This window comes from Cricetulus griseus (assembly GCF_003668045.3).
Source record: "Cricetulus griseus strain 17A/GY chromosome 1 unlocalized genomic scaffold, alternate assembly CriGri-PICRH-1.0 chr1_1, whole genome shotgun sequence".
Classification (NCBI taxonomy): Eukaryota; Metazoa; Chordata; class Mammalia; order Rodentia; family Cricetidae; genus Cricetulus; species Cricetulus griseus.
In genome coordinates this window covers 45,525,621-45,597,709 of record NW_023276807.1, presented here as the reverse complement: position 1 = coordinate 45,597,709, position 72,089 = coordinate 45,525,621, and positions in this window count along the sequence as shown.

The window sequence follows — 72,089 nt, the reverse complement described above, 5'->3', positions numbered from 1 at the left end:
AACAAGCGGGGGTAGCAATCCTAATATCCAATAAATTGGACTTTAAACTAAAATCAGTCAAAAGAGATGAAGAAGGTCACTTCCTACTCATCACAGGAGAAATCCATCAGGATGAAGTCTCAATTCTGAACATTTATGCCCCAAATACAAAGGCATCCATGTTTGTAAAAGAAATATTACTAAAACTCAAATCACACATAAAACCACACACACATAGAGTGGGAGACTTCAACACCCCACTCCTACCACTGGACAAGAACACCAGACAGAAACTTAACAAAGAAACAAAGGAACTATTAGAAGTTATGGTGCGATTGGACTTAATAGATGTCTATAGAACATTCCATCCAAATACAAAACAATTTACCTTCTTCTCAGTTTTGTGCAAGCCTATCACCTTGCACAAAACTTAAGTCAAAATGCATCAAAGACCTCAACATAAATCCAGTTGCATTGAACCTATTAGAAGACAAAGTGGGAAATACCTTTGAATTAATTGGTACAGGAGACTGCTTCCTGAACATTACGGCAGTAGCACAGACACTGAGATCAACAACTAATAAATGGGACCTCCTAAAACTGAGAAGCTTCTGTAAGGCAAAGAACACAGTCAGCAAGACAAAATGGCAGCCCACAGACTGGTAAAAGATATTCATCAACCCCACATCTGACAGAGGGCTGATCTCCAAAATATACAAAGAACTCAAGAAGCTAGTCTCCAAAGCAACAAACAATCCAATTAAAAAGTGGGGTACAGAACTAAATAGACAATTCGAAATAGAGGAATCTAAAATGGCTGAAAGACACATAAGAAAGTGTTCAACATCCTTAGCCATCAGGGAAATGCAAATCAAAACATCTCTGAGATAACCATCTTACTCCTGTCAGAATGGCCAAAATCAAAAACACCGATGACAGTACATGCTAGAGAGGATATGGAGAAAGGGGAACACTTCTCCACTGCTGGTGTGAATGCCAACTTGTACAGCCACTTTGGAAATCAGTAATGTGACTCCTCAAGAAAATGGGAATGAGTCTACCACAAGATCCAGCAATTCTACTCTTAGGCATATACCCAAAGAAGCACATTCATACAACAAGGACATCTGTTCAACAATGTTCATAGCAGCACTATTTGTAATAGCAAGAAACTGGAAGCAGCCTAGATGCCCCCCAACCGAAGAATGGATAGAGAAAATGTGGCGCATTTGCACAACGGAGTACTACTCAGTGGGGAAAAAATACAATGGAATCTTGAAATTTTCAGGAAAATGGATGGAACTAGAAAAACCAATCTGAGTGAGGGAACCCAATCACAAAATGACAAACATGACACGTACTCACGCATATGTGGATTTTAGACATAGAGTAAAGGATTACCAGCCTACAATCCACACTGCCAGAGAAGCTAGTAAACAAGGAGAACCCTAAGGGAGACATACATGGTCCCCTGGAGAAGGGGAAAGGGAAGCGAGAGGGAACTACAAGAATGAGAAGGGAAGAAGAGAAAGGATGCAGAGGTCATGAGGGAGCAGAAAGGTTGAGTCAGGGGAAGAATAGAAGAAAGGATATGTGATAGGTAGGGTTTTAGTTGGGGGGGGTGGTAGGGAAGGACGGGAGGGAGAAGGGAACTGGGATTTTCATGTAAAACAATCTTGTTTCTAATTCAAGTAAAAAAAATGATTAAAAAAAAAACAGTAACTCTCCATCCATAAGCTCTTCCCAACGTCCCACAAGACTGTACAAATAATGTTTCCACAACTTCTCTGAACTCATCTCCACTTTCCACTCCCAGAGCCTCTCAGCCACACAAACTTCAAAGCTGTAAGAACACACCAAGCCTCAATTCTATTGTATATGTGTTTTAAGTTGTTCTATTGTAAAGATATTCCCCACATATCCTTTGGTATTCTTGCCTCTAGTTAAGATTTGTTACTTTGATTTGTTCAGATCTCTTTTCATTTCTATCCCATTCCTTTGTTCACATTTTATAATATGTCACTTTTACAAAACAAAGTTGACACTGGTTACATCGGAGAATTTCTAATTATTCTTTTTGTAGAACATGATTGTATTTAAATGAATAAATACATGAAATTTTACATAAATTTCTACATGAAATAAAAGACAGCATTTTGGTTATTACATTTTAAAAAATACAAGAGGTAGAATTAAATTTTCAACATAAGTATGAGCTATGTAATCAGTCAACACCAGGGTGAAGAGCAAAGAATGGTGCTGATGCAGAAATCTACTGGGGTGGTAATAGGGACCATCAATACAAACTACTCAGTATTTTTTCCAATTAATTCCTTTTGTCTTATACATGGTTGCTCTGGTAGCTTGAATGTTATTGGCCCCCATAAGCTCATAGGGATTGGTACTATTAGAAGGCATGGCTTTGTTGGAGTAGGTATGGCCCTGTTGGAGGAAGTGTATCATTGTGGTGGTGGACTTTGAGATTTTGTATGCTCAAGATACCACCCAGTGTCTTGGTCCACTTCCTGTTGCCTTCTGATCAAGATGTAGCAACATGATGTCTGCCTGCCAGTCACCATGCTCCCCACATGATGATAATAGACTAAACCTCTGAAGCTGTAAGCAAGCCACCACAATTAATTAAATGTTTTCCTTTATAAGAGTTGCCATGGCCATGGTGTCTCTTCACAGCATTAGAAATCATAACCAAGACAGTTACTGTTCCCGCAGCTCAGGTTATTTTTCAGTTTACACAAAACAACTTCTATCAAGAACTTCACTGTTTCTCCTACTTCGATTCATTTTCTGATGGCGTTCTTTGGCATTGTTTCTTCTGTAAGAAAATGAGAAACTTTCAACATGGCTTTGAAGACTCTATAGGACCCAGCCCCAGAATATTTACTCAGAGTTATTTCCTTTAGCCACAATCATTACTGTAACAAATTGACTTTAATCAGGGAACTACCTTTAATAGCAATGTCCATGTCAACATCACGGAACAATGACAAGCCCCATGCCATGATATTGAATAGCATGCCTTCAGTAATTTAGGCAGTGATCTTACCCATGTACCTTATCCATGACTGCATTTCACTCATTCAATCTGAGCTTCTGAGACTAACTCATCCCCATTAAGAAATTTCTCATCATACATGTCATTTTGGGAGTTCATATTTGCTTTTCTAAGATATATATCCCTAGATGGAAAGGGTCTTTTTAATCCTTAATCCTTAAAAGCTTGTCTCCTATGGTAAAGTGCTAGTGGACATTTGAGATACTCAGGTAATTCCCCAATAGAAATCTATGAATGTTAAAGGGTATTTGTGCAGCCACTAATTTTGTTAGATGGTGTTTTCATTTGTTTATGTTTGTTGATATTGACCAAGGACTTGTCAAGTTGCTTCTTCATGAGCATAATGGGATACATTACATTCCTCTTATCATCATAGGGTGGGACAGTGTGATTTCTGCCTGACTCTTAAGAAAATGATTGTACTTCCCATAAATTCAATCCTAAAATAATGCACTGTAGCTGCTTATTATAATTTATTAAATAATTTCATCCATATGTGATATATATATATACATATATATATGTATATATATATATATATATATTAAAAGAACAGATACATGCCATAAGAACATTTTCTTTAAATGTTGACTTTTTCTGAAAATAAAAAAGCATGACTCAACTAATATATTTAATTTAAAATATATATCCATGATTCCAGACAAACTGTGTACAAAGGTGACATCTGAAAAGAACATAAAAATAGCACACTTAAATTTTAAAATAATCCTATGAAGTAAGTAAATGCTCCCACTGCTTGGATGAAGCAGCTGAGGTGGAGCTTCTTAAACCTCATCATAAGTAAATTGTTATAATTGAGCTAAGATTCAAATTCAGTCAACCTTAAATACTTTGCCCATAGCTGTTATGAAATATTGCTGCTGTGTATATTTTAAAATTACAAGCAAGATCTAGACAATTCTAGCAACAGATGACATCCCAATGTAGATGAGGGCAATCTCACAGTAATCCATTCCTGGATGGTACAATTAAAGTACTGAGAGGTAGAATTAGTCTTACTCAGGGGTAAGCCCCCTGTTTGGTTATACAATACCAAGTGGTAAACCCAAAAAACCATACTCATGCAGGCAATATTAAAAATACTCAGCAGGTTGTATTTATATGTGTAGTTGTTTATATGTAACAACAATGATTTAAAAAGAGAAAGCCATGAATTTGGGGCCGGGGGACATAAAATTGGTAAAAGAGAAGAAAGAGAGTGAAAAATTATGTAGTTATATTTTAATTAACTACAGAAAGAAAAGAGTAAATAGGTTTATATTAGGTGGGTAGGATCCATGGTGGCACTCGTGGCTTTATAAGAGCTGGGGACCTGAGCTAGCTGAGATATGATGCTTCAGGAAGCCCTTACTAGACACTAAGTGGAACCCGGGGCTGTTCTCTTGGATTTCCCAGATTCCAGAGCTTTGAGCCAATATCTATTATATAAATACAACATATTTATATAATATATAAACATATTTTCTTTGTCAAATTAAAAAAAACAAGATGTAATGTCACATAGTAGAACACAGTTTCTCTGTTAAAATATAATGTCTTTGTATATACATGTATATACAAAGTGTGTATATGCATGCCTGTGTGTGCATTTATGCATGCCCCTGTGTATTTCTCTTATGTGCAGTGATGTTCATTAATTCCCTTTGCTTATCTCCCTCCATCTCCCACTGGGACATTTGGTCTCAACAATTGCCCCTCCTATGACCACATCTTCTTTTTCTATTTATGCCACTAAGTTTGATTACTTTCTTGCCTGTGGGAGGAGGTGACTGTAGCAGAAGCAACTAATTTTTGATGGATAGTCTCTCACTCAATCTGGACTTAGTTCTTACACTTGCATGCTAAACATTTTACTAACTGAACTGTCTCTCTAGTCTCCAAAAGCTGTATTGAGAATGGATTCATCAGCTAGACTTCGTAAGCATCCTCTTAAATTCTCAGACAATCAGTGCATGAGAGATAAACTGGTGTTGGATTGTATCATTTCATACCTGCTACCAAAACCCTGCTGATATTTGACCACATTCATACCACACCATTACCAAGCACATTGCACATCTGTGTGTTACATAGCTTTTTCTTTCTGTGACAAAACAACTTTAAAATTATTCAAAGGAGGGATGATTTACTTTGACCTGTAGCTTTAATGGTCCCATGAGTCTATTGCCTTTAGACTTGTGACAAGTCAGAAACATCATGGCAGAAGACATGGCAGAAGAAAACTGCACATTTCAAAGCAGCTGAGACTCAAAAATAGAAAGGAACCGGCAAGAAGATAATTCCTTCACAGTTACATCTGGTGGCTTAGTCTTCCAACTAGACCTCACCTCCTCAGAACCCATGCAGCTATGAACTCATTGACAGACTGGTCTGTTGATGAGATGAATGCCCTTATGATTTAATCACTTCTCACTATGCCACCAACTGGGGACCAAGTCTTTAACACATGGGATTTGGGGCACTTTATAACTAAGCCATAAGAGAATAAATAATTCTTACATACTTTTATCTAAGAAGTCAAATTTCACCTAATTTAAAATGGAGATATTATGTATCTATGCCTATAGAGATATCTATAGATATATAGGTATAAATAGAGATATTCTCATGGGTTATTGTGTTGCTTTGCCATTATCAGAGAAGTTTCTTCCTGCAGGAGATGGGAATTAATACCAAGACCCACAGCTAGACAATGCATAGAGAGTAAAAGACTTCAGTCCTAAATGGGATATCTCCATCAAATCCCACTTCTCATGGCTTGGAACATACTGCAGAAGTGGAGACAGAAACATTGTAAGAGCCAGAGGCAATGGAAGATACCAAGGACACAGGCCCTTCTAAACACAGGAAGACGGATACACAAATGAACTCACAGAGACTATGGCAGCATGCACAGGGTTTGCACAGGTCTGGGACAGATGGGTTCCTGCAATGAAATAGGAAGTGGACACATGCCACTATCCATAAACCAGAAGCTATCTCCAATTAACAACTACTCACAAGTGAAAAATTAGTCTCACTGGGTATACCAACCACTCTTAAGACCAGACCCTATGTGTAACAGTGGATGGATGAGACAAAACAAACTGGGTGGCACTTTTGGAGACTCTTTGTCTAATAATGCTTTGTCAGGGCTTTTCTTTTTTCTTTTTCTTTTTTTTTCTTTGCGCTTACAGATTCTCTACATATATATTATAGTTTTGCAGTTTTGTGTTTTCATGTGTGTGTGTGTGTGTGTGTGTGTGTGTGTGTGTGTGTGTGTGTGTGTGAACATGTGTGTCTCTGCAGCTATGCGTATTTCTTAAGCTTTTCTTTTGCTCTTTTTCTTCCATTTGTGTGTTTGCTTTTATCTTATTTTATTTTATTGTTTTAGATGCCCATTTTTGAGAGAGAGAGAGAGAGAGAGAGAGAGAAATGGATTTTAGATGGGAGAAGTGGAGAAGTTCTGGGGAGAATTGCAGGAGGGAAACCATACAATGTATAAAAAAAAACTATTTTCAATAAAAATAAAGGGGAAGAGTCACTAATCTGACAGAGAACAATTATTTAAAGCCATCCCTATACAAGTAGAAATTTATGTTTACTAAATAATGTGTCTTTAGACTTTATCACAACATATAAACTAATTAGACATGAGGGTCTGCTATTTCCATCCACATTTTTCATTGGTTTGTGTAGCAAACACTGTTATACCCATCAGGCACTTCTAACCATCCCTATTTTCCTTGTTAACAGAATTCCAGCATGGTCAGGGCAGATACCCAGCTCCAGGGAATTAATCAAGTTTTGTCTCAGCTACCACAATTTCATTCTCTCTTCCCCTGGACCATTGTCAGGAGTGGTTTAGTAGCAGTCACTGTATTTAGTTCTTAGCACAGAGGTGTAAGGGTCTTCTGGGGCCTTCTTCAACAGAATCACTTCCCCCAAAACAAATGGAAGAAGTAAAGCTCTAATATTTGTGAGTGTTAAATCAACTCCGAAGATCTGTTGATATGAAATCATAAGCCTGCATTAGCAATGTTGTAACAATATTATGTTGAACTGCATGCAGCCGAAAGGATCCTAATTTCTGTACCTTTCTTGACTTGCTCTCTTGTCCTCAAATTTAGTTGCATAATACATGCAAATCATTGTATTCTAACATGTACTTTAACATAATTGCTCCCCCTGGCTCTCTTAATGTTCTTTTACATATGTGTTGAAATCATTTAAATGGAACATAATTAGAATATAAAGTAAATGATGGAACATTTTTGATGCTCAATTAGTAATAATGACCATCATCATGATTAAGTTGGATTCAGCTCTCCCTTGTGGGAAGAATTCAAGCAAGTATCTTGGTTCTGCACCTCCAGTTTACAAGAAGTTCTCAAAAGTAAGGTCATATTTTTTGCCAAGCACTTACATGAATCCCTGTGAGCACACAATTTTGCTGCTCTGAATTCTGAAGCACATTTACCACCTGCAGACACTGGGGAAAGTGACAAATAGCTTCCGACAAATAGGCAACTATTCTGTAGCAAAATGACACTTCGAAACATATACTGTGTCAAATAAGCATTTTACGTTGAACAAAATACACTAGATTTTCACATTGTAGGTCAAGTTTATATACTTCACAGCATAACATTAGAGGGCAAGCTTTCTTCTTCCCTTTTATGCATCACCCTTAGAGGAACCTCAGTCAGGAATCCAAGGGGGAAACTCAACGATATACAATGACAGTCTTAAATTAGAAAATTGTTCCCTGGCTGGACCTCTTGCTGAGCTGGCTAGGACTTCATACTTCAATTTGAAGAGGAAACCATGGTCAAAGAAGATGTGTGGAATACTATAAAGGTTCTGTGGCTGGTAAACAAATCATTAGAAAGAAGATTGCAAGGTCATTCATGTTGCTGGTTAACTTGCTTGAACACCCCTTGTGGAAGGGGGTGAGAAGACCCAGGACCAGGAGTCAGTGAGTAGCAGAGCTTGCTGCAGACTTGTTTATTAAGAAGTTAGGCCTGCCTTTATACTCCCTCCAAAGGTGTTATTGGCTCAGGTGGCTGATTCTGCTGTGTTGTCCTTTCCTCATTGTGTCTCTAGTCAGGTGTCTCTCTGTCAGGAGTCTCTGGGCATACAGGCAGGCTTGGCTCAGGGAGGAAGTGCCTGCTTGGGATTGGGTAGGCTGACCACTACATATCCACCTTTTTTTTTTTAAATGTGGCTTAGCAGGAGTCTAAGTTCTAGCTTCAGCCTTCTTGTCCCTGCCTCAGAGCATCAAGCAAGATGGACCGTGCCTGTCTTAGGTTGGCCTACCTCACAGGTCCTTAACTGTCATTGACTTCTGGCTCTCAAGGATGACATCTCTGGGAAGCATGCCCTGGTTGGGAGGAACTTAAACTATGCCTAAGGAGTTTCTGTGAGTCAGGCCCAAGAGACCTCCTGAGGAGGGCCACATTCTAAGTGTTGAAGTGCTATGAGAACCTGAAGTGTGGAAATACACTGTAGGAAACTCTTAAAGAGAATGATCCGTAATAAGACAATACCCCAGTCAAAGCATGGGAAAAGGAGGTCAGTCCTGAGCTGACATGCTTTCAGGCAAGAAAGAGCACATATATCTAGAGGTCATGCCCCCATGTTTTTGAGAAAAATTCAGGGGCCAACACCATGGTCTCATTCCAAATATCCTCCAGATCAGCAGTCTTAACCTTAAAGCACCTGGTGACCAATATTGATTTTAATGCCCTCACCTGAGGCTCCTTACAGTGGGAGGGTAAATTACCCATTCTCTTAATGGCAGAAGACATAGACAAGAACAAAGTCTAAAACAGACAAAGACAAACTTGAACAAAAATAGCAAGTGGTCAGACCTAAGTATAGTAGATGTTCCTACCTAAGGAACCAGGGATACCAGACAGACACAAAGGAAAAGACAGAAAAGAAGGAGGGTTTGTGAGGACCAAGGACATGAAACATGCAGGGGCCAACTTACCAAACAAGTCACCGAAGAGGAGCTGTCGAAATGTGCCACAAGCATGAAGAGGAGTCCGAAAGGATGCTGATAGTGAAAGCAAAAGTGCAGTGACACAGGATCCATCCACCAATGCACCACCAGCAACAAAAGGCAAAGATCAGGGCCCCCCCCCAAAAAAAAAACAGCCTCAGCGACACCCTGATCCAAGCAGGCACAAGACCCATGCCAGCAAGGGATCCATGACCCCACCTCTAGGTGCCAGATGTTGCGGGTTACCCTGCTCAGATACCCCTTGGGGGAAGGGGTGAAAAAATGCAGCACCAACAATTCAGGCACTGGGACTCAGTGAGTAGCACAGTGTGAGGCAGACTCGTTTATTAAGGAAGTTAGGCCTGCCTTTATACCCCATCCCAAGGTCCTCTTGGCTCAGGCAGCTGACTCTGCTGCTTGTCCTTTCCTCATTGGTGTCTCTAGTCAGGTGTCTTCCTCAGCAGTCTCAGGACATAGATGCAGGCTTGGCTCAGGGAGGAGGTGCCTGTTGTGTATGCTCATGCAGGCTGGCCTGGGCACCTTCAGCTTGGGTAGGCTGGCCACAGTTTCTCCTACACATTCACACATGAAAGTATTAACGTGTCAATCAGAAAGAAACTACATATCAAATTAGATAACACACCATTTTGTATCTGAATGGATAAAATATTGTCTAAGGTTCAGAAATCATTATGAAGAAGACCCAGTTTCTGATAAAGGGTTGGTTGCTGGGGTTGACACACTTACTGCTGTTCAACAATAACTTTGTAGGAGTAAGCAGAGACTCAGAGCAGAACTTGAAGGCAGTAAACACTGCCCTACACTAAATCTCTCCTTTCTTACAATGGAATACAACTTAAAAATTCAAAATACAGCACCTTCCCCAACAGACATAATAAGAAATGAAGCACTAAGATGGAGCCCTTAGGCTGAGACATTTATGTTACTGTCAGGATAAGCAATTCACACAGACATAAGAATGTCAAACATTCATTAAAATATTTCTGTCAACTGCCCATGTCTTCAAAGTGGATTTCATTTTTATCTTGAACAGATGGCAGGCCCATCACAGTTTGTTCTTTATGGCCAGAACATAAACACTGTCTGATTAAATTGTTCTGAAACCAATTAAAAACTCAGCACTTACTTTAAGAAGACATATCCATCCATTAGGGACTGAATATACCCCAAATCATCAATCTACTGTCCCGTTTCCTTGAGGAGATTTGACAAAGGACATGGGTTAAGGGAAGAACTCATTTACCTAAATTTATTGTTTATTTTTGTTCATTGCCACCTAAGCTCTTAATTAATAGAGAAATTGACCACAGATTAAAAGTCCATTTTCACAGTCTCAGATGTATTGAAATACTCCAATGATAATGTCTCTCTCTCTCTCTCTCTCTCTCTCTCTCTCTCTCTCTCTCTCTCTCTCTCTCACACACACACACACACACACACACACACACACACACAGCAATAGTTTGAGTGAGAAATGTCCCCCTTTGAACACTTGGTTCCCAGTTGGTGGCACTTTTTCTGGAGTTTGTGAGGTACAGCCTTGATGAAGGAAGTATATCACTAGGGAGGACTTAGAGAAGTAAAAAGGCTTCATGTCACATCCACTCTCTGCTCCATTCTTGTGGCAGAAGTTCAGCTCTCTGCTCCTGCCTCTGTGGTGCTTGCTGCCACACCTCACTGCTATGATGGACTCTTATCCTCTAGATCCATGAGCCGAAATAAACTCTTCCTTCTGTTAGCTGCTTTGGTCATGGTGGTTAATCACAGTGACAGAAAAGTAACTAATACCCATACATACTCACACATAAATATACAAAGATCAGCACATATACAAATACAAACACAGAGATATACATTCAAATACACACAAATACATTCAAACACTCACACACACTCTAAATTACCACACCTGGTGAAAAGAAAAATGATGGATCAGGTTAGTTATTACTCCATTAAAAGTCTAGTCTGTGCCTACCTCATAGTGAACATACTGAGAGCTCCTGCAATCTCACACTACCTACCTTCATTTTATCCTTCATAACCTCCTAAGCATATACTAATAGTATGTCATTTTATAGATCAATGTGGTGGGCCTTAGTGTGGTTAAAACCCTTGCTCAACATTATATAGCTAGTAGAAAAGCAAGAAATGAACTTGTACCCCTGAATTTTGACACTGGAATTCACATTTTAAATGGGTTAGCTTCTTTTTTCTTTCTTTCTTTTTTTTGAGACAGGTTTCTCTGTGGCTTTGGAGGGTGTCTTGGAACTAGCTCTTGTAGACCAGGCTGTTCTCGAACTAATAGAGATCCTCCTGCCTCTGCCTCCCAAATGCTGGGATTAAAGGCGTGAGCCACCACTGCCTGGCAGGCTTTTTTTTTTTTTTTTCTAGGAAAAAAAATGATTGTTTTCTAAACTCCATTAGAGAAGATTAAAAGATGAAAGTTTATATCTTATATCAATACAAAAGCTATGTTACAATACAGCAAACAAACAACTAAAGACTAGTCACTTCATTTATCAGTTAAGTAAAACAAGAAAGCCTGTGTGGTCTATGTTACTATATATGTCTAAATAAAATGTCATTGTAAATTTTCTGTATTTCAGATTAACTTAAAACAGTGAATCTTAAATATTTTTGTTTCAGGCTTTTCAAACTGAAGCATAAAATGTGAATTTGAGATGCAGACACAGGAGCACATGCCTACAATCCCAGCACTCAGAATGTGGAGGCAGAAGGATCAAGAATCCAAGGCCATCCTGAAACATATAAATATGGAAATATGATTTTTTGGAAATATGATTTTAATATCATTTCTGTTGCTGTGACAAAATGTCATGACAATAGTAGCTTTAAGGAGAAAGGTCTTATTTGGATACAATTTCAAGTCACAGCCCATCACTGAGGGGATGTTAAAGCCACAGGAACTTGAAACAGCTATTCACAACCCATCCATAATCAAAAACAGAGAGAAATGATACAATATATGCTTAATCTCAGCTGGCTTTTTCTATTCTTACACAGTCCAAGACCCAAATCACAGGACCATGCTCAAGCTGAATTAAATTAAAACAGACCAATTAAAACAAGGAACACAATCCCCCTAAACATACCTAAAAGTCATTCTGATCTAAACAGTCCTTCATCGAGACTCCCTTCATGGATTTCCCAGGTCATATCAATATATGTTAATATATGAATTTTAAATACTACAGACATTGTATCACAAACTAAATTAAAAATCGTGTGTGCGCGTGAGTGTGTGTGTGTGTGTGTGTGTGTGTGTGTGTAATTTGTGTGATACTGGTTAAGCCTTTAATTTTTCTTAGAACTTGAATTCTTTTAAATATCTACCCATCCCAGTACCTTTCTTTTAAGATGACATGAAAGGAAAATGTTTGAATGATCAAATATTACAAAATTCTCTTCCTTAATCTCTGAGAGACGAGGGTATACCCTGAGTTATTCTCTTTAAATACAGCCATGACTGGTACTGGTTGTGGACATTCGCTATGCTAACACATACTTGGTGTTTAACCTTCTTATGGAAATAACTACAAATTCATGAAGTCTATGCCACTTGCAAAAATTATCCCATTGTGATGCAGCTGAACAAAAATCCTACCATACATGATTAAAACCATTATTTTTATGTTTTAATGCTGATATTCTCTAGGTAATAGCAAGGTATTTCAGTAAAGTTATGATTAAATTTAAGAGATTTGGCGATTTGTGGTCATGTCAATAAATGTAACCAAGTTTAGATCCAACCCTGTCACACATTTGTGCCAGTGACCACAAACTGATAGAAGAAAATCAATTAATTAATCACAAGTATAGGAAAATAATTGAAAATTCAAAACGCAATTCAATTTCTCAAAATACGTTATGAATCTCAGCAACACAAAAACTGAATGAGAAAAGACAAGGAAGACAGACGGAAGTGAAGGTGTTAGCTCTAAGATCTGAGCTGGATTCCAAGACCCACACTGTAGAAGGAGAAAATACACCCTTTCATGTCATCCTCTGACCCCCACATGCATGCATCCACGCCCAATAAATAAAACTAAGCAGAAGACATTTTTTAAATGCACTTTCTTGTAGTAGATAAAATGACAAGTCTGATTTATGAAGAAAGTCAGCTGCAATAAAACAGACTAGAACATAATCATTTTACCAATAAGTAACACAATGTTCTAGGTTCTTATCTCAATACAGATATGGCTGGCATCATAATGATACTCTATCTGTCCACATGGAGTGCAAGAGACTTGATAAACTATATGCTCACCCAGGGGGGAGGACAGGAAGAGGTGATGGCACTGTAAGGACATTCTCATGCAGCGTTTGTGCTTCTATAATTGAACCTATCCATCCCACTCTATTTTATACCTGATTTTTTCTTTTGTTTTTAGACTACATAATAAAGGGTTTTATTGTGCCATTTTCATGCATTTATATTATTTTAATATGTCCATATTTTCCCCTCCATTGTCCAACTTGTTCCCACTGGTCCCCTTCCATATATACAGTCAAATATATACCTTTGATATATGTGAGAATACACCTATAACTATGTTTTACTATATCTAAATCCCACATACCAGAGAGCAATGCAATATCATAAACAGTAAAAAAAAAAAAAACAGTGATAATAAATAATCAAATTTGGAAGCAGAAAAAAGTATATAACCAAAATATGTGATATGTTCTCAGGATTTTACAGCCCAGAAGTCTTCATATTTCTATCTTATTTGTCTTGTATGATAATACAAACAGTGTGTCAATAAACTAACTTCCGTATATTCCCAATTAGCAGCTATTACTTTCAGATCTACAAATTCCTTAGAGCACACCAACCTAAGCAGACCCCCAGGCCACACAGCAGTACAGTTTTTTCTCTGATTGTTCCTAAATTAATACTGTAATTCCTGGCTGAGTCTAACATATCTTCCCTGGAGAACACCCGTGAAAAGAAAATCTTCACTCCCCAAAATCTGACAACCTATTTGTAAAACCTAGAAAAGTTGTCTGCTAATAATACTTTAAAAATTGAAATGATGTAGCATCTTAAGGATTTGTCCTCTATCTCAAAGAAATGGGGGCTGATTTCTAAGGAAGAAAATGTCCATTTTCATCATATATCCTGTATGACTTAATAGCATATTCTAGGTGCTTATAAATGCAAGAAATTTGTTAAGGGAACACAAATATCCCAACCATAGCCAGGTGAAGAACATCCTTGATACTGAGGTTTTACATGCACTTCTGAGAATTGAAAACAGCAAATCTTTTGAGCCTATGAATGTTGAGTCTATAGCCCTAGCATAAAAAGCGATTGTAACCATTATACTGCAGCCATACATCCTAAAACCATCACAGGTTTTCATTTATTATAATTGGTCATTATAACTGATAACAACATAACTCTATTGTCTCAAATTGTTCAGAATAAGTTATCTCAGATCATAACAAGACATGGCTTTTCTTCCTATCAACAAGATATTAATAACAAATATAAATGAGGAAACTTATAAGGCAAAATTCAAAAGAAAATTCCACAACCCCCCCCAAAATCATTTAAGTCCCACATCATATGACCCACAATACTTATTTTACTCTTTCTTCATCATTAGATAAACCCAGTTTTTTTTGAGTACCCGAGAATAAATACAACTAAAAATGCCATGTCAACAGTACTTGGGGTGACCAGGCAATGTGTTTTACAAAACTTTCATAATCATTGTTTTTCTAATAAAAATATGTACCTTACTCCCCTCCCCATGTTTCCGCCTTATCTACAGCATAAATATGATGTGATACTTGGTGCCAATGTAGCTGCTTTGCCACCATGTGTATAAAAGTCATATGGGATTAGAGGTTCAAATGATGGAAGAAGACTTAATCCTCACAACTTTATTGGCCTGCTGCATCACCTCTGAAGCACTTTGCTCTATGCATTTTCTGGCAGAAAAAAAAGTTTCTGTAAGATGAGACCACAATGCTACTCCTTACCTGAATTAAGAACAATGTTATGATCCACTGGCTGAACTCATGTTCAGAGAAAGAATTCAAAGATGCAAGGAGGGGTTGGTAATTCAAAACAAATTTAGCATAAAAGATGTAGCTTTGAGAATACATTTTCTTAATACTATAGGAAACGAGAAGCTAGAAGTACTGACTTCTGTGTTCAGTAAGATTCAAAATATAGAACTGTGGATAAAGGATTGGGAGATAAAATAAGATAACATACTGCTAAGAAAGGAAAATTAGCTGGGGGATGAAGAGAAATGAAAAGGAACTACCTTTAAATAAGACAGTGACATTAATATCTTTGTGAATTTAGAATTGCTCATGATCAGTTAGAGAGTAAAACTAACACTGATCAAGGCAGATTAGCAATATTATGACTAATTTGAACAGCTGCATATAACGTATTTTACTATGTGGAGCGGTAAAAAATGATAAGAGAAGAAAAGCATGTTGCCCACAGAAATGATATGCATCATTTCTATTCTCGAACAAGAAACCACTGTAACAGTTAAATAATCTGAGTTAAAGCAATGTATTTCTGTGCCAAAGAAAAGCTTGAGTCCACAATTTGATTAACCAGCAGTGTTAATGAGGACAGGGCTGTGTGATGATCCTGTTAAAATTTATAAATTAACTGCTGAAGAAACAAAACATAGGTTTAGTTGCTAACTTAGCAGGAAAGTTTTCTTGAAAAAAAAATCAGACTGACATGAGATATGTACTTAAAAATAACAAAAAAAGCAATGGGTTAACATCCACCCGTACAGCTTCAGAGGGCAAAAGTTATATACCAAGACATCCATACACAAAGTATGATATTCATGAAGATAGAAAGAAAACAGGTATTGAAATTTTTAAATTAGTGTTGTGATGGCCCATTTTAATTGCTGTTTGCTATAATGTAGAATTACCTGGAAAGGGGGGAGGTGGTCTCAGTGTGGAATTATCTGTATTAGGTTAGCCTGTGGGCAGGCCTGTAAGGGATTGACTTAGTTGGATTATTGAGGTTAGAAAACTCACCGTAAATGTGGATGAGCATATTTCCTGAATGGAATGAAAAGGAGAGCGTGAGCAGAGTGCTAGTATGCAGGCATTAACTCACTATTCTCTGCTCTTTACTGTGAATGTGATGTGTTCACCTCTTTGAAGCTCCCACCAGCTTCCTTTTCCAGTGTTGATGAAAGTAGTCTAGACCTCTGGGCTGAGGAAGCCCTTTCCCCCTTAAGTGGCTTTTGTTGAGCCATTTTATCTTAGCAACAGAAAAGAAACTAAGACGTGTGTCAGTGGTGTCTCAAGAAAGAAAAATATAAGATCAAATGCTAACCATGCAAAGAATTAGTCAAAAATTAAGAGGGAAATAAGAATACAGACTATCACGTCCCTTATTGGTAAGATGGTTATGTTCCCATCCACCTTACTGCACCTGACAATATTTATTTGTCAAATTTGACAAAAAATGCTTGGAGTACTTTGATGGAGGAAGTACTTCTGTGTATGTTTATCTTATTGATTGTTAAATAAAGTTCTGTTTGGCCAATGAGACAGAAGGTTAGACAGGAGTAGGAGTCAAAGAGGATTCTGGGAAATGTAGTAGAGAAGTCCTGATCCAGGCAGGAAATGACATAGCAAGGAGACTCATATTTAAGCAAAGGAAACAGGAAGTGTCCCCTTTTCCCCTTGCTCCTCCAGTGGCGCAATGTGAGCCACCGGCAAGAGAGGGCGCCAGCAAAAGGCATCCTCTATAAGATAAGTCTTATAAAATATATAGATTTATGATAATTGAGACTGAGCTAACAGATGAAAATCCTAGTCATTGGCCAAGCAGCTTTGTACCTAATATGTCTCTGTATTATTTTGTCCATCCATGCGGTGGTAGGGCTCGGGCAGCTTTGGTGGAAAGATTTATCGTAACAATACTTTATTACTTTCTCTAACTGCTATGAAACCTTATCATCTGAAAATTGTTGCAATAGTCAAACCTATTCCCTAATACTTCTGCTTTTAGTGTAAAGTTGTAACTATAACTAGAATTAGAGGTTTCCTCCATCATTTATCCCCTTACCTTGTCATTCTTGTGTTGTTGACTTTGACTTAACACAATGATATTTTGTATAGGTTCTGGGTTTTAACAGGATATAATGAGAATCAAAAATTTTTCAGTACACCTGCACTTTTCTAGAGTAAGCAATGGTTATAGATTTAACTGCAACCAGAAATGTGCTTTTGTTTTCATAGGTGGTTGTCTTCAGTGAAGATTTTCATGGAAGAACTCTATACAGCACTAGCCTTTGGCAGTGAACTGAGGAGATGAGGCTGTCAGCTCAAAGCATATGAAATTGAAAAACATGGAATGTTTTTGTTATTACAGGAGGCTGCTTTATGAGCTCTTGAGTTCTTGACACCCTGCAGATAAACAGGCTCACAGTGCCAGCCTCCAGCACACACTGCCATTACTGACTCTAACCTTCACTTCTGCTTCCCCAGGCCAGGGTCTGCCCAGGAGTTAGTGAGAATCCCTTGTCTTGACCCAAGATAAAGCACCCCGAGTTTGACATTCTAATTCCTATTCTGCCCTTGGCTCACCAGCATTCTCAGATAAGACAGTTATCTGGTCTGTGCCTAAAGCAATCTACAAAGTAAGAATAATATTTTGATCCCAACTCTCTAGGATGCCCCGGCGGTTCACTAATAATTTATTTTGAAGCTAAGGAGAGACACAGATAAGCGCAAAGTTATCAGCACATTCAGATAAATGCTTTCAAATCTTAGGGATCATGACTTTCTCATACCCAACTACCCACTGTAAGCATTTAAGTAGGAAGAGGATGTAAGATAAACAGAACTGCATGTTAATATTTGAGATCAACAAACTCCTACCGAGCTTTCCCAAAGAAAGGTCATTTCACCTTCCCCGAGTAAACTTCCTTTTGCTCTTCCTCCATATGCATCAATGAGATTGTTTTTATAAAAGTTAACACTATATTCACATTGTTTTCCAAAAATAGTTTTTTACTTAGTCACTTAAATTCCAATGAGGCCATGAATGAGCCTTCAGGTCTCTATAGCTTTGTCCCGGTGTGCTTTTAATTGCAATTTAGTCACCTTATCAGTAGTTACACTGTAGTTTCTCAGCCAAAGACCATCTTTTAAAGAAACCTACATTACTGTAAATATGTGTTCATTCTCCCATGGATTTCTCTTTCAGATTCTCACAAGAAGATAGTGGGAATTTTCCAAGCTGGTTTTAGGTCTTTGGTCCAATATATCCTCAATATGTTTGCTTTCCTCCCTGTTGGAGTGGTAATGTATATTCTGTGCCATTGTATGCTACAAGTATGCAGCCTGATTTTTTATTTTGATTGTACAGGGGTAACTGTTAGGAGGCTGTCATGAGTCTCAGGACTTTGAACTTTGGACTTGTAAATAGTGTTGAGAATATAAAATAGACTATGGGGACTTTTGAAGTTGTACTGAATGCATTTTTTTGCATTTTGATATGGCTATAAGCCTATGGGATTCAGGAAGTGGAATGCAGTACTTTGAATAGGAATGGCCCTGATTTTATATATACATGGTTAGTCATCAGAGCATGACACTACTTGAGAAGGATTAGGAGTTGAGGCCTTGTTAAAGGAATTGTGTCACTGGGTTTGAGGTTTCAAAAGCCAGACCCAGTTCTCCTCTCTCTCCCTCCACCTCCATCTCTCTCTCTCTCTCTCTCTCTCTCTCTCTCTCTCTCTCTCTCTCTCTCTCTCTCTCTCTCTCTCTCTCAGCCTACAAACCATGATATAGCTCTCAGCCACTGCTCCAGCATCATAAGTACTGCCATGCACCTTGCTGTGATAATAATGGACTAAACCTCTGAAACTATAAGCAACTACATGGTGACTCACAACCATCTATAGTGGGGTCTAATGCCCTCTTCTGGCATTAAGGCATACATGCAGATAGATAACTCATATACAGAAAATAACTAAATCTTTTTTTTTTCAGGAGCTGTGCTTATGAGGGTAAGTATTTAGAACAAAAGTTATAAGGTATGTTGATTCAGGAAAATGGCTGCAATATGTTTTCCCCTGGGGTTTAATCACATCTTCAGCCATAAATAGTTGGATAAGTTGACAGTATCAAGCATGAACTCCCTGCTTTTGAACAATTGTCTTTGTTTGGTTTTTTGTTGCTCTGAAGAGACACCATGATCATAGCAACTCTTATATTAAAAAACAAAAAAAAAAAAACCTTTCATTGGAGTGGCTTACTTACAGTTTCAGAGATTCATTCCATTATCATCATGGAGGGAGTATGGGGGCATGCAGGAAAGGTGGTGCTGGAGCTGAGACTGCCACATCTTGCAGGCAACAGGAAATCAACTGACTGGGTGGTATCCTGAGTATATGAATCCTCAAAGCCCACCCCCACAGAAACATACTTCCTCCAGAAGGTATGGCCAAGATTAAAGGTGTGCTGTCCAAGTATCAAGGACTGGATTAAAGGCATGTGTCATCCAGTCTCCTCCAATAAGACCACACTTAGCCAACAAGGCCACACCTCCTAATAGTGCCACTACCTATGAGCTTATGGGGGCCAAATACATTCAAACTACCATAACAATTAAGTCCAATTAGATAGCTGTTTTTTAGCCTCAAGATATAAGCACCACATTTGCACCATTGACAATATCTTGCTAGGACTGACATTGTCATGGCTAACACCTTTTTAGCTGGGTGGGATTGTTGATAACTTTTCTTCCTTGACAGCTTGTATAGTAGTTTCTGATACTGTGGGAGCTAGTCTTCAGGGGGGAGTCTTCCAAGTCAATTCTACATTATTTAAGTAGGGTCACTATTGTTGTTTCTGCCACACTGCATACTCCAGAGTAGCTGGACTGATAAATTAAATACATTTTAGCCTAACCATGAAACAGACTACTCTGCTTAAGCAAGTATTTTTAAACATAGTTAGATCAGCAGTTTGAGAGGAAATTTATTATAATTGGTGCAACTTTTTAAAAGCAACTTTGAAAAAAGCAAATTTGAAAAGGAGAGTCACAAGTGTGCATGCATGTATATCTGTGTCCAAATATATTCACATGTATTTAATAGCAAATAAAAAATGTGAAAGTATGTTCAAGAATATCAAAAAGACCTATTTTGTAGGGAATTAAAGAAAAAATTCTACATATACCACCATAGTATTTTCTCATTACAAAAGTTATACAGTCCTTTGTTTATAAATTATAATCAAATGGAATAATGATAAAACAATCTGTGAATTTTTAAATACATTGAATAATAAAAAGAATTAATATGGAATTGAATACTACTCAAAGGGCAAGACAAAATAAAATCTCCATAGTGAGTCATTTGTACATCAAACTCACAGACAATATGAAATCTATCAAACAAGACACCTAAGTTAATAATAGGTAAGATAATAGAATAAAGGGATATACACAAATACAAAACTACTGCTCCTACAGAAGGAGTTAAATAAGTTGAAGCAAAACAACACAGAACACATGAGGTCAAAACTGAATTAGAGGTCAAATGACAGCAGAAAATGAAGACAGAGATAATGAATCTTTTAGAGGAGACAATAGATACATCAGACAGAAAGCAGTGATCCAGCTGAAGAAAATCAATTGTTTTCATTCTAGGGAAATTGTGTTCTCTTTCCTGTGATGGAATAGGGGAACAGAATTCATTTTTCTGTATTATGAGAAATTTTCTAGGAAAAAAATATATATGGATCCTCCATTTCAATGAGCCTACGGTGCTTGAGAAGGTACAACAAACTATTAAACAAATCATCAAAAGGAAAAGATGTTCTGGAAAATTTTCTGAATTTCACAACTGAAGACTTAGCTCAATGGGAATTTAAACAGGGGGGAAACAAAGGAAGAAGGGAAGGAGGGAGGGAGGGAGGGAGGGAGGGAGGGAGGGAGGGAGGGAGGGAGGGAGGGAGGGAGGCAATAGTGTGGCTATTATAGTTAATGAAGGAGCTTGACTGTAGACTGGAAATATTGGTAGTTTCCTTCATTGTTATCCTTACTGCTATTTTTTTAAACCATGCCTGAAGATATGCAATTGCAAAGCTTATGGACATTTGCCTGGAATTATTAATTAGATGGAATACAGGTATTTATATTTTAGCATTGAATAGTGCTTTACATGGAGAAAACCAACAGACAAAACATCAGACAACCAAAAGTTAGTTGAGAAGCTTTTTCAGACATCCAGAGAAATCTCAAATTATACCATGCAGGTCACTAATACTAATGTCCTAAAAAATATCACTTTGTAAATATATTTTTTCTGCCAGATGGGGTAGTGCACACTTGCAATCTCAGTACTTGTGAGGTTGAAACATATAAAAATAGAGATGGAGACAGACAGACAGAATTTTTGGCAAGGCTGTTTTTTTCAAAAGAATATTTGCTCATTTACTTGTGATATAGAGCATGTTTCTGGTGTATTAGAACAGATTCAGACATCAGGTCACATCACAAAGACATTGGCAGCTTTCATCAAGAATGTTCAACAGATCTTCCTATCCTTAGAACTGAGTATCTTTTCAAAAGAAAAGTGAAGAAATATTCTTGTGGTTCATAATTCTTCACTAAATTCTGTGTAACTGGCCTTCCTTGGCTTCCCTGTTTCAAATCTTCTTGCCATTCTAGCTCAACACAACACAATGGCATAAATGAGTATCAGTGCTGTGCCATGTTGACCACCATTGCCAATTGTAATCCTGACAGTAGAAATAGGGACCAGAAAGGGGATTAAATCCGGAGTCCAGAATTTGTCCTAAAAGCAACGAAGCAAGGAATTACATTTGGAAGTACAATTAAGGAGAGACACTGTCTAAATCTACATGGTAAAGTTCTAAGAATTAGGTAAGGGAGTGCCCATAACACTTACAACCCGCTGTATGCTACTTTGATGCTTTTCTTCAATTCAGTAGGATTAAAAACAGATTAAGTCTTTTAAGTGTGATTGGCAAGACCATGAAGACAACTAAATCAAATATTGTCTTAAGCATCATTCTATGATGGAACAACATGAGTATCACAAACATATTTCATTAAAATGAAAAGATTTTGAAGTAATATTAAATGTCATTGGTACACATTAAAACCCAGCACCTTTATAGCAAATGAGGTATCCTCAAGGTTTCAGTCAATCCAGTAACACCAAGCAAGACATAATGGAAAGTCATTGACCTGAACAAGCTAATGATTTTCTAGATCATCACACAACTACTTAAGTGCAATGAAAATAATTCCAGGTCATGTACTGAACCTATAAAAATTTGTTGTCTGTGATATTGGATTTTGCATTTGATTCTGAGGGTCAGAGAAATAACAAGAAAGCTACAATTGCAGTTTACCCATAAATCATTTTATATTCATAAAGGCATTGCTTCATTGCCAAGGGTACTGCCTAAAACCAGACTGAAAAGGTCAATGAATTGAGTTGGTTCCAGATTGGCAACTATCTAATATCTGAACAGTGACCATGCATTTCAAGATTTGAAAAATAAATAAATACATATATATATGTATTTATATACATATATATATTATATCAAGTATAATATATATAATATATATATATATATATATAATATATATAATATATATAATATATATATATTATATCAAGTATACACAAATATGTTCCTATATCTCATATACGTATCATATACACAAATAAAACCATGTATGTATCAGTGACAAATAAGACAATTTTCAAATTTTACAATTTTACGTCTTAGGTACCTTAATTAGCCATAGATTTATTTATGACATTAAACTCAAAAATGATTACAAAGTTATCAAAATCACATTGTAATAAAGATGACTGAAATCATACTGTACTTTGTAAAATCATGGGCTAAGCTTGAATGATTTTGTATAGCTCAAATACTGTATGACACAATGAGCACTCTTTTTTCCTTCCACAAAGTTTGTTAAGCACACAAGTGGGCCTCTTCAGAGTTCATAATCAGTCCTGGAGCTAAATGCAGACTCTGGTACCAGCAATAACAGCACTTTCTTCCTAACCTTGATGTCAAGATTTCCTGACTAATAACACAAATATCTCTCTCCCTCTCTCCCCCCTCTCTCTCTCACTCTCTCTCTCTCTCACTCTCTCCATCAAATAATCTTTAGATTTCCTTAGTTTTCACCTAATTTTCCAATGCATTATGAGCATTATTTTGAATGCCCCTACATCCTACTCTTCATTTTAAAATTGAAATTTCACCATCACTTACTCTAAACATAATATTCACCAATCTTGCCTATTCCTCTTTTATTTGACTTTTTTTTTTTTTTTTTGGTTTTTTGAGACAGGGTTTCTCTGTATTGCTTTGGGAGTTGTCTCGTCCTGTAGACCAGGCTGGCCTTGAACTCACAGAGATCCACCTGTCTCTGCCTCCCAAGTGCTGGGATTAAAGGCATGAGCCACCAACACCGGGCCCATTTGACTTTTTCTGGAAAAACCAACTACCATTTAAATTAATCTCGTTGCTACTCTCTCATCTGCCCTGGAATGGATGAACCCAAATGAAGAAAACTCCACAATCAGGAAGACTGGTCATCATGGATTTATATTTATTCTACATGAAGCAAGACTAACAGGCTTTTGGAAATGTTATTTTTTTCCTTGTGCTGCTCATATTATACTTTTCTTATTTCCTGATTTCTCCTATAAGCAAATTTCATTCTATCTTCCTCATTTTCACTTTCAATAGATAACTTGGTTTGTTGCTCTTTTTAAGCAATGCAAAGAATATTCCCCAAATCCTATGGAATTGTATTACAGCGTGTGTGTGTGTGTGTGTGTGTGTGTGTGTGTGTGTGTGTGTGTGTGCGTGCGTGTGCGCGCGTGCGTGCGTGAGCGTGAGCGTGAGCGTTTGTGTGTGTGTTAAAATACTCTGTGGAATCACAACTATGTGTTTTGATTGGTTTTTGTTTTCTATACTGGCCTCCACCTCTTACAAAGAGAAGTTTCCTTGTTGAGGGGTGAAAACTAATACTACCAGCACTGAGTAGTTACTTATCTTTCCAGTACCAGACATGGCTTTCCTCTTTTAAAATGGGTCTTAGGTCCAATTAGAGAGCTGTTGGCTACCACCAAGGTGTGTGTGCCACTACTACACCCTAGAGTCATCATGGTGTGTTGGTCCTTGATGTGGTTCCTAGGCTTCATTGCTGGGTAGAACTGTTGGTTGCTTCCCTTCTTGGGAAGCTCACATCTTGATTTCTGGTACAATGAAAACTAGTTAGCAGGATCCTTGAGTTCCAACTCAAGGGTCACTGGGCTCTGTTTCTGAAGTGTGTCTTCAGCAGTAGCATACAGCTACAAAATACTCCTCCATCTAAGGCTTAGTGAACATTGCAGAAGACAGGGTAGAAAGATTATAAGAGGCAGAAGATCAGAAAGTTTGTTGTAAGATTGAGTCTCCTAGTGACATTGGAAGTTTCATCCATAAATTTTATTCTCACTAGCATGACTACCAAATGTGAGCTGAACAAGGACACAAATATACAAGACAATAAGACCACAAGGTCTCAACCATACACAAAAAAATACAGGCAACTAAGGAATGAGAATGAGAATGAGGGAATGAGAGAGGTCGTCTTCCCTGGAGAGCAGCACACTAATTAGTTCTCCGGTGTCAAATGATCATCCCTGGAAACATATATACAAGCAGCATTATATGGACTGAATAGGCTATATTTACGCATATATACATATGCACAATTACATATAGGCATGTAATAACACTTAATACAACAAGAGGCCAGAGACTTCAAGGAGAGCAAGGGGGCGGGGGTATATGGGAAAGTTCAGAGGGAGGAAAGGGAGAAATGTTATTATATTTATATAATCTCAAAAATTAAGTAAATGAGAGAATAACATATACATATTCTATAGAAAGTGCTGTGTCTTTGTGTCACAGAGTATTTCAAGCATACAGAAATTTTCTAAGTGTAGTATTTGATTTCACTCCATCTTTGTTAAAGTATCTTCACTAATCTTCTCAGCTCAAGCCTTAAATGAACTACTCTGCTTTCTAAAGAATTTATTTGATGTATGGGTTTTAATCTTCTTGTGTAATTCTTCTCCTTGGTATACCACCAGTTTTTCATTTACTACCTAATTATTTTATAAGCTTAGGTTCTAGTCACGCTAATTATTTATAATAGAAAATGCCTTCCCTTCCACTGTTTAAAAACATGGTTCTTTGCTTTCCTATGCAACAAAGAAATTGTGGCTTAAAATAATTGTTTCTTAACTAGATTTTGGAATCCTGGTTGAAAACACCAGGACTCAACCAATAACCCCCTTCCTACATGATCTACCTAGTCCTAGGTCTGCCCAGGTGTGCATGAGTATGGGGCTACCCAGTGGGGCTTTCGACAGAATATCCCTCTCCTAGCAACTATGCTCACCAATAACAGTCCAGTTTATTGAGAGGTTAATTAAGAAGACCTGCAGAGCAACTCCCGCATCTATGTTGGAAATGTGGCTAGCTTGGTCTGGTGTTCAGACACGAGACCAAGGTCTCGTTCAGACCTTGTTCATGTTCAGGCACCTAGGTCATGTTCAGACACCCACAGCTGCTGTAAGTTCATGAACGTCTAGAAGAAAGCATCTCACATCATTCCCACCTCTAGCTCCTATATTCTTTTCAATCCTTCCATGATGTTCCCTGAGCCTTGATGAGGAAGAGGAGGTGCGTATAGATGCACAAAGGAGGGATGAGTACGGAAGGATCTGGATAGTAAAGTTGGGGATGGGGGGACATAATCACACTTCATTGTATGAAAATCTCAAAATGAAAGAAAAAATTTAAAGATACATTTTACTATGAGGTGTCAATATTTTAGACATTCAAGCACTTCCTAAAGTTGACTATATCACTCATATATACATAGAAAAAAATGTCTTTGGAGACAGACATCTCTAAGCTGAGAAATACAGGCAAGCTCTAGAAGCTGAAGATGACTCCCAACAGCAAGACAGCAAAAGAGACATAATATGTAAACCAAAATCACCCCAGCTGAGGAAAGAAATACGCCCCCGCCCGAACCTTCTGTTTTAGCATCAACAGGAGGGAATGTAGCTGAGCCTATTGGATGTTAACCTGGGGAGTGTGAGGTCATAAATTTTGATATTTTATGTCATTAAGTATATGGTCATTTGTCATGGCCACTAATAGAAAATTAACCCAACTTGTTAATGCAAATGGCTTCCTCAGAGCTATTTGCTTTTTCATGCATTGTTAGTGATTTTCAGAAACCAAAATGCATCCCAGATAGGAAAGAGGGGAATTAGAAAGTTGCTTTAATGGATGTGGAACCCTCCAGAGAGGACTACCAAGTTCCCATCTCTTCTGCATGTGTGCCTTTTGAGTTCATTATTAAGTGCATTGTTTAGCATGGCTAATGTTTTGTGTGTTGGCTAATCAAACCTGTATGTTAGCACCCAAAAGATAATGAGGGCTGCATGGGTGGCCTTACTAATTTCATGGCAATGTTTGTGATCATGCAATGCTGTGGCCATTCTCAAACAGTACAGGCAGGAGGACACATCATTACAATGCTTTATAAAACATTTTATACATAATGTACATTACTTGGAATTTGTTGTTTTGTAAGTATATTCAGATGTATTCCCAAAGATCTATGTATGGGCTATTGTTCAAACTATGCATGAGATTGTTAAACACTTAACAAGCAAAATTTTTTAAAAGCATAGATTAACTCTTTTTTAGAATCATGGGGAGAATGTTATATAAATTACTAAAAAGTATGCTCCCAAGAGTTGCTTAAATGATACCAGCACTGACAACATTGACAATATAATATTTAGATAACATTTTGCCTAGTACCTGCCAACCTGAGATAGTTCAAATAAATGTTCCCTCAAAATAAAAGAGACAATGCTGTCAAATGCAGCCCCATTTTGTGTCACATTCTAGTAGAAGAGAATCTAAACTGATGGATCCTTGAGAGATGGTGATGCTGGGATCTTCATGAAACTGAAAATTATAAAGCAAAACTCTATGAGTGATAGGGGCCATAATAAAATCATCCCTCTGTCTCCCTACTTCAATGGTTCATCTAAGTGGGAGGAGATGGCAGGTTTGGGGTCAGATATTCAAGCCCCATCCATACCGTGCTTCATGGAGGTTTCTTTGTACAATCTTCTCCCCTTGTTTATGAAGCCTCGAGCTGACATTTCTCTCAGTGTGTATGACTGCCTTGTTGTTCCTTTATGTTTATTTAACACAGAAGTCTTTTTTTTCTTGTGTCATGTGACCCCCCAATAAAAATAGAGAGAGAAAGGGATACCCAAGCACCCTTTGTCTGGAACATTTAAAGTTCATTGTATAACCATCTCTCCTCCTCAAACCTAAGATCCTTTTCCACCTTGTCTGTCTTTCTTCATTAATGTGCCCTTTCAAGGACTCTCCCACCTGATATTTCTCCCAGAGGCTATTTTCTGGTTTTTGATATTTCCCTCAGATCTACCCATTCTAAACTCTGTACAGGATGTAGCCTTTGGAACATAAACCTAGAAAGGCACATTTTCATCTATTTTTCTCCTTCTTGCCTTACTTCTGACTCAAATGAGACTGAGTGGGGTGTTTGACTAGAGAAAAGAACATGCCAGTGAAAGAGGAAAGTTTGCAAATAGTTCAAAAAATAGTTCCCCTCTCACAATTTATGCCCATATGATGATCAACATTCTCAATCTTTTTATTATTTTGTGTACAGTGGGGAGGAACACATGTGCCATAGCATACATGTAAATGTCAGAGGACAACTTACAAGAATCAGTTCTCTACTTCTACCATGTGCATCCTATGGATTAAGGTCATGCCATAATATTTTGTGGCAGGCACCTATATCCACTGAGTCATTTGGATGGTCCATGGTCAGCATTCTTATAAAGGATACGACTTAGTATGGAAAAAAGTTTACAGTGAGGTATGAACTCCAGGAAACATATGAAAGTTTTACCTTAAAAAACTACTGTGTTCCTTCTTGTGATTGGAAAGCATGAAAAACAATGCAAGAAAGTGGGCATCTGTGAGCATCCCATACTCGTTAATCAGACAGCACTGAGTAAAGTTAGAGCAATCATGTCATGTTCATCAGTGAAGAATTTAATACATGAAGGCCATTTGGCCAAGACCATACTGCATGGAAAACAAAAGAAAAAATCCAGAGGAGTTTCTAAATTTGTTTGTAGGTTCTTTCTTCATCTAGGAGACGAAACAGCATCACCAGTTCCATAGAGACTTATAACAATGAAACACTTTGTCTCTACATGTAGTCTTCATAGATTTCTATGCTTCTATATCATCCTGTATATTGTGTATTATGTTTTCTCAAAATGCAGAGGCTTCAGCCATTCTCATTCTGAAGGAATCCATTTCCATTAGAGCTCTAGGGAATCTCAAATTTCAAACAAAGCCCTCAAAATGTTTGTAACACATAACATGTCAAAGTCAAACCACAGGCAGACTAAAAATGTTGTGTTAGGTAAGCTTCAGTTTGTACCTTACCTATGGCTTCATAGAATCACATAGGTGAATCTTTGCTTGTACTTGTGTCCCTTAATCAAGATATCTCATTATGTATATACAAATATTCTAAAAAGTCCAGAGTCTAAAACTCTCAGGTTCCAATTATTTAAGAAAATGGATGCTAAATCTCTATTTCTCTTTGGCAATGCACAAGAATTTCATACACATCATTATTTTAATCTGCATTCTAACTTTGAGACAAGACCATAAGAAACCTACTTTGGATAAATTATTTCCTCAAACACTTTGCTTCACATTAACTAGGCTTGAGGAGCCAGGTGTTGTTTGTCTAAACTAGTTGAGCAACTTAAAAATCAGAAGGATATGCAGAAACCCACAGCCAAACATTAGGCAGAGCTCAGGGAATCCTGCAGAAGAGGGAGAGGAATGACTGTAGGACCCAGGGGTGTCAAGGGCACCACAAGAAAACCCACAGAACCAACTAACCTGGGCTCATAGGGGCTAACAGAGACTGAACAAACAACCAGGGAGCCTGCATGGCACTGACCTAGGCATTTTGCATGTGTTACAGATGTGTAACTTGGTCTGTCTGAGCAGGGACTGTCTCTGACTCTGTTGCCTGCTTTTGGTCAGCATTCCCCCTAATGGATTTCCTTATACAGCCTCAATAGAAGAGGAGGTACCTAGTTTCACTGCAACTAGCTATACCATGGTTAGCTGATATCCATGGGAGGCCTGCCTATATCTGAAGAGTAACAAGGAAGGAGGCATGGATAGGGTAAGGAGAAGAGGAAGAAAGAGGAACTGGGAGGAGAGGAGGGAGGGTAAACTTTGATTGGGGTTTAAAAACAAAAGATAAATAAAGAAATAAATAAGTTTAGAAGCATATACAAGGCCAAAAAGATGGCTCAGCAAGTAAAGGAACCTGTCACCAAGACTGAAGCAATCATATCTATATCTGAGGCCCACACACTGGAAGGAGAAAACTAACTCTTAAAAGTCTTCCTCTAACTTCCACACACATACTATGCCTCTACACACACACACACACACACACACACACACACACACACACACACACACACACACACACACACACACATGAATATCCATCCCCTTCTATTAATTTAAACAATTATCAAAGGTCAGATTCAATTGTAAGTAAAAACCAACAAAGGTTGTTGGAGAAATTCAATGAGAAATTGTCCAGGAGTTTCCTCTCAGCTGCTCAGCCACTACACTTATTCAAAATTCAATTTAAAAGCAGTAAAACTTAGATAATGTGTTGAATGGCTCCCAACCACTGAGAAAGACTTTATAGCTTCCATAGAAGTATAACACCGATCATAAGTAAGATTTGTGCAACACTGATTAGCATTGGGTTCTCCAATTTAAAATGAAGATTTGCAATCCACAGGAGTGTTTGAGATGGCCTGGGGCACATCAGCTGATTGGACTCTTGGCATGGCTGCATAGAATATCTGTAGATACAGCATACTCCAAAGTGCTTTCACAGCTGACTCAGCAACACACTCAACTCTCAAACACTTTTGGTTTTTGTTCTACGGATTGAAGCCAGGGCCTCAGTTATGCTGGGCATGTGCTCTACCATGAAACCCCATTTTTCCCAGGCCCTCACATATTTTTTACAAATATCCTGTCAAAACAAGTTAATAGTATAATAAAATATTCCAATATGAATAATAACATTGCTAATTAACACTTTTTACATTTTCTAGATATATGCACTAAATATTCACATATCTGATGATTTTTAATCATGATTTGAAAATGACTCCACAGATATGCCCCAATGGTTTACCATTTGAACTGCATGACTTTGGCCATATTAATTAAATTCCTATGTGATTAAACATATGTAATCATATACAATGAGAAATTAGTGATTTGCATGTAAAGTCCCTGCAAAAGTGTCTATAACAAATTAAGGTCTCAGTGAATCAAAAATTACATTCCACAAATGATTTCTGGACCTTGATGAGTAATATGATAGCCATATGTACCTACTTCAGTGAAGCTTATATTATTAACAAGGCTTGGGGAAGACACAAATAAGAAACCAATAAAATTTTGAAGACAGCCTTATTTATATTGTGGGGAAGACAATAAACATATTGATTCAATTGCTATTTGTGGGAAGCTAACGTAAAGGAGGAAGCAATGCCTGTCTGCAGAGCAATCGTGAAGATGCATAAAGAATGACAGTGAGCCACCCATATCAAGAATAGTTCACAGTGTCTGGATATTCCAGGCAGGGGGGGGGGCGTTAATATATCAAAGAACCCACAGAAGCTGAAGCCAATTAAACCCCTGACTCAAGCAAAATTTAGGTCTCACTCCAAGAGTGAAAGAGATACGCTAAGGGTTATAAGTGGTTGTTTAATCTTTTTCTTTGATCACTTAAGTTTCTGTGTGATAGAGTAGGAAATAAAAAAAAATTAAGATGGGAAAGAGGAACACCATTATAGCATTCCCAACAAGAGATATAGGGCATCTGGGTTGGAATGATGGCAACAGATAGAGAAATGAATAAACAAAATTGCCATGTGACTTAGAAGTAACACTGAGAATAAATGATAATGGCAGCCACACGTCTATAAAAGAAATATCAAGAGTGTCTTGATTTTGTGTGTGGAAAATGTGCCTAATGGGCCATGCATTGGTGGCACACGCCTTTAATCCCAGCAATTGGGAGGCAGAAGTAGAGGAACTCTGTGAGTTCGAGTCCAACCTGGTCTCCAGATCGAGTGCCAGGATAGGCTCCAAAGCTACACAGAGAAACCCTGTCTCGAAAAAAAAAAAAAAGAAGAAGAAGAAGAAAGAAAATGTGCCTAATGGAATTTTAAACTTACCTTGGTAAAGTCAGTGCAAAGCATGGCTGCCATGTGAACACTGGGATATGAACTGTGGTTGTGTGAACAATTCACACTTACTTCAGTGCTTTCTGGGTGAGCCTGTCTAGAATCCAGTGGAATGCCAGAACCTGTTCTATGAGCATCTGCTGTGAGTTTGCTATGTGCAGCATCATTTCGTTTAGGTCTCATAAGCGGCCAAAGGTTTGATGTTGTATTTCCTTTCTGTCTTTCCTTTAGTCCCTTGGCCACACTCAGAAGGGAAAGTGATGCAGGATAATGTATTACTGTCTGACGTTTTACTTGAAGCAAACCTGTTTTTCTTGCCATATTCCCCAAAAGGTAGATTTCTTTCTGAAATGTGTGAACTTCCACTTGAAAATGGGAAAATGAACTCTTTTATTTATCTAACCTGCTAAGTCACATGAGAACAACGGAATTACAGGATTATCATTTTATGGTATGCTGATCTCCACTTGATCAGGGTTGTTTTTTGCTATAAGGAGTAAACCTTCCCAGACAGATTTTTGTTTAAGTGCTGCCAAAATGCTAGTCTTTCTAATCAAGCAACCACTTTCAAAACTTGGCAGTGCGTCTCCATGAAAATATTCTTCTGACCCCAAATCACTGACTCCTTGTTCACAGTTGTAGGATTTGTAACAGCATGGTTGAAATGTGTTGGGAAGATACATTCTCTGAGGATGGCATAGGAATGGGTTTTTATGAATTGTATCCATATAAGGTGAGTCACTCTTGAATCCCACCTCCAGATGTTCTGAAGAATTCAGGTTTTGACATAGTTGTGCAAAATTAGAAGGAGCCTTAGAAGCAGTGAACAAATGGCACAAAGTTCCAAATGAAAACAGGAAAGAAAAAAGAGCCAATCCCTTTGGTAAAAAGCCATTGCTTTAACAACTTGCCCTTATTAGATATCCTCAGTGCACTTCACTTCTGTTTTCTGAAAACATTTCTAAAAGTAATGTTATAAGTGGCTAGTTTTTTCAGCTGACATTTTATGTGTATCATATATCCAAGTTGACTAGACCTTTTACCTTAGCAAAGTATTTGCAGAGGGAAGGTGACAAGGGGTAAATGGAAGAAAGGGCATGAAATTTTTCATAGATATTCATATTTTTTTCATTCTAGAGCTTGTACTTTCCCAGCTTCAAACACATTTCATTTCTTGAGTCTGAAAGAGAGATCAGATATGATGGTTGATGTGCACAGTATCCAAAGATGCAAGTTACAGTGTTGGGGTGAGTTATGGAGGTATTCCTGGTACTCAGAAAGGATTAGTCAGCCCTGGATATCCCATGATGAACATCCTCCAACTTTTTGGACCACAAAAGTGGTATATTGGTTTCTACAGGTTAGCAAACACACCATAACTTCCCAAGGGTATCATTCTATGGCGAAGTCATGTTTGACTTACTCATGCAATATTCTTCATGAATGTGAAAGGATTTGTCCAATGTTGCAATTACTCGAGGATGTGCAATAAGGTGAGTTACTAACAAAGCTTATCTACGGCTTTGAAATCATTCAACTTCATTTCTGATCCCTTTCAACTCTCCATATGGGTAGTTATGTATGTAAGAGGTTTATAAATAATTATCTGAGCTTTACAAAAGCTGTGCTAGTAAGTGTGACACTTTGAATTATTAATTATTCCCCTGTGAATAGTGTATGGAAAATTGTCAGTAGAAATGAGGAGATGGGATTAGAAAGGAAAGAATTTCCACAATTTTCTGTCCTCACTTCTTTCCACTGTTTGCATCAAGCTAGTCATCATCTTCATGCCCATAGTGTACTGGTAAATGTTTAATAACTAACTCTCCCCAAATCACGATACCCTTATTGATAGTATTTGACAATTTCTTGCTGTGAATTCTCTCAATGAGGCCAATTTCAAACTCCCAACATGATACCATTGCTCATGGAACTGGGACAAGATAGGCATGATCAGCTCAGGGTAACTGCACTAGTGCCCTTACACATCACCCACAGTCTGATTTGCAGGCAGCAGGAACACTGTGGACAATAAAGATGAGGATGAGAGCCCAAATTATAAGCCACCACATTGCCTGTGATTAACATTTTGCCACAATTCTTACATAAATACCACTTTTGCAGCTTATGCAATAAAATCATTAACCCCTAGATAATGCTGTCATACTGTGACTAGTTATGAAAAGAATGCTTTCTACATAATTAAAGAAGTCCACGGGAGTAGAAACTCACTTTAAGCATTTTGACACTGCACAAATTTACAGAGTATGAAAAATATAGGAACGTTTAATAGATTAAGGGAGGGCATTGACTACCATGTGTGGTATATACAAAATAATGAAAATACTGAATTGTTTGGCCCTATTAGAAATGTAACTGTAATGTAAGAAGTGCCCCACACTTGAGCCCTTCCCCAGTGCTCCTTGCCTAACACCTTGACAGTTTGCCAGGTCTGTTAAAATGAGCAAGTCTAACCCTGAACAAAATTGGAATATTGCACATTTCCAACAACTCATGTTCAATTACTACAGAGTGCAATGATAAATCATCTCCAGCAGGTACTTACTTCCCTTCACAAGACTCAGACATCAATTTCCTACATCAACCAGAAAAGTCAAACTGTTCCTGAAAGCATATCCACTCAACTGTTTATCTTAGCCGAGAAGATCTGCTCTTTCCTTGCTATAAAAAAGCAAAAGGTAAAGGAAATTCGTTTCAGGGAAGCAATGCCATTATGTAACATTTAATAATTCTAATTCTAACATCTAAGTGGACATAGCCACTTTGCCTATCATTTTATTCCTTCCTCTGGGTCCTTCTGTCAACGCAAAAATCAAACAAACAAAAAGCCTAGCCACATGGGGCTACTTAAGTTTAAACTGACTCAAATTAAATGAAATTAAAATTTTATTTCCTAGCCACCCAAATCATATTTCATAGTGATCATTTATCATAGATGATTAGTGGCTGCTATGTTGGACAAAGCAGACATCAGTCATTTCCACCATTGCAAACATTCCCTTGGATAGCACTGACTAAGCCAGTTTGGCTCCATTACACTAAAACTATAAAATAGAGGAGAGAGGTGGGGAGAAAGAAAGTTGTCATTTGCCTAAACCTGTTACTGTGTTCAGAAGCTAGGAGCATCTCAATCTTAAAAGGCAGAACCCAATAGCCTTAAATGAATATGCCACATTTCTCTCTCATAATTTCACAGTGAGAAATGAAAGAAACATTTATCAACTCATGTTTAACATACTAATTTCCAAGCATTGTATGTGTCAGTGGAAGAAATGAGATTTTCACAGCCCAGAACTAATTCTTTGCCTTCATTTACAATTCCCCTTGACCCTGTCATATCAGAAATCTTTACAAGCCCTGTTTTCCTGTTCCACAGAAGATTCCCCACATGCTCCACAGTCCCTCAGCAGCCCAGAAGTTTCTCTTTGAAATCTTGCCTCTATCCAGCTGAATGGCAATGGAAATTCAGCATCTACTCTCCTGAGGATGTCAGTAAGGGAGAATTTTTGCTCCTCTGCTTCTAACTATCCTCAAGAGCTAATCATTGTCCTTGAGTGTGAGAGATCCAGCACCCCTAGGAAAATAAAACAGTCGAGATTCATGCTTACTGCCAATGGTTTGTGAACTTAATTTTGCAGAACCTCGTTTTGATTAATTTACAACTTGTGCAGCAACAACTTTGTCCTTGGGCATGATCAGCTCTTCTCAATACAGCTACCACAGTACAAGGAATAGCAAAACAACAATGTAGAAGCTGAGACACAATGTTTGTAGTTATGTCCACGGGTCAGAGGCTCATTGCTTGCTCATTATAGAGATATTAGATAGGAGATAAAGATATCATGAACAAAATTTACATGCATCTGTTGTTCTAGATAAGCTAAATTTGATCACATAAGTTAGAAAATGGCATTACCCACACTACCAAACACATATGTATACACTCTATATCTACAAAGATGACATCATTGCCTCAAGTAAAAGATCCCTGCTGGAATTATTTTTTTTTAATCTTTGCCCTAGTTAGGTCACTTCTGCCTGGCCCTTACCAATTGGTGCTTTTTGTTGTCTGGCTCCAACCTTCTGTGTCTACAGGCTACATAACCTCACCATCAGTCTCTGAGAGTACCTGTTCACACAGTCATTTCCAAAATGGATCTTTTCTCCAAGGTTCAGAGTGTTCTACCTAAGATATAACCATGCATACCACCCCAGTTCTTTAGAGAAAATTGATTAGAGAGAAATTCACAATAGTCCTTAGCTTACTTTGCTTAAATTGAAAGGAAACCACACAGGATTTGAGTGATATTTTCTGGTCATGTTTCATCTTTGCCTGTTTTACTTACTGCATTTGATATTGTATAGTTCTCATCACATTTATTTTTTTGTGACTTGAAACCACGTGTTCTCTTACAAGTAAATGATCAAAGCAGTTTCCAAATGAATTATAAACCATGGTGTTAATTTCATTGCCATGACAAAAACCATGAGTTCCAATTACTGAATAACTATTTAAAAATAAATTTCATGTACTCCCAAGGTTGATAGCAAATGCCTCAACATTTTGGGTGCTATTAGTTTGTTTATATGCAGTTTTCAGTATGATGGTGGCACTAGACTTTTTCTACCTGGGGTTGAAAAAAATTACATGAACCTGTTGTCCTTGATAAGCTAAGTCAAGACAACACATAGTGACACATTACTCTAATTTCTGCATGGGTCAGGAAGAAACTAAGAGCGATTTTCATTTCTTCTTCCCTATTTGTTCTGTCATCTGTAGAATTTAGCAGCAGTGAAGAGACACCATTTCCTCATTAATCACTGTAAGTTGGGGAATAATTTTATTGCTATGAATGTGTTTGGTGGAATGCCCATCTCAAAGGAGGAGATGGTAAGCCGACCCATTTTTCTCATAAGACGTATGTTTCTGTATCCTCAGCCAATATTCCTTAGTCTGCTGAAATACATTAAAGAATGAAAACGATGAATAGACTTACCTAGCTATTTCACAGTAGTGAAACTCCAGAAGTGGGGGGGGGGCATGTGCATGTGTGTGTTGCTCATTGACCCTTTCCCGCTATAAAGGTATGGAATGGATTTTTTTGAATGGATGTTCATGAAGAGTTTTGGTGTATCATCTGTGATCTCACCTGACACATCAGTCTTGACAAGAAGATGCTATAATATCACAAAAACTGGAGCTAGCCAGGAAGCCAGGAAAGGGGCCTCAATGAAAGAGAGAGTGAGCACTGCTGCCATTCCCAGCATCCTACAGACATCAAATCAGTATTCACTACACAATCGAGACTTCCTAAGGATCCAGTGCCATTGAACTCAACCTCCCTTCATTCACTATCACAGCACATCTTCTTTTCATCAAAATTCTGTTCAAGATATAATACCATGTCAGTCAACTGTTCATTTACTTGGGTCTCTCTCATCCTACTAAAAGGTCAACGGTATAAACTAAAGAGATCCTTGAATGCCTTAATCCATCCTAAGATGTCTGATATATATATATATATATATATATATATATATATATCAGGCACTCAATAAGATTTGAATGAACAAACAAAACAGCAGGCAACCAACTATTGAGGCAAACCAGAGTAGATCACTTTGTTTCAGTTATTTGCTGTCTGTGTACCTTTCTTGAGTAGTATAGCTTAGCTATTTGAGCTCATGCCCATGTATACACTGCTTATCTTCTCATCCTTTCTCACTGAAGTTCTGACTACTGCCTTCTTGAATGGGTGACAAGCCCCCAAGAGATATTACAGGATCATAATAAAAGTGGGAAAAAAGGAATCATAATTTTGTTGGCCTAAGCTAGCCCTTTCTTATACCCTAAGAAAGAAATGATCTTTTTACCTTGTATTCACCTTCACAATTCCTCTGTTAAAGTGAAAGAATTAATACCAAGAAACCAAAAGGAATAAAATGGGGAGGTCATAGACCTAACTCTAACACAGGTCTCTTCATGGTTTATGTGCTTTTTGCTCAGCATGTGCAACAAATACATCTGCCATCACTGCCCTTTGGATCATGGCTATTCTTTGACAATACAATAAGATGCAGGTAGCATGGTCATCACAAACTCACAGCAACTACAGATTCCTGCACAGGGTCAGCACAAGAAGGGACCTTTCAATGGTCAGGCTTGGAAACAGATTCACTGGGGACCCTACCCCTTTGTTGTATTATCTGTAACCAATAGATTGAAGAAGTGTGTGCATTTTGACCTTCGGCTGTATACCAACTGATAACCCCCAACATGGCTTGTTTTTAAGACAATCAAACAATACAAAAAGAACAGTTCTAATTTTAGTAAAATAGTAAGACAATACCATTACCATCTTGACTCATATATATGACATCTTAATTTATTGCATTTTCTTCTTTCCAGGCAATTTTCAGGGAACATTGAAAAGTTTTGTTCTATTTTATCCAATGTCAGTAATCCTAAATCTTAAAGCAATAAAACTAGTCATTATAAATTCAAGGCCACTAGGAATGTTTTAATAAGAATCTGGCTATGTCTTCTCATCGGTGTCACTTAAAGAGTTATTTGCACTCCTCCTTCTGTTTGAATATTGTTAGACCTTAATACCAGCAATCACTTTCATTCATTAATTCCACATGCATCTGATTCCCACTGTTCAGCCTTTTGCTTGATACTTGCGACTAGGTTTACCAGTATTTCTCCAATAATTACAGTGTAAATTCTGCATGTTTCTGGTAGAGTGTAAGTTCTTCAAAAGCATGATCGCCCCTTATAAAGTTTGATCTCTATATATTGTCTATATAAACGAAAGCCAAGGTTAATGTGCAACAATTATAGCCTCCTGTTTATTCAATTCATCTCCAATAGTTTAATATGTTTGTGAAAATTAGATTTGCATTGGAAAGAGAAATTTAGGAAAGGCTTTAGGCTAATAATGAACATTGTCCCATTATTGGACATTAGCTGTAACAAGTCTGAGCTAGATCCTAAGGAATTAAACAAAAACCCTGAGCACTTTCATCTTTGTTTCCATTATATCTAAATGGGTATCTGTATCCTTTGAAATTTAATCATCTTGAAATTTGCTGCTTTTGTCCTAGAGACTCTTGGATGAAATTGTTATTCTATGGCATTTGTTCTCCCACTACTAGCTGCTCCTGGAGCACTATAGAACTCCTTCATCCCTTACAGTCAAAGTGGCAAAATCTTCAGGAGATGACTCAAAGTTTGGCTGGAGAACTACAGCAGCAAATACAATAATCTTCCAAATTTGTCAGGTTGAAAAACTGGCCCTGTATGTGAAACCAAACACCTTTATTTCAGGCGCCATCACTCTGAGAGGGAAGGGAAATGATAGCTACATACAAGGTAGGTAGACAGGACCTGGTTCTGGGCTATGATATATAAGTTAAAATTTTTAAGAGAGGAATTTGGTTTTGGCAGGAAAAAGTTCTCCACTGTGAAAGTTATTTGACACTGAAATGAAATATAAAGAAAAAATCACAACACTGTATCCATAAGACTTTAGGTTTTTATATGTTACACTGAATTCTCTGGAGGTCATCATGGCGCAAAGAAATATAAAGAGAAACTCTACAGTTCTAAAATTGTAATGAGAAGTTGCCTAAAACTGGGATTATCAAAGGCTGGTACAAGTCTTTGAAAAAAATCATCCTAGAAATTTAAACACAAAGAGTTATATGCCTGAATCCAAAATTCTTTTTAAATTAAACTTAGTATTCACAAGTACAACCCTAGGGTACAAAGATAGGTAGGTAGATGAGAGATAGATAGATAGATAGATAGATAGATAGATAGATAGATGAGATAGATAATATGGAGACAGACAGACAGATAGATATGGAATCACCAACAATTAGCACTAATAGTACTAATTAATACTAATTAGTACTAATAGAAATCCTTGTGCTAAATAGCCATTCTTAAAACAAAGTGCCTGCCCTCCATGGTCTATGTTGTCTGAACATTACAATGAAATCATCTATGTGCATTTTAAATTCTGGGTTTTGGGGGTGTTTGGTATTTTTAGAGACAGGGTTTCTCTGTATTGCTTTGGAGGTTGTCCTAGAACTTGTTCTGTAGACCAGGCTGGCCTTGAACTCACAGAGATCCACCTGCCTCTGTCTCCCAAGTGCTGGGATTAAAGACGTGCACCACCAACACCTGGCTGTGCATTTTAAATGTTAATTTAAAATCCAGTATTAAAGTTAGAACTGTAGAATTTGGGGGGAAGAATATTGTCAGTTTTATATGATTTTAGTATTTTTTCTACCTCCTGAACTGCTTTTACTTTTTGTATATACAATACATACATGAACCTTCATAAAGCCAGTCGTGTTCATAGCTTACAAAAAGGAGGACAACAATGCAGTTGACCTGGATATACTACAGGTGTCTGGAATATTACTCATCAGTTGACCATCCTACACTATAGAACAAAGACTCTCATTTAAATGCAAACAACATGGAAATCTCTTTATTATTTCAAGTAAAATATTTTATTAACAACACCACAAAGGACATAGCTTCCTGTGTTAGTTCAGTAAAAAGCACAAGAGAGAGGAAAATAGGTCAGTAGAGCCCAAATTTACTCATCCATTCACCTATGGGGAAGAATCTACATGCGCATGCCCCACTATTGTTTTCTGTCAAGAAGAAACAGTGGAGAACAAGTGTCACTTCTCTCCGGTGTCATGACAGCCCCAGAGAGGGCTGTTATCTATGACTACTATGGCACTTCAATTGGCACTTGGCAAGAGCTTCTGGGCATCTGTTGGGGAAATATGTAAATGTTCTGCCTTTGGGTTGAGGTGTTCAGTTGTACTTTTCTGTAGCATCTTTAAAGGTCGGCAGCTGCTCTGGAACAGACTCTACAGGCATGGAGTGTGCATTAAAAACCACTTTCTCCTCTGGAGCTTTCATAGTTCTGAAAATGACTTGCCATCAGTAAGAAAAGTTTGCCTCACTTCAGTGCAACCGTCAAGTGCAGCTGAGTTAATGAGTGTTCCTTGCTCGAAGCTATCCTTCCAAAGGCAGCCACCAAAATAGGAGAAAGCATTCATCAGTGGAACTGTAAGTAAGGAAAGTCCGTCTACTGAAACCTTGGTGATGGGTTCAGGATGACTGAAGTTGAACAGACACAGCCGGGGCTGGGGGCCATCCTGATGAGGGTTATTAGAAGTAACGTTGGAGATAATGGTTCTTTGATCATGGGTTTGGCCTGGAGCTCACAGACTTCTGCCATTAAAAATTCTACAAAGGACTATGCAAGCAAGCATTTGATGAACGTTTTTCTAATTCACCGTTTTGTAAAGCATGTTTCTGAGCTACTCTATATGGTAATTCTGGGAAGAGTGCTCTAAGAAGCAAAAAGATGTAAATTAGAAAGTGGTACCACAAACTCATGAGCAGTTCTTTGCATCCCAATGATGCAAAGTCCATTGAAAAACAGTTAAGTGGGTATGAAAATTTGTGTAGTAAGACAGATTGGGGTTGCCTCCATGTAAAAGGCAAAGTGACTCATTCCCCGGAAGGCTACTATGAGAATTTTCAGATCTCATGAAGCTAAGTCACGTGTAGCCTCTATTATCTCTAAAAGCCATAACGAAGTAGAAACATTACTGAGAACAAGAATTTAGTATGTGAAAAGGACCAGGGACTTCAGCCTTGTCACGTGGTGTCTGAATTTCTCTCTGATGCAGTAATTTCTCCACACTACATCCTTTAATTCCTACTCCACACTTCTTTGGCCTTTCCTGAAACCTTTTCATCTGTATATTTATTATCCACCACTTTTTTCACACTCAGTTTCCCCAACTTTCCTAAGCCAGGGGTTTTCCCTCCGCCCTGTCTATAGTCTAGCTATTAAAATCTCAGGGGTACCAGAATAAGGCTAGCAACTACTTATAAAGAGAAATCCTTCCTTTGTCCCAGATAAAGCACATTTTAGCAAACTCAGAAATGTTCCATCCCCTCCACGATGGAAGTATACTATTTTCATGTTTACTGTCCCTCACATTTTCTCTTTGGATGGCAGCTAAGAAAGAACATTGTCTTCCCTTTCTGAGCTCTAACAAATTTTTCTTTGCATTTGGTGCTAGTGGCTAATAGATCTTAATAAGAAAAACCTTAAATAATGTGTGCATCTAAGTGTATATATTGTAGCCAACAACTTATTTGTTCATGTTCTGTTGGTGCAAAGGCAACATGTATTCAACAGAAATCGGGTTTTGAATTCTCAAGCTTGATATTTCCCAAGTTCCTCTCTCCTGGGGGTGTGTGGCTGCATAGCAGAAGCTCCAGTCACCCTTGTGACAAAGGGAATAAGCAACCTACTCTAGAAATGACTGCTAAGTTGTGGGGATCAGGAGTGGAGATGTATTGAATCCATTTTACTTAGGATATTTTTAATTTAGTATGATTTGTCAGAATGGGGCCCTATCATAAACAAAGGAACATCATATCTTTGACTTACGAAACACCAGGAGCTGACTTTGTATGTGAGGTTGGGCTAAAGACGCTACAGGCATTGTCCCATATTTTACTCCCATTCTCAGAGTCTTGAGTCTTCTTTTGCAAATTAAGTTAAACCTTATATTATTTAAGGGATGTGGTCAAAGACCATAATTCCTCTGCAGCAACTAGATGCTGGCAGCTAAGTTCGTGTCCTCAAGCAGAGAGGACAGCAGAGTCCCTGCTAATGCAAGGCAGAAGCAAAGGCAGATGATTGACACTAAGAAGATTGTTGTTGATTTTTTGATCTAGCAGGCAAATGAATATTGCAGATAAACATACTGTCAACTTCATCCTTCCAACCCGATACTGGCATTAGTTCCAAACTTGGAAAGCTGTACTTAGACACACAAAGCTCTTTTGAAATGACATTATTTTCAAGAGGTGAAACAATTTATCTAGTGACTAAATTTTATTTGGACACTCACTGTGGGATAGACAACTAAGTACTTTGTTTATGTCATATAAATTGGTCCTTGTGAAAAATTGATGATGTTACTATGGCAACCATGTTTACAGATATGGATATTGAGGCTACTTGAAGTCAGGTCTATTTGGCATTACAACCTAAATTCTTCTTCCCCATTTCCAGACTACACCTCCATAGTCTGTGGCTTTCTATTAGGGGGCAATCAGGGATTTTACTGATAATTACTTTTTTTAATAAATCCAAGTATTTGTAAGTGTGAAAAAGGCAAGATTTAAACAAAGTGCAATCCAAAAAACAAACAGCTGATGAATAACTGCATTAGAGCTGAAATAAAAAGGAGAAACAAAGCTCACAGAGAGTTCTGCCGGACAAGGCATCTTTCAGGCAATCCTCATGCCTTCTCCATGAGGTACCACAGGCTTTCACACTATTCATCTTTAACGTGTTTACCTTTCATTTTCTTGGGCTTTTTTTAATGGACAGGTGATATTAACCAGGCAATGTAATTCAAGAAATGGAACATTTTGACTAAGAACGTCAACTAATTAATTCGTCCACTACAAACTACTACTATCCCTTTTTTAATTAACAAAGATCTCTGAGATGTGGTATTCTGCCTCACTTGTTAAAGCAGAATACCTGTTCTTACCTCTTGACTAAACAAACCTCTCTGTTGGGGCAACACTGCTGTGGGACACAGTGGTGATTTCCAGTTCTTATTCTCAAAGAGTGCAACATTTTACATCGTCCTTCATGGGAGCAGCTCCCTGCTTTAATACCACATCACCATGATCTTTGTGTAGGTCACTCTGCAGCCACTCCTCCATTAGAACTGAAGTTCCTCAGGCTTCACCTGCAGTATCTTCTCTCCTCATCCTCTATCTTCCATCCAGGCCAGCTTATCCACTGTAACACTGAGATCACAATCTTCAGTTCAGAATCCCATATCATATATGTAAATAGGTATATGTGCTATATATACACATATATGTAACATATACACATATTAAACTGTCAACAAGATCACATAGGCACCTACCTGTATGCTTAGCCTTTTGTAATTTACAATATATAGTTATCTTTCTCCAACCCCACTATAAAACATTTCCTACCCTCCATAAAATAAAGATCATGCCATGGGCAGACATTCCTTACTACAAATCCTGCTCCCAGGTCACTATTAATCTCCTTCCTGGATACCAGGCTTTTTTTGAGGGGAGGGAGACAACAACCAGCTCACAAATCATGACACAGAGATTTCTTATTAGTTTTGAATCCTTGCCCTAGCTTAGGCATGTTTCTGGCCAGCTCCTTTAACTTAAATTAACCTGTTTCTCTTTATCTACCTTTTATCTTTCCGTCTTCTGTATATCCTACCTTCACTGTTTCTCTATGTCTGGCCATCTGGCATCTGCCTGGCTTCTTGCCCCAGGCATGTCCCTCATTCTTACCTCCCTCTTCTCTAGTTCACCTTCCTTTTCTCATCGTGAGCCTAGAGTTCTCCTCCTGCTAGCCCTGCCTATCCTTTGTCTGCTTAGCTGTTGGCCATTCTGCTCTTTATTAGACCAGTCAGGTATCTTAGGCAGGTGAAACGGATGCAACACATCTTTACACAATTAAACACACATCTTTACATCATTAAACAAATGCAGCATAAACAAAAGCACCACACCTTCACACAGTTAAAGTAATGTTCTGCTGCAGAAACAAATGTAACACATCTTTGCCTAGTTCAAATATTCCACAAAATTCCCGTCTCTCTGATTTATCTTCCCTGGACTTGTCTTTTACTTTCGATCTGTGCCTAGCTTCTTCTACATAGCGTATACTAGTGGGGTGGATCATCCATGCTGTAGCATTGTGCCAGTCCTCTGCTTCTTTTATTGTGTAGTAGTAACCCTAGCCTATGTGGATATGTTGCCTTTTCCTTATTCACTGTTGGTTAACCTGTGGGGTCTGTTCCTCCCTCTCTGGTGAATATGAGTAGTGCTACTAACCGACATTTACATGCAAGTCTTCCTCTCATCATAAGGAGATAAAGAACATTAAATTGCTGTGCTTATGGTATGTTCACGTTTTATGGAGTGTTTCCAAATCAGTCACACCATCATTTTAGTTAATGTGAAATTTCTGAAGTACGTTACCAATGACTACTAAGCTTTGAACAAGCCTAGCTATCCTAGCCAAACTAGATACAAAAACTAACCAACTCTGACCGATTAATGTACTCCCACCATTTTACTATATTATTGCGTTTGTGCATGTTGCTAAAGTAACATTAATTGACAGACCAAGTTGAAGTCCATGTTTGCTAAAAGTTCTTATTGAGGGATAAACACTAGAAAGCTTAAACACAAACTGGCTATTTTAAAATGAGCTTGGAAATACTTGGAAAAGCACTGAAGCATTAATATCGCACGCGTGTTAACTGTGAAGAGATGAAGGCTAATGAGCAGAGTGGCTACGTAACAAAGAAAGATCCTTCAGTGAGTCGCATCTATAAGGATGCAGAACAGGGGCACGTCTGTGGAATACAATGTTTCATGTGAAATTATTGCTGGGATCCAGAACCGATAAAGAGAACACTGAAAGGAAACAAGGTTCACAGATGAACAGTCTCTCCTCCTTGAGTGAATTCGAAATTGTCAACATCAAAGGAGCCAAGATACAACCATGACGTTAAACAGAGTTTTGGAGACTAGGACATACAGCTTTCACAAGGAGATATTTTCTATAGCTAATGAATCATTTAATGGAAGTGCAATACCGCCCCCTAGTGGACAGTCTGAGAATTTAGGTCTTCAGGTCTTATGTGGTATTAATACAGTAAAATCGTGTTAACTGATATGTAGGATAGCTACACAATAAAAAACTGTTAATAATTAGCTGTTGTTTACTAATGAAGCCCATGAATACCTAAAAGGAATCATCTGATTTATTATGGAGACAGGGAAAGGTAGAGTAACAGTATGTATATTTTAAAATACATGTAGGAAAGAGAAGGGGGAAAAACTTTTAGACGCATGGAGAACGCTCAGCTAGATGATTAAAAATATGTAGGTAACATAAATCCTCAACGCTACATGAATCGCCATAGCAACTTCACTCAGCTGAAAGAAATTATTTTCCATCAACAGCTGTGTGGAGGGGTAACTTCTCTGGAGCCGTCAGAAACCTAAAAGTGATTGCGTTTCTAAACTACATCATTTTCAACCGGCAATTATACAGTTCTTAAAGTCGCATAAAGCAGCTTGCAAATTGTACAGATCTTATTGTGAGTTTATTAAAAATTCTAGGGAATGACAGATTTGAGACTTAGGGGTGTTCTGTAAAGGAGTTTTTATCAGGGCCCAGGCCCCTGCTCAGAACTTAAACAAAAATAATGCTGGAGGATTCGTCATGTTCTAGCCACTGATGGGGGCTTGGGATAAACTATCTTATCTGGCCATTTACATAATCCTACGTTGTAGCTCTCTTAGAGGTGAGAATGGGGCCTTTGTTGCAGAGGTGGGAAAACTTAACTGTGAGACAGGAAATCGGACAGCCCAAATCCACTTTCTTAAGTGCTGAATGGGAATAGAAAGTCGATACACTATAAAGTAAATGCACATTAAGAGGAAATGTATATTCTCTTTTACATTTCATTTTTTATCTGCTAATTTTCAAGAAATTCTGAATGTAAGGGTAGAACAAGCGAGCACTGGGGTGACAATTACAAGTCCTGAGCTCTTTATAAGGCTCTCTGCCTTCATTTCCACTTTGACCTTACATGGAACCTTCCATTGAAGCCAGCTGCCTATTTACCTATATTCCTAATATTAAAGCCACCCGGTGTTGCTCTGGCATTAACCAGAATAGGGTACTGCTATATTCTGAAGTGTGTACATTCCATATGCCCACTATGAGACAACTGTACTTAAAAAATGTGAGCTCCATCCTCCCTTTAGGAGAAAGAAGTAAGCTTGAGACAACTGGAGATCATTTGGTTCCACAGCTAGGAGACTTCAACTTCACTTACTGCTTAAAAGTGGGAATAGGGCCCAGTACTCCTACAAATGCTGTTCAATCTTCTACCCATTCAACAAGTGATGTGGTTTCCAAGATTAATGGAAATTGTGGTTGTTTCAAGTTTTAGGCATCCCACATGGGATCACTATGAATGTGCACATGCTCTTTGGTAAACCTGTGTGTCCATTTCTCTATCCTTTCTAAGAGTGGGGTAGTGACATCATAAAATAAGTTTTCACAGATTGTTTTATACATATATAATAATTAAAGATTATTTTATCTACAATCTGATCTAGGCATCCCCTCACAGAGGTTGTCTTCTCAGGTGATTCGAAGTAGTGCCAAGTTGACAATAAAAAGCGTCATGAATTTGAGAGAAAATGGGGGTGGGCCATGAGAGGAGTTGGAGAGGATGGAGAGGAGGGGAGGAAATTATGTAAATACAGTACTCATATCTGAAAAGCTTTTAAATTTTTTAAATTAAAAAAAAAGAAAATGTCAAACTGTTTTCCAAAATGAGCTTAGCCTTTTGCGTCTATAATAGTGGATAATAGTTCACATCCCTCTAAATTTTGATGTGGTCAAACCTTCCTCACTCAGGGGGTAGCTAGTAGTATAAACTTTTCGTATGGTTTCACTCTTCATACAAGTAATATTATACAGGCTTCAACAGCTTTTTTAGAATATATATTATATACTTATACACATTAATAGCAATTAATGAAAAGAGACTATGAATTTGAAGGACAGCAGGAGGAACATATAGGAGGGTTTGGAAATGGGGAAAGGGAAGAGCAAAATGTTGCAATTATGTTATAATATCAAAAATAAAAATTTTAAAATATTAAATCATATATTTTACTTATGTTTCTATTATAGATACATGGATAGATAGATGATAGTTTGCTTGATCGATGATAGATAATGGATAGAGAGATTGATTTATGATAGATAATGAATGGCTAGATAAATAGATAGGTAGATGATAGATTGATTGATAGATGATAGCTAATAAATGGATAGATAGATGATTGATAGATAATAGGTGATAGCTAATGGATGGATAGATAGATAGATAGATAGATAGATAGATAGATAGATAGATAGATAGATATACAGACATTCTTTAAGGCCCTTATGTCAAAGGTTGATCATCAAAGCATCAATATTCAGAGATAAGACCTGTGTTGCTTGATTGAAGCATGACACAACTGACCTGGTCGAGGACTAGTCCACTTATTAAATAGATTCATGACTTAATGGGTATCATTGTTTCATGTCTGTCTCTGTGATAAAATACCCTGACAAACACAACAGAGGGGGAAATGGGTTTATTTCAGTTTACGAGTCCAGGTCACAGGAAGAGCCAAGACAATGGGAACTTGAAGCAGTTGGCCTTGTCACATCCACAGTGAGGAGCAGAAAGGAATGAATAAATTTATGTTTGCAGGTTCAGCTTTCTTTCTTCACTTTAGTGCTCAGAGGCTAGTCCATGAGATGGTGCAGTCACATCCAGTGTAGGTCTTTGGCTATTAAGCCAATAAAGAAAAATTCCTCAGAAGCACACACACACAGGCCATCCTGATCTAGACAGACCCTTCTGGAACTCTCTTCTCAGATGGTCCCAGACTGTGCCAAGCCAAGCTGACAATCAAACTGAGCATCACAAAGGGCTATTGGGAATGGGAGGGTACTTGAGAGCTTAGTGAGAGGGCAGAGATCATGGGCAGCAGCTGTCCCCAGCAGGTCAATTCCCCTGCAGTGTTCTGCCCAAATGAACCAAGAGACTGAGAACTGAAACCTCAGAAACCAATGCTCTCTTGTCAAGGTCATTTCTCTTGAACCTTTTTTCATTGTGGGACAAACTGACAATCATGTGGATTACTGTGTACTTTCCAAGTGACGTACAATCGTGAGTGGTTTTCACATGTTTGTTGATTATTCCTGTGTTTTTTTTTTTTTTTAGTAAAACACCTTCCCCCCATTTTTCTTAGGCTTTTTTGCCTTGTATTAATTTCTGAGATGTCATTTGTATTCTAAATACAAATCCTTAATTAGATACATGTTTTGTTTCCCTTCAGTTTTATTTGCTTTTTTGAAATATTCTTGAAACTAATAATGGACAATCTAGTGATCTTTTTCTCTAAGGAGTTATAGTCTGGGTGTTGTATTTAAAAACTGTTCTCCCAAGAGAAAAATCAGTGCAATTTCCTCTTACACTCTCTTCCAGCAACTCTGGCTTTCACATTTATACTTTAATGCTTCCCATACCATGTGAGTGATTATCTCCTCTGTGACAAATTGTGTCCCATTGAAATTTTGATCGTTTGTGTTTTTTTTTAATAAATATCAGAAGTGTTGTAGATCTTTGGAAAATGTGGGGTTTTGTGGTTTTGAATGTGTTAATTTCAACTTGGAGAGAATTCATAACCACAATATCAAACAGTCCTGTCTAAACCCAGTATTTCTCCAGTGTTTCGGCTGTCTTTAAATTATCTCAGGAACATGCAGTAGTCTCCCAGGCATAGTCATTTCACATCGTTATTAACTGCATTCCTAGTTGTTCCAGTGTCGTTTTAATGTACTTTATAGTTTCTATTTCTGGTTGCTCCTTGTCCCATATGTAGAAATAAACTTGAATTCTGTATCCTCTGATCTGAAAATACAGTTTGCTTCTCTCTTACTTGCTCACATTCCTTCATTCATTTTTCTTGTCTATGGCTCTGGTTAGAGCCTTTAGCACAACACTGAACAGATGAACTGAATGCCGATGCCCTTGCCGTCTTTCTGGCTTAGGAGGAAAGCAGTCAGCCTTTCACTACAGTTAGGTGTTAACCATGGGTTCATCAAAATGAACTTTATTCCATCAAGAAAATTTGCTTTCCTTCCAGAGGCTGTTAGATTTGCTATTGGTGGTGGTGGTGGTGGTAGTGGTGGATTGGTTGGTTTATTTTGTTTTGTTTTGAGTCATGGTCTCAGGTAGACCAAAGCCAGTCTCGAACTCACTAAGTAGCTCAGGCTGACCTTGAACTCTAAATCGTCTACTGCTATATTCTAAGTGCTGGAATTACAGGCTTATTCCACAGCTGTCTGGTTTCCAATGAGTTTTTGTGAGGAATAGATATTGAATTTTCAAAAAGTGCCTTCTATACCTATTGAAACTTTTCTTTGTTATTGATTGATATGGTAATATATGTAGATTGATTTTCAAATGTGAAACCAGACTTGCATATCTAGATAAACCTCATTTAATCACAGTGCTGTATTTTTTCAATTCAATTTACTGGACTTCTCACAAATTTTTTGCATCTGTGTTTAATTATGCTGTCAATTTGTATTTTCCTTGAAGTTTCTTTACCTGATTTGGTCATCAGTAGAATCTTGACCCCCCAAAATAATTTAGGATTTACTTTTGAGAGATTATATAAAGTTGTTATCTTTTTATATGATTACATATATTAATATTTCATACTCAAATCTTTAGGAAAATACTTAAGATAGGTCATTTTGATTGTTGTTTTATAGTATAATTAATTTTCTTACTGGTGGGTCACAGTTTATGAAGGCATTGAGTCAAAATTAGAATTCTGGCATCTGACATCAAAGTCCAACTAGTAACTACTGCACGGTGATTTCTGTTAGAGCCAACAGGAAATCAGTACCTTTTATTATGCAAGTAGTAGATATTCCACAATTCGTTTTAGGCCTTTGTCCTGGCTAGTTTCACATGCACTTGATACAGCTAGAGTCATTTGGGAGGAAATACTCTCAGTTGAGACAATCCCTCAAGAAGATGCCACTGTGTTCAAGCCTGTAGGCCATTTTATTAATTAATGACTGATATGGGAGGGCCCAGACCATTGTGGGTGGTACGACCCCTATGCATATGTTCTTGGGTGCAATAAAAAAGCAGACTGAGCAAGGGGGAGCAAGCCAGTAAACAGCACTCCTCTATGGCTTCTGCTTCATCTCCTACCTCAGAAACATATGTGGAGCACATGGCTGAGAAAGACCATTGGGAAGGCTACATTTAGTCTTCAGAGGAATGATGTTATAATAGAATATTCAAATGGAAGGGGTTGGTTTATTTTATTTTGTTATTTGGATTTTGTTCTAGAGTGGATTGGGTTTCAAAGACCAAATACAAGGATTCTGGGAACTACCTTATGAGCCATAAGCCATAAGCAATCACTGTTGCCTACATGGTGGAAGAGACTGAAATGCATGAAAGTTGAGGAACTGTGCCACTGTTTGACCTATACACCTTGGTATGAGTCTTCTGAAAGAAGCTTTCTAAGGATAGGAGTGGAGCTAGAAGTTGGCGCCCTATTGTGTGAAAAGTACAGAGATTAGAGGTGGACCCACATGTGAGAGGAGCAAGCACAAAAAGGGCAGATTCACACCCATAACTCAGACTAGCAATGGTGGATGATCCAAGAAAGAACTGGATGTTCTAGAAGTTCACCAGGCTGTAGCCCCATGAGCAGCTCACCTTCAAGAAAGCAAACAGCTGGGATGTAGGGATTTCATCAATCAGAGGGCACTAGCTGTGCCACCTGGAAAAGATTCTGGGAATGAAACATTGTATATGCCACTCATGTCTGAGAACTGTACCATGGGCCTTCAAAGAACCCATGAGTGTGCATCCCAAGAAATAAATCCCGTAAGGTAAATGCCAATTAAGAGTGCTGGTGTCACATCAATTACTTCTGTTGTAAGTATTCTGGATTTTCATGCTGATATATAAAGATGTATTGAAGGGGCTTGGGACAGCCTATGGCCTATAGCATTCCCATTCTCCATAATAACATTACAGACAGGTTAGTGACAGAAAGGAGACAATTATCCAAGTATGTCACCCGCCATTCCCTCTTCTTCCTAAGAGACCACATTGTACTACACTCTATCTGCCCCAGGATGTTAATCCTCTCAGGCATTCTTTCTACACTGTTCCTTAGCCTCTTTTCATTGATGATTTATTGTTTTATATATCTTATATTTCTCTAAAAACTGAGAGCACTAATTATGTGATTTTTGTCTGTTCTTGTACCTATATATTTATTTGGCATACTTCATAGGGCATACTCTTCATAAAAGGTCATTTATTTTTCATATTCAATAATCCTAAAAACTTCTTGTGGTTCGGACTCTATTTCTTCTGATTGCTTTCACATTATATATGGGTTGCCATTCTCTCCTGTGTGGCCTCTCCTTGAGCCCCTTCCCCTGTTATCTGAGACTTAAGATCATCTTCCATTCAGAGAACAAACCCAAAGAATGGCTATTTCCAATGCTGCGGTCACCCCCTTGTATCTTACCTAGAAATGACAATGTAGACTACAGAATGAATAGGAAACTAGGGCTGCCAAGATGAGTTCAGTGGCTTTTTCTTTCCTTAATTTTGAAAAATTGAATGCATTTTGTTTTGTCCAGTCAATTTTTAACACTCCCCTTAAATTCAGAGAGATCTGCTGAATTTTGCTCTATAAAAAGCCATCCTGTTATTAGCCTTTATTCTTCCTTCTTTAAAACCTTATTATTAAGTTCCTAATTTCAAATGAGAAATTTTCACACCAGCCATTAATCTTTTCATGCTCTGCAAATGCAAAAAAAATGAAACATCATGAGAAGTGAAATTAGTGTCTAGTTAGAAGCCATCTAACAGAGAAAATGTAAAAGCTCAAAAACTCCATGTCCTGGGCTTTTCAGATAAGGGATATTCACCCTGTATCTATTCAATCTGTTTAGCTGCTTTAAAAGTACTCCATAATTACAACTCAAACAAATTTCCTGACACAATCGCCCCACAAAAGTGTACACAGTGGAACCAAAACAGTTTTACATTCCCCACTATACACTCCATCTTCTGTATTCAATTATCTAGTGCTTCTGTCCATCCATCCTTCTGCTTCTGACCAGAACATCTGTCCATCCATCCTTCTGCTTCTGACCAGAACATCTGTCCATCCATCCTTCTCCTGCTTCATTTGTACTTAAAATCCCATCCAACCTCTAAGATCTGGATCAAATATACATTCTTTGGAATTCCACAAAGAAATAATCATTTTTTTCCTTTTTGTGCCAGCCAAGTATTATTCTCCCTTTGTATTTATTATAATTATAAAAGACCTAGACTGCAAACTTGGTGTCAGAATAGGTGGCACTAGGTCAGTGCTTAAGGCCTGCTATATTTTTTCAATGTTTGTGTCCCCTTAAAATTTAACTGAAGATGGTAGGGATGGCATGACATGGTAATTAATGGTGTTGGGGATAGTGGTAAGGATGACTGTGTAGATGACTGTGGGTAGAAGGTCCTGAAACTGAAACTGCTTTGACTTTTAAGTTATCTAGTCTGTACACTTTAATCAAAAAATCTGTTATTTATAAGCAACTCAAATTATAGCATTTTGTCACAATTTAAATGTACTAAGAAAAAGCATTTGTCTTAGTTAGGGCTTCTAGTGCTGTGATAAAACACCATGACCAAAAGCAACTTGGGAAGGAAAGGGTTTATTTCAGTTTACAATTCCACATCATAGTCTATCCTTGAGAGAAATCAGGGCAGAAACTCAAATAAAGCAGGAATCTGGAAGCAAGAACTGATGCAGAGGCCACAGAGGAGTCTTGCTTACTGGCTTTCTCCCTATGGCTTGCTCGGTTTGTTTTCTTATATGCCCCAGAACTGTTATCCCAATGGTGGCACTGCCTACAATGAGTGGGACCCTCTCCCATCAATTACCCATCAAGAAAATGCATGACAGTGGAGGAATTATGGTGGAGGCATTTTTTCATTTGAGGTTCCCACTCTCAAAATGCCTCTAGCTTGTATTAAGTTGGTAGAAAACTAGCATCACAGTACTTTAAAAATAATTTCTTCATAATCTGGAAGACATAGGCCTTTTGACCAGAACTTCTGTTCTATTACTAAACATAATGTTCATCACTAGCTACTTTAAGTTAATTTTAGATACATGAACATCTGCTAAATCAATTTGTTTTAAATCTTTAGTAAACATGGAATAGATTTGCTTTAGTTTTCATTGTTCCTTATAATTTGAAAGATAAGTAAAATTCTCTTTTAGGCAATAAGCTGTAGAAAGAACTGAGTTTCAAAAAAAATCTATTTGTCTATAGTATCACGGGCTCTGTCCTCAGAGAACGGCATCCTTCACGAAAAGTAATCTAATAATGAAAGCATATCATGCTTTCATGATGTTACATCAAAGAACCACAGTCATGACTTCTCATGAATCAACACATATAATGCAGAAATGTGCTACAGTGCTGAGAGTATGTGCATCTCTACCAACAATAAAACTTGAGAACTCTGAGAACACCTAGCCAAGAGAGTGGAAGACCTGTACAATGAAAACAATGAAAAGAGAGAAGAAGAAAAAAGAAGAAGAGGAGGAGGAGGAGGGGAGGAGGAAGAGAAGGAGGAGGAGGAGGAGTAAAGATCATCCCAGGAGATGGAAACACCTCCTCCCAGGATCCTGGGTTAATGGGATTGTTATTGTGAAAATGGCCACCTTACCAAAGCAATCTACAGCTATATCTCAATCCCCATAAAAAATTCAAATAAAACTCTTCACCAAAATTGAAAAAAAAAAACTACCTTAAAATTAACATAAACATAAAAGACCCAGGATAGCCAAAACAACCCTGAACAATCAAAATAACACGGATACACTCAGGGGTTATGCTAGTTCAGTAAAGTGGAAGCTGCAATTTATCCTTCAAGAGCCCTAGTCAGTTCTCTAGCCTTACATAGTTCGATATGTTTCCAGTACCAGGCACGATTTCTCTCTTATTGAGCAAGTTTTAAGTCCAACTAGAAAGCTGTTGGGTATCACCAAGGTATGCACACCAGTACTGCACCCTTAGGGTTATCATGCTGTGCTGGTTGTTCATAGGCATCATGGCTAGGTAGGACTGTCAGTTGCTTCTCTCCTTTGAAAGATTGCATGGTGCCCTCTGGTACAATAAAAGCTAGTTCTCACAGAGAAGACTAATAGGTATTTCCAACTCAATGGTCTCTTGGCCCTGTGTCTGAAGTGTATGGTTTCTTCTGCAATAGAGACTTAACTTCCATCTCTTTGGCAACAACAAAGACCAGTAACAACAGCCTAAAATGTGTGGAGAGTCTCTTTGCCAACCCCAACCGACAATTCAAAAGAAGGCTTCTCAAGCCTGATGTTTGGGAGTTGTTAGATGTAACTACATCCTAAACATTTGTCCTTATGCCCAGAGGTAATTGTAGTCCCCATCCCTCATTAAGTCAGTTTCTCTTTTGCAATAGACAAGAACAGAAAACAAGAACCAATAGAGTTGTGGAGCCCAGTCCCAACTGATACAATGCAAATCCTGCAGCTAAGGCTAAGGGATAATTGTGGAAGAAGGGCAGAAAGATTCTAAGAAACAGAGTATCAAGGAGTTTGCTGTGAGATTGTGTCTCCTAGAAACACCAGAAGCTACACCCATAAAGTCTCAACATGATTGCCTAAACATGAGATGATCAATGACAACAACAGTCACACTAACATGGACATGGATAGAGGGCAGGGAGGAGACCTGGGAGGCTTCAACTCTATACAAAGAACTAAGACAGCTAAGGGATATGAGTTGTCTACAGACAACTAAGGAATGCTGAGAGCAGGAGAAAGTCTTCCCCAGGGAGGAGCACATCAACTGGTTATTCAATACCAAATGGTCTGTCAAAAAATATACAAGTAACATACATGCTGAGAACGTTGTACTTATATGGAATATATATGCATGCATGCATGTACTAATGTAAATTCATCAATAAGGAGAGAGCAAATTGGTTTGGCCACTATGAAAATCAGTATGAAGTTTCCTCAAAAAGCTAGAAATCTACCATATCATCAAGCTATAACATCTTGAGCAAACACACAAAGAACGTAGCCTATTACAGAGTTACTTGCTTGACCATATATTCAATGCACATTTATTAATTTCTAACAAAAATGAAATTTGCAGATAAATATATGGAGCTGGAAATAATCCCTATGAGTGAGATAACCCAGAACCAGAAAGACAAATGCTGTATCTTCTTTTCCTTATGTGGATGCTTGCTTTGAATCTGCAATTTTATGTGTACTTTCACTCACTGTAGAATCCATAGAAGTTAGGAATCCAGTAAGGGACCATACTGGAAGGATTCAAAGCGCTTATATATGGCAAGTGGTGTAAATGGGGAGATAGAAATAACAGAGCAAGAATGGCTTGTGATTTTATTCATATAGATCTGATCCCATGGGGAAGGAAATCATGAATATGCCTCTTCCCTCATCTGAAGGAATTACTAGTAACAATCTTTGCTTCGTTCCTTCAAATTTCAAAGCATTATGACATTCAGTGTCTTACCAAAGCAACCCCAGTCATTGGCAGCTGTACCAGTGAATAAGGAGGGTGGGTGGGCTAACTCTGCCGAACCTTCCCAAGCCTTTGTCTTGTCAGTTGTAAATGACAGAAACACACACAGTCACTGAGGGCAGATATAAATCAAAACCATCATCATCATCATCACCACCACCATCATCACCATGATCTCAAAATATTCGGAAGTGATGGCAGCCTTCAACCAAAAATTATAATCACCTCCCCTAGAATAACTTTGCTTCTTAAAAATGAAACATTTTTCTGGTGTTAATATTTTTCTCATAGCTCAACACTGTTACACATAGCTCACTGCTTTAGAGATCTAACTCAGGCTGGTTGTGTCTATAAATACAGCTTTATTGGACCATAGAAACATTCATTTATTCACATCATTCATATGTCATCTGTGGTTATCTTTTCACTATCATGACAGAGTAATTATAACACACATCAAGGGCCAAGAAAACAAAAACTATTCACTATCTGATTCATGACAAAAACTACTTATCAGCCCCTGATAATAAAGTATTGTTGTTAATACTACAAGTTAGATTGAAATTTTGAGTGAACTGTAATGTTTCCATGAAATCCAATGCACAAGGTTTCGTAGTTTCTAAACTCCTTGTACCAAGTATAGTCCTGAGTTTAGTAACCTGCTGCAGCCTATTTGGTAATATTTTCATTGATCAGCAGAGGGCAAGCTTGGTCCAACAAATTTGTATGCGATGCAAATGGAATTTTAAGTCAATCAGCCTGGCAAAGTTCAGATTATGAATGAGTTTTCTATAACTTTAATAGTGTGGAGAAGAATTAGAATGGAGCAAAATGTCTGTTCTACTAACACCTAACACTGGCGTGTGGGGAGGAAATGGTTCCCCTACCTCATCCTGCCTTCTCTTCATCCTAACAGAGACAATGAGTTTTTCAACCAGCAGCAGCAGTTTGGCTGTAAAAAAAAACCAGGGATTTCTCCATCACTATCACACAGCACACCAAGCGATGGTAGCCGCTCTTTCTCCACCCTCCATCTCCTTTCACGGCTGCCTCTCTGCAGACCCATGCCATTAGCGTGGAGTCATTGTCTATTGTACGGAAATATAAAGGACGATCATTAGATGTTCAGATTTCTTCGGGGGCTCTCTGGTCTTACTGATCGACACAAGGGCTGTCTGAAAAGTGAACCATTTCAGAGGAGAATGCCTTGCAGGACTAAAGAATGCTGGGGGGCCCTAAATACAGCCTGAAAAAAAAAAGCCACCTACCAGCAGTCCAGACAAGGGCTGCAGGATGGGGCCTCAGCTTTGAAAGACTTGATTAATGTGAGGTCTTGTTACCTGCACTATCATTGTTTTGTTATGAGTGAAAGGTTTCGCATTCTTAATTTGTCTTGGGGATGGAAAAGGGGCAGGCAAACTTGCCTGGTTCCTGAAAATGCAGCCTGTGGGGCTCTCTTCCCTGAGCCTTACCTTAAAACATGGAGTATAGACTCTGGCAGATGCTCAAAATATAAGCTATCGGTTATACTAGAGTAAGAACAGATTCAATGGACTCAATAACCTAAAAGAAACATTTTAGAGAGACATAGTAAAAGGAAAGAGTATGTGTAGAAAGATAAAAAAATGATGCTTATGCCTCATTACTGTATATTTCATTATTTAATAGCTTATGCTAAAGTATATTTGAAGTCTTTTAGACTGATGTGCTCATGAAATATTTAATTTAATATTTAATTCCAACCACTTTTCAGATCATCTACAAAATTATGTTAATAAAATTATCTTTATAGTTATCACATAATTTATAAATATATAGGCACATACACACATGTGCACACATACACATACCCTAAATATTTGGAGTTTTTTTTTTTTTTTTTTGGTTTTTCAAGACAGGATTTCTCTTTGTAGCTTTGGAGCCTATCCTGGCACTCGATCTGGAGACCAAGCTGGCCTTGAACTCACAGAGATCTGCCTGCCACTGCTTTAATCCCGAGTGCTGGGATTAAAGGCCTGCGCCACCAACACCCGGCCAATATTTGGAGCTTTTTACATGAGAAACAGAATATGGGAAGTTAACTTATGTCTGCTGTGCAGTGGGGGTGGGGGAATCAAAGAGAGAAGAGACACCATCCTTATCTCTGTGAACACACACACACACACACACACACACACACACACACACATAAGCCTGACTTCCAAGGATTAAAATGTTAGACATAGTGGTTTTCAACCTCCCTAATGCTGCAACCCTTTAATACAGTTTCTTGTGTTGTGGTGACCCCCAACCATAAAATTATTTTAATTATTTTTGTTGTTACTTCATAACTATAATTTTGCTACTGTTATGAATTGCAATGTAAATATCTGTGTTTTCTGTTGGTCTTAGGCAACCCCTGTGAAAGGGTCTCTCAACCCCCAAAAGGGTTGTGACCTACAGATTGAGAACCTCTGGTATAGACCCTATTGAATTTATCTGGCCAACAACTTCTTGCTCTTGCTAAAATGTTGTAGAATAGTACTTGAAGATGTTTTACATTTGTTTATGCTGTGGAACAATTGTTTAATGATGCAAAGATGTGTTGCATTCTTTCATGTTGTAGTTGTTTAACTGTGTGAAGCTGTGTTACTTTGCCTGTCTAAAACACCTCACTGGTCTAATAACAAGCTGAAGGGCCAGTAGCTAGACAGGAGAAAGAATAGGCAGGCTGGCAGGCAGAGAGAATAAATAGGAGGAGAAATCTGGGAAGAGAAGATCAGTGAGTGAGAAAAGGAGGACATAAGGAGCCAGCCACCCAGCTTCACAATCAGCAGTGGAGTAAGAAGTAAAGAAAGGTGTATAGAATAAGAGAAAGGTAAAATCCCAGAGGCAAAAGATAGAATGGATAATTTAAGTTGAGAAAAGCTAGCAAGAAATAAGCCAAACTAAGGCCAGGCATTTATAAGTAAGCATAAGACTCCAGTGTTTATTTGGGAGCTGGGTATGCCTCCCTCCAAAGAGAAAAAAAAAACTACACTAAAATAATTGCCTCTTTTAATGCCTTCAAACGTATAGACTCATTCGGCCTCACAATCTCTTCATTGTTACAGAGTTTGGCTTTCATTCCTAAGAAACATATTGAGCAGCAGTTGTTAAGAGGACAGGTTTTAAGTGCAGTGCAAAAATGTGATGGGGAAAGGAGAAGAAAACCATTTGGAATTTGAGTACAGGAATAGAGGTCTCTTACAACTCAACACAGACATGTTGTAAGGGAAAGTTTCCTGTCAACAAAGCTAAGTCCCAAGGCATCCAGAACTCTCCCTGTATAATAAGTGCTTCTGTTTTTCCTGTTTTCTTTTTTACCTGCATGTTTGTTTTCATTTCTTTAAATTTTCCAAAGCTTTGAAGTAAATCACAATAGAACTGACTGAACCTCAGAACTTAATTGAGAAGTAAAACATTTTTGACATAATTTTTAAGAGCAGAACAAAATGGTCATTTCTCCTACTCCAGAATACTAGCTTTGTTTCATCTTAGAACCCAAGAAATGATGATGGCTGGATGGTGCTTTGGTCTCCTGGTGCCAAATGCAAACTGAACTGCCTTCCAGAATTTTCCAGGCAAATATGCACACACACACACACACACACACACACACACACACACACACACACACACACACACACACTGCACACACATATATAATCACTAGTTGGTCGAGGAGAAGTGGTTTTGCTAGAATATCCAATTATTGGTTCACAGTGGTACAAGCCTGTCATCCAAGCAGTCAGGACACAGCAGCAAAAGAACGAAGAGTTCAAGGGCAGCCTGGTCTACAAAAGGACACCCTGTCTTGGAATGTAGCTCAGTGGTAAAGCACCTGCCAACAGTGCACAAGGCTCTGGATTTGTTTTTCAGCTCTTTATCAGAATGATACACTTACTGTCTGTGTTAACTAAATTGCCACTTGACTGTCTAAAGTGCCCCATTTTAAAAACAAGTATAATAGAACCTACCCCCAAAAAGTATCTTATAAAGATGAAATCAATTAATGCATCTAAAACACTTCAAAAAGTCCGTAACACAAAAGACACACAAGAAATTCTTCTGTCTGCATTACTCTTCTGTCTGGCTAGTCACAGCAACTGAACTAGGCTTTTTCTTTGTCAAGAAGATAAACTGTTTCCTGCACGGTGTTTTGAAGTCCAGAAAAAAGAAATCCCCACTCTTTAATTAACTATGGAATGGACTGCCTTTGCCTTGAAATTTCTTAATTTATAATTATCTTAAGAAGTCTGCTAAATTTTTATTAACAGTTCTAAGACTGTTGATCCTTAGTTCCATACCTGTGTTCAGTTCTCCTGTCCCACCTCTACTTAGGGTCTTTCCCTAAAATGAGACCACTTCATTTTTTCTTTAAAAGACATGGAACATCAAACAGAAGAAAGAGCTTAAATACTTTGAAATGAGGAGATCATCTTGGATTGTCAGTGTCTATCCTAAATCCCATGACAACTATTCTTATAAGAAAAGGAAGAGAGAGATTTAAGATACAGAAAGGGGAAAAGGCAATGTGATCATAGAGGCAGAAATGGGTTGGACATGGCCACAAGCCAAGGATGCTGACAGCCACTGGCAACTAGGAGACAAGAAATTAGTTCTTCCTAGTCTCAAAAGGAATGCAGTCTTGCTGATGATAACATTTCCAAATCCAAAAACCATAAAGAAAAAATCTTTGGTGTTAATCTTCTGGTATTTATTCTTACCACTTTCAAACGGACTTTAATCAAAGTACCATTTGCCCTTAATTTGTCAGCCCAGAGCCAAGAGGATGAAGTCCACACCCAAGGTGATTAATAGACGAAACCACATTATCATTGCTGGATGGGCTTTCATGAGCTGTCCTTGCAACAATGATTGCAATGTTTACTTTCTGGACAACTTCCCTACTTTACCTTATGTCTTTGTTCTATTTTGTTGTTGTTTTATGAGAACTAGATTTATAGTCCTTGCCTTCTTCATCAGCTACTAAGTATGGCAAGGACTTTCTATCACTGTGACAAAAGACCTGAGAACAAGAACTTAAAAGGTAGAAAAATATCCATTAGCTCATGATTTTAGCTGACTCCATGGCTTTGGACAAAAGACAAAAGCCTAAACTATTTCAACATCACACTATCATGTGGTGGTCACAAATGCCAGGGGAGGCTACTTCCTTCACAGAGGACAAGAAGTGAAGATAGAGAAGAGGAGGCAATGGATAGAACAAACCATTCAAAGATGAGTTCCTAGTGACCTAGTTCCCACCACTGCCCATAACCCAATATAATAAGAATCCATGGATGAACACGAGGTCAGAGTTAGCTCTCTCAGGCCTCCCTTCAGAACACTAATGCAATGAGACCCAGCCCTCAACACGGAGGTGAGGACCTCCTCATCCAACCACAATAACTTCCTGGTAAACTTCGATTATGCAGTTCCTGTCTACGGAGAGATGGGTCACAGAAGGAATTCTCCTTAACCCAGTATTCATATGTAAGCAAATTGAACATCCCTATTCAGACAATGGGAAGACAAATGAGATGAAATTAAGGAGATTAACCTAGATTGTAATGAATAACATCTGGTTATTAACCCTGGTTATTAAACTACTTGCCCCAGTTATACATAGCACTATATTTCAGTTTTCATAAAGGATACACTGAACCCAGGATAAGAAAGCCTGCCCATTTTCTTTCAGAACATAAATACATTCATTTCCTCAATAAAACTGAGCTTTCATTGGACATTTTTCTGAAAACAATTCTAATAGCACATTAGCTGCTGCTTTTCTAATTAACATCAGAGATGCATCCTTCTGAAAGCCTCCTTAACCAGCTCAAGAGAGGGGGTGGGAGGCAGAGCAGGAGTCTTGAAGCACACAGAAAGAGATGGCTTTGATTGTTCACTTTTGTTTGGAAATGGTGTGCCTTTTCAATTCATCTCAGCGACTGCCTCCACTTCACCCTACACCCCACACCCCCAGAGATCAGATTTCCCTCTCCTTTGGAGAAAAAAAATCTTCATTTGATAGGATAGAGACAGGACTAAAGATTTAGCTCAGACTAGCCAGCAGTAAAAGTTCCAAACGGGACTTTTCTATTAAGAATCAATTGTAAATCATCTCTGGAAACCTTCCTAAATGTTATTGGAAATTCAATTTATTCATAGAAAACTTAGCCAAAACCAAGGAGAACTCTGTTGTGATGTATCATTTCCTACATTCTCACTTCACAGTCACCAACACCACCTAGCAGTTCTACCAAGATTTCTTCTTAAAATCATTTCTATTTTATGAGTGGGAATGCTAAACAAATTCAGTTTTTTTGTTTCCAGTTTTATTTGTGGGTTGCCCTACACATATTTCAATTCAACTCCACAGTTGTCTGAAACCACAGCACTGAAAGAAGTTGCTTTCCAAAGCTACTTCTGATGCTTAATGCACTCTAGACACATCACACTCTGGATTGTCAATCATGAATGGTCAAAGATGTGGTTGAGAGTCTCAGTGATGCAACACTTTCCCCACAAACCAAATACAAATCTGGCAACTGGTTTTTGTAGATATAATGGCAAGGAGGCATCACGTACCTTTCTCGGGACTCCAAATATATTAACAAACCTGGAAATAAAGATTGCTTCCTTCAAAGACCAAACTTCCAATGTGAGCAACGGTAGTCAATTCTCACTCTCTGTCAAGCATACTTTTTTATATCATATATTTGGCATATAATGAAACCTACAAAAATTATGAGACTATGACTCACCCTACTGCCATCTAAGGCAGGATAAGACTGAGGACAGAATTAAGTGACTTACATAACATTTCTTGCAAACATTTCTTAACAACGATGACAGATTGTCTTTGTTTACCTTAGTGCAATACCAATTAGTGAATAAACACATCCCCAAATGAACTAGAATGGGAAGTTCAACATGCAGTTTCTTTTTATAACCAATCCACCTGAAATCCTTAGTAGTTTCCGATTTGAAAGTATAAAAGCTCTTACCACAGTTCATAGCTATAAAGATGTTATTACTAAATTAATGTCTTTCTTATTAGCCACTGCCCTGCATTTAGATGTACCCGCTGCAGTAGCAGGACTTAGCACTATATAGTATGTCTTGCATATCAGAAATGTTTGTTTAGTGTTCAGCCTTATGGTATTTTTTTATCAAGATGGAAATATTGACTATTGCATAGACATAGATGTGTGTTGGTTTTCAGTGAAATTGTGCTCTAAAAGAAACTGGGAAAAGTGCCAAGATAATGAAATGAAGAAAGAATTAATTTTCAATAAATGGTCCTGAGACAAAAGGGTATCAGCATATAGGAAGGTAAATTTGAACCTTACCTTACACCATCCACAAAAAATATCACTTGATTTGTATTATAAGCCTAAATATAAAAGCCTTGAAAAAAACATAGAGACAAACATCAATGAGTTTTGACTGTATAACAATTTCACCACAACAAACACAAATGAAAGAGCTTTAATAAATGGACAGGAAAAAAATGAAAAACTTTGCACATCCAAACACCCTCAGTTAAGTAAAGAGGCAGCATAGTAGGAAATGTTTGCAAATCATTTGCAATTCCAAATACTTTTGTACCAAAAACATGTAAGTAGACATTTATAATTCAATAATTCAGAAGATAACTAACTCAATTAAAAAGTGGTCATAATATCTGAGTATCATTAATATTTTATTATTGAAATCCTATCAGTCTTCTCATCATACAAGGCAAGTATAATATCAGAAATATCCTACAAATGTCTGACATAAGACTTTCAGGAAATTGTACAAAGTAGACATCGATGTATAAAGATCTATACCAAATTTCCCTTCTTACAACACCTCAGTACTATAAAGCTTATATTCCATGACCACTGTTCAGTCTTTTGTCATTGGTTTCAGACTGTCTTCTTCCATTTTGCATCACTGTCTTGACAAGCTTCTTGTACTGCTACAATCATGCAGGAAAGAGAACTCAGAGCTGCAATGGGAATCTCCCCCTGATTTTGTTGGTGACCACTGGCACTGAGGTTATTATTGTTACTGAATCTCCTTCAGATACCCCTCAAGAACATATTTCTTCCATTTTGTCCTCAACATAAACAGAACTCATGGCTTTGAAGTCACCTTCTGAGTTCTTTGCTTTCAACTGCCTTAAATCTTACACTGCTGTGTCCTTCTCTCCTTCATAGCTAATTACAAAATCATGTAAGGCAGACTGTGTTTCCTGTACTACTTTAAATGGGGCAGTATTCAGCAATATTGTGAGGCAAATTGACCTGATGCAACAAAATACACCATCAGAATAATAGAAAGGGAGATAAAAGTCTTCATGAAGAATCAAATAGCTATTATCTTACCTTTCTGGAATTCTCTTTTAAGATGCACTTAGTACATTTTGTTTCCGTTGATAATAACAGCCCTAATTTAAAAAAAGAGTAATTTGTCTCTATTCAAGTGGAATCTTAGTCATGCGTTGCCCACAGATAGCATGAAGAGGACTCTGGCTTATGGTGTTAAAATCCCATCTTCTGAAATGTCTGTGCCATTGTAAAATATACCCTCTGCACAGTTTGATTTGCTGCCCTGCCTCTCTGTGAGTTGTTAGTATCAGGACAAACCACATAGTTAGGGTCCTCTATTTATCTTAACATAGCTCTTTGACAAGAAGCAACACTGTGCGCCACTGTGTTAATGCAAACTGATAAAGAAACTGTCAATATGAGAGTTTCGTGAAACACAGAAATCTAAAAGCCAGCTATTTATCTGGAGCCTCAAAGGGTGGAGCTTGTTTTTCTAACTCCCAGTGTGTTCTCTTCTTTCTGGTCATGCCAAGAGCATTTTCTCTCCACACCAGTTGGCAACTCATTAAAGCAAATGAATAATAAAGTTGAATAATTGATGCCTTGAGTCCTTCTAAAAGTCACTTGAAAGATGACCATTGTAATATAGCTTTACTTCTGGTAAATGGTCGTCTTAAAGGACCTGTGTTCTGTAGGTAACAGAACAGAATGGTCTGAGGTAGCTAGTAGTTGGGTGAAGAGACCCAACTGTCTGATAACAGTATTCTGCTAACACTTTTTCAGTCATATAGTTATGACCAGTACCTCTATGCCCTCAACTGCTACTGAACATACACTCATGAAACATTTCCTTTTTATAGGCAAGGATGATCACCAGGATAATCAAAACCAAGTCTAATGCTAGAAACCTTGAAGTAGTGTTTGAAAATATAGAAACCTACATGGGAGTTATCTCAAATCGCATAGAAGAGATGGAAAATACACCACTCTGATAGCAGCATGCACAGAAGAATATGGGTTGGAAGGGTCAGTCCATCTCTAAGTTCTTATTTTGTAAATTGACAAACACTATTTGCTGATTGGTTCATTGGGATGAAGTATTCCCTCTTCCTTTGCCTCTGTTCTCCCACATATAAATGAAGAGCACTAGCTCCCTCTAAGTCACTATAAGGATTAAGTGACAGATTAGAAGAAGAAAGGCAAGTGTGATACATAGCACTTGATAAATAGTACCTTTAAATTGTTCACATAGAAAAGAATCCAGGTGTGATTACAGATATCTATAGCCCCAGCTGCAGGAAGGGCTGAGCCTGGAGGGTCAGGATCTTGAGTTTAAGACCAGCCTGAAAAACATGGTAAGAGCTGACTTGGAAAACTTCAAATAAAGCAGATTGCAGAATTACAGAGATATTTGTGCAGCTCTAAAGAAATAGACATTATTATAATGAAAATATTTGGATCTTCAGAATGAATAGAGAGGACACTGTGGTTTTCTGAGAAATTCCTTCTAAATAGATAAGGTTTAATTGAGAAAAATGAGCAAGATAAGTAAAGCATTTCAATGAAGATAAGAACTGAAAGTTGTTAAACTATCCATTCTCACTAGAATGAAGCCACAAAGCAGAATTTAATCTGATTAAGTGATAATTACAGAATAATATAATCAATCCTAGAGACCAGAAAATCATTTTTTGCCACTAACTGCTCTATTGACTGATACACAAATTAAATGTGAGATTATCTACAGTGCCTTCCAGAACTGTATTATGGTTCTAAAATATTTGTAACCCAACTCTTGTCATAGCCTCTGCTCTCTGGGCTTATTAAATTCATAAAATTGCATTGTTTTGAAGACTTATTTCAGTTGGCTCTCCTACACTATCTCAGTTAATCAAAACCTTTCCCATACAATTCCTCAAGAGAACGCTTCTTTGTCCATGCTTACTTTTCACTGGTCAAGTTCTATTGAGTATAAATGAGTAAGTATATAAAATAACTTTACTTCTTCCTACATAATACATTTCACTTCTAATTATAGTGGCATGTCATCTATCAGAATTTATTCATCTTCCACCTGGGCATGTGGCACATGCCTATACTTCCAGCACAAGGGAAGCTCAAGTAGGAGTGTCAAGAGTTAGAGGTCAGCCAGGGAAACAGAATGAGATTATGCATTTAAAAAGGGAAAAAAAGATTATTTCAAATTGTTGCATAATTGATAGGGAAAAGGAGAGATAGATAAATACACTTTAGTATTCCATACTATAGAGAGTATTTTATACTGTAGAAATGAATCTGCATGCACATGCTATTAGCATGTATACACCATCATTTGTTTGTTTCTACACCTCCTGCTGTCCAATGACTCAGCTATATTGAAGATGAAACAAAGATGATAGATAAATGGATGATAGATAGATAAGTAGATAGATAGATATTTAGATAGATGGTAGTTAGGTAGATAGATGGACATAGATGATAGATAGATAGGTAGATAGATAGATAGATAGATAGATAGATAGATAGATAGATAATGATAGATGATAATAGATGGCATATTGAAATAGAAAACATTTATAGAGAAATCTATTACATAGATAGGCACATAGCACCTTACATAGTAGCATTTAATAAATGTTTGATAGTAATATATTATAAAATGATTCTACAAAATATCAGTTACATGTTTGTTTTGGAAAGTTGCACCATAAGTACTATCTTCTACTGGACTACCTTTATTTTATACTAAAATAAGTTATTTTAGGTTAATGAAAACATAAAATATTTTCATATGTTACAAAAGAGGTAGGAAACAATTCACTTTTATTAAATTCTGTCAAATCAAGAAATATTCTTGTACTTCAGTGCCACCATAATGAAAATTTCACACATCTCTACAATTTCTATAGGAATTATGTTCAGCTAACAGATGTTGGAGGCAGATACATTTCTGGACCATCTGGACTTTTGGGACACAGAGCACTTCCTAAAGATGACTAAAAGATAAAATAGGTAGGGGACTGAAGCAGGAATATCACAAGATCAAGACCTACTTGAGCTCAAATCTAGCTTGTGATAATTAGGAAGACCCTGCCTCAAAAAAAAACATAATTAAGAGGACTAGGGTTGTATCCAGCATGAGCAAGGCCCTAGCTTCTATCGTCAATAAAAACAAAGAGAATTAAGACAGTAGAAAATGGCAGGGGAGGATATGAGAGAGGAAGGGAGGGAAGGGAACAGAACCAAAGTGGATGGGGGAAATCCCAGAAGACCTCATCTCTAGACAAAGAGCTACAGGTGACCAAGGAATGCTAAGAGTAAGGTAAATGTTCTTTCCCAAAGATGAATACAGCATTTGGTTCTCCAATACCAAATGGCCAGCCCTGCAAACAAATAAATAAAAATAGCTTTATACAGACTGAACAAGTTGTATTTAGATATTTAGGAATATATATGTATGTATATAAATATATATGTGTATATTTTATATATGTATGTATATATTATATGTGTGTGTGTGTGTGTGTGTGTGTGTGTGTGTGTGTGCTTGTTTTAATTTAGGTATAGTGTATGCATCAAGGAACTTGTCCATCAATTTTAGAAATTCAAATTGCATAGAATGTAGATTTTCAAAATGCATCCTTATGACTTATGTCCTGAATATTGTTGGAATCTCTTACAATGTCTCCCTTTTCATTTTAAATTTCATTGATTTTTGTTTTTTCCTTTCTTTTTGGTTACTTTGGGTAAATTGTCAATCTTATCTTTTCAAATAACCAACTCTTTCTCACTTATTCTTTGTATATTTGTTGTTATTTCATTAGTTTCAGCTCTGATTTTGATTATCTCTTTAATTACTGTTTAAAAGTTTGGTTTGTGTGACATTAAATTATTAATGCAGCATCTTTCAAATATTATAACATGAACACTTTAGTGCTATAAACTTTTCTGTTAGAACCACCTTCACTGTGATCCACAGATTTGCTATGTTGTATTATTATTTTCATTCAATTCTACAATTTTTTACATACTTGTTGATTTCTTCAATGACCCAATTATCATTCAATAATGTGTTGTTTAGTCTCAGTGAGTATATGTACTTTCTGTTTCCTAGATCCATTTGCTTGGGATACCTTTTACCATTGAGTAGTACCTAACATTGATGGTAAGAGGGATCCCATTTTCTGATCCAATCCACAAGTCTGTCTCTTTATTGGGGAATTGAGACTATAGATATTTAATAATTATCGAAAGGCGTGTGTGGATTACTGTCATTTTTGTTGATTAGGTGATGCATTCTTAGGCCTCTTTTAATCAATGTCTTGATGCTGCTTATTTATTTCTAGTGACCTCTTGAGTACATCTATCCTTCCCTTGAGACTGAAGTATCCTTCCAACATCCACTGAGGAGCTTGATAATTGGTCATAAATCCCTTTAATCTACTTTTATCATGGGAGGATTTGTCTCCTATTTTCATAGTTTTGCTGGGTATAATAGTCAGGGTTGACTGTTTTTATATTTAAGAAGTTGAACATCTCTCTAGGCACTTTTAGCTTTAAAAGTTTCTCAAATAGTCAAGTATTGTTCTAATAGTCCGACCTTCCTAAATATCTTGTTCCTTATCTCTTGAAGCTATCAATATTTTTCTTTATTTTGTGATTTTTTTATAGTTTCACTATATTAGGATGTGAGGAGTTTCTTTTTTGGTCTTGTCTGTTTAAAGTTGTGTAAGCCCCTTGTATCTGGATGGGAAACTGTTTCTCTCCATGTGAAAACTTTCCCTTTTGATTTTATTGCAAATATTCGTTATGCCTTCACAACAGTATTCTTCTCCTGTGTTGATGATTTGAAGGTTAGGCCTTTTCATGGCATTCCAAAGTTTTTCCATATTCTTGAGTTTTATAAATTTACAAATTTATCTTATGAATAATCCAGTTCCTCAGCTTTGCCTTTCATCCCTGATACTCTATTTTCTACATTATCCATTCTATCTCTGGCTTTCCCTGAGGTTTTTATTTTAGCTTATTGAATTTTTCATTTCCAGCATCATTTCAGTTTGGCTTTTCTTCAGTATTTCTATTTCTTTATTGGATTCTTTCTCTGTATCCTGTATTAAACTCCTTATTTCACTCATTTCTTTCTGTACTCTTGGAGCATAATCATGTGTTCTTTGAGTTGTTTGAACATAGTCATAATCATTCCTTTGAATTCTCTATAAGCTCTTCAAGGTCTTTCTCATTGGGGCTGATTATTACAGGATTAGTAAGTTCTTGGAGGAGACACATTATCTTGGATTTTCATGTTGTTTCAACTGAAGACTGCAGCTTACCATCTAGAGTGGAATGTGGGCCTAGAATTGATGGTCCGGTAACTGCTTACATGCCAGTGCTAGGAGCTAGTGGAACTGCAGAAGTGTGGGCCATGTATTAAAGTCTGGTACAGGGAACTTGACTAATGTAGGAAATCTGCAGATGCAAGAACTTTACACTGAATAGTCAGGGGCTGGGGTCTGGGCTGGGACCCAGGGAAGTTTGGGCCAAATGATGACTGCCTAGACTCTAGAGTCTTTGCCTATCAGTGGGCAGGTGAGACAAGTTAGTGCTGAATGGCTGTAACCTGGGGATACCTCACTTTCAGGCACCAGAAACTTGGCAAACCAAGGCCTGGAGACCCTTTATCTTTTGGCATAAATAGCTGAGTAGGTGTGGGGTGGTGGAGTGATGGAGTTATCTTTGGATCTTCTTTTATTTCCTAATCCATCAAACCCAATTTATAAGCCATGGAGATTCAAAATTAAAAGACTTCTCTACAATCCTTTAGTTCTCTACAATCCTTTAGTTTCTGTCACTATCAGAATCTTAGTTGCAGCTTCCTTTATGTTTTTAGAGCCTTATTTCTCATTACCATTACATACTCCCCCTAAATGATTCATCATAAAGCACAAGTTAACTCACAACCCTTTTACATCCAAATTAATACAAGGCATCACCTTGCCTTTTATGGGGAAAATGGAAGAACAGGAGTGAATCAGAAAACCTGAATCCAAATGCTCACCATGCAATGTATATGCTATATTTTTTGGATGAAACAAAAAGCTAATAACTTGAATTAGTCTTCTGGTTAGTCTTCAAATGATGACAAATCATCATATTGATCGTGAATAAATGCTAAATGTATCAAGAGTTTCTCTGTTATTGGACTTATAGCCATAAGAAGACAAGACTATTGTGGGCTTTCTGTTTTGTGAGAGAAGAAGAAAAGACAATAAGAATATTAGACAATGACACACATGATGTGTCAATCATATCAAGATGTAAAGAACTGAGAGTGTCATGGTCAAGGTAGCATGGGGCTTAAAGAAGTGCACCTGCAAAGGAAGTGTGAGGAATGTGGAGATGGATTAACATTGCAGAGATGCTAACAGGTGATGTACTAGGAGCTAATTCATTCTGAGGGAAGTATAGAAACACTGGAAGATTCTGGTTTGGTGTTATATGATTCTCTTCCTGCTTTTGCAATGATCAGTAGGGCGGTCTATTAAAAAATAAACTAGAGTGGGTAAAGCGCAAAAGCAGAGAAACACAGAAGGACGCCACAGCAAATGGACAAAACGACCCAAATAACCCCAAAGAGGGCAATTTTCTAAAATTCACTACACTGTCCCCAAGGACACAACAGGAAATAAAACTCAGGTATCAAGTCAGCTTTGGGGCTTTCATCATTCTCATCTCAGAAGATTGTTTTTCCATCTTTAAGTAGCTTATATGACTTATCTTCATGGGTCAGACCAAAAAAACAGCTGTCATTTGGGAAAAGGACTGGCCATTGTGTTCAGTGACATTTTATATTGGCAGGAAGTAGCCATTTATGCAATTATTTTCTGTAATCCCTGCATTCCTGTTAGTATAAACTAGAGAAAGGGAAAAAATCATTTGATGATCATGTTCCTTAGTGTGAAATTGGAAAATAAAAAAAACATCGTTGCTGATCCCTTCTTTCCACTAAAATGTAATGCCTCTGGAGTACATACAATAAAGGCATAATGAGAATATTTTCTTTGGGTGAGCAGGGAGCTTCAGGTGGGGATACATTCTCATTACTTTTCCATTTTACTCACCAGAATTCAATTTCTTCTTGTAATAGTATCTCCTTCTAAAACCAGCACACAAAAAAACACCCCCACTGCTAAGATTTTCATTTCAAGATAGTGAGAACTGGAGTGAAATCCTTGGGTGCAAAACCACAGTTCCTGTTTTATTAATCATTTTAGTCTCTCTTCATAATTGAACTTGACCTGCTAATAACTTTTGCTTTGAAAAGGAAGACATAATGAAAAGGAAAAGGATAGGGATAGGAGGAAGGGAGAAAAGAGAATAGAGAATAAGGGAAGGAAGAAAGGAGGAGAGGGAAAAGGGAGAGTGAATAAAGGAAGGGGGAATAAAAAAGCAGAAGCATGTTGTTCCTTTCATATTGTATTTGGTTTATCTGCTTGTAGTTTTTCTACAAAGCAAAGACAAGAAGCCAGACTTACCTAATGTACTACAAATTTTAGATCCCATGTCAATATTATTTACACTTAAATATTATTTGTCATGCCCATCTGAAATACTATAAGATTCACAGTCCTCTATAACTCAACCATTTTACACAGGCCTAAAAAAGACTGTGGGTAGATTTCAGATGATGGAGATAGGTGCTCTCCAGGAAAGGGTTAGACGCTAGCAAACAGGTTATTCTGTGAAGATACACAGAAACTCCCAAGGGAAACATCTACTGACTAAGATACT